Source organism: Dryas octopetala, chromosome 4 (assembly GCF_963921425.1).
Source record: "Dryas octopetala chromosome 4, drDryOcto1.1, whole genome shotgun sequence".
NCBI classification, from domain to species: Eukaryota; Viridiplantae; Streptophyta; class Magnoliopsida; order Rosales; family Rosaceae; genus Dryas; species Dryas octopetala.
In genome coordinates this window covers 2,443,298-2,515,386 of record NC_141369.1, presented here as the reverse complement: position 1 = coordinate 2,515,386, position 72,089 = coordinate 2,443,298, and the positions used below count along the sequence as shown (strand labels likewise).

General features: G+C 37.7%; 3 protein-coding genes and 3 pseudogenes across 5 annotated transcripts in view; 2 read left to right on the top strand and 4 right to left on the bottom strand.

The window, feature by feature from the left end:
- Positions 1-18,741: 18,741 nt before the first annotated feature.
- On the bottom strand, positions 18,742-20,652 carry LOC147286155 (uncharacterized). Its single transcript, XM_086240684.1, has 2 exons — positions 19,732-20,652; positions 18,742-19,533 (listed from the first exon to the last, which is right to left on the bottom strand). Exons 1-2 carry the CDS (start codon positions 20,650-20,652, stop codon positions 18,742-18,744), a joined length of 1,713 nt encoding a protein of 570 aa, XP_086096810.1.
- A 7,745-nt stretch (positions 20,653-28,397) lies between these two features.
- On the top strand, positions 28,398-31,413 carry LOC147286154 (uncharacterized; annotated as a pseudogene).
- Positions 31,414-34,662: 3,249 nt separating this feature from the next.
- Positions 34,663-39,594, bottom strand: LOC147286153 (pumilio homolog 11-like). Its single transcript, XM_086241903.1, is given in 9 exon segments — positions 34,663-35,071; positions 35,367-35,415; positions 36,365-36,451; positions 37,116-37,244; positions 37,329-37,451; positions 37,648-37,778; positions 38,218-38,380; positions 38,493-38,526; positions 38,529-39,594. Coding segments are annotated over 4 exon segments (966 nt in total). The 5' UTR covers positions 39,292-39,594; the 3' UTR covers positions 34,663-35,071; positions 35,367-35,415; positions 36,365-36,451; positions 37,116-37,244; positions 37,329-37,451; positions 37,648-37,772.
- Positions 39,595-41,292: 1,698 nt separating this feature from the next.
- Positions 41,293-44,792, bottom strand: LOC147286152 (uncharacterized; annotated as a pseudogene). Its single transcript, XR_015121786.1, has 6 exons — positions 44,776-44,792; positions 44,233-44,677; positions 43,859-43,922; positions 43,365-43,419; positions 42,961-43,096; positions 41,293-41,784 (listed from the first exon to the last, which is right to left on the bottom strand). The product of XR_015121786.1 is annotated as an uncharacterized LOC147286152 (transcript).
- Positions 44,793-53,742: 8,950 nt separating this feature from the next.
- LOC147286151 (threonine--tRNA ligase, mitochondrial 1-like) lies at positions 53,743-57,896 on the bottom strand. Its single transcript, XM_086242567.1, has 6 exons — positions 57,814-57,896; positions 57,331-57,423; positions 57,018-57,242; positions 55,099-55,170; positions 54,256-54,327; positions 53,743-53,934 (listed from the first exon to the last, which is right to left on the bottom strand). The coding sequence occupies exons 1-6, from the start codon at positions 57,889-57,891 to the stop codon at positions 53,839-53,841; spliced, it is 636 nt and encodes a 211-aa protein (XP_086098693.1). The 5' UTR covers positions 57,892-57,896; the 3' UTR covers positions 53,743-53,838.
- A 10,731-nt stretch (positions 57,897-68,627) lies between these two features.
- Positions 68,628-72,089, top strand: part of LOC147286150 (arginine--tRNA ligase, cytoplasmic-like) — a 6,218-nt pseudogene continuing 2,756 nt past the window's right edge. The window contains exons 1-8 of the transcript XR_015121785.1: positions 68,628-68,840; positions 69,293-69,307; positions 69,635-69,833; positions 70,300-70,412; positions 70,590-70,665; positions 70,783-70,884; positions 71,054-71,269; positions 71,877-71,957. The product of XR_015121785.1 is annotated as an arginine--tRNA ligase, cytoplasmic-like (transcript). The remainder of the gene's footprint in view (positions 68,841-69,292; positions 69,308-69,634; positions 69,834-70,299; positions 70,413-70,589; positions 70,666-70,782; positions 70,885-71,053; positions 71,270-71,876; positions 71,958-72,089) is intronic.

The following is a 72,089-nucleotide window of genomic DNA, read 5'->3' as shown; positions in this document are numbered from 1 at the left end:
TGAACCAGAAGTTCAAATCTATAAATATTAGTTGGCTATATCAGTTTTTTTATATAGAACCTAAATTTCTAAATCTTTGATGTATACTGTATTTATGTCTCCTATCACGGAATGAAGAGATCAAACTTATAAAGAAATTGATATTCTAACATATACAACGTGAAGTTCCTTATTCCTTGGTTTTACTCAAAACCTGAGAAATTTGAAGTTGTTGAAAAATATGATCAGAACATGTAGTTCTACATTAAACAGTCAAATAAGAACTTGAACTTCTTGACATTTTGTTTCTTTATCAGAAGTGGATGAAATTTGGAGATGCGATAGAACCTAATGTTCTTATGATTGATTAAAATATGTAGTTCAATGTGCATTACTTAATCAAGTCAGAACCTGAAGTTCCTTGATTTTCATGCTCTATGTTATAAAATCAAATTGAACTAGAAGTTCTTTGATCAATCGTTCCATTTAGAACTCAAATTTTTCACAACTCCATATTTTTTCTTGTGAACTTGAAGTTCTTGATTAAGTGTAGATTAAGCAGGAAGTCTTTATTCATATGATTCATTAGAGCCTGTAGCTCTATGCTTTAACAAAATTTAAGAACCTAAAGTTCTGGCTTTTAATGAACTTGAAGTTTCATAGCCACAATTTAGAACATATTGGCATATATGTTCATAGTTGTTCATAATTAATTTATTGATTATTATTACAACCTGAAGGTAGATGCTGAAGAACTATTTGAAACTAGAAGTTTCATATACCTATACGTGCATTGCAAAGCTGATTATGTTTCGTCTTTAAATAACCTGAAGTTATATAAGCATTTGATCGAGTTTGTATAACCACTCATTCTATTGATTTTTATATATGCACTTATGAAAAATTTCCCGCCGTTAGGGGGAGAAATGACCGCTCCTGTAGAACGGCATGAAATAGCATAATATGCATATACTAGTCTTTTTCATAGCATTCAATATGTGAATGAGATATGGATGATAATGCAATCTAGTGAATGCATTTATTTGAAAGCTAGATGCATATATATACAACGAAACTGCAAAGTCACATATGGAAGTTTTATATATGTCAACATGGATTAATGTCCTAACATGGTAGTCCATCAATTTGGCGAAAAATGGTTTATTGCACGCCTGAAGCGTGACAAATCTATAGGTTCCAAAGTTTAGCTCCCCAGAAGTAGAGAGTATATGAAATGGTCCACACAAGCCCAATTAATTAAATTTAAAGATCTACATTCTGTACACAAATCATCCTAGAAGAGATGACAATCTCTGAAGAGACTATATTTATATCTAATGCATGCAAATGAGAATTGTGAGATCGTTGATATAATGATAATATATTTTGTTTATAGTAGCTACTAAAAATCATCATAGGCTATAATAATGTGGAACCACGTTTACTATAAATGTCAACAAAATTAAATGATTGGCCAAACTGGAAAGAGGTAATTCCAGTAGAATTGAACATACTATAAACGTGGAATAATGAGAACCTATAGTTCAAACATCAAAGATGTTAACCCTGAAGGATATAAAGTGTTTGAAATAAAGTGAATGAAACCACTATTTATAATGGCACAAGGTTTCTCTAAAGAAACATGAGATTGTGGTTATATATTCTCCTGTTATAGATGCAACTGCATTTTAACAAATTTGGTAAATTTAATGTGTTCATTGCATATGGAGAAAACCTTTAAAGATTATGAAATGCCTGAAACATATCGCTAGAAGCGATTTCTTACAAAATATAGGACAAATTACTAAGTCAAATCCCAAATTGAAAGTGCTATGAAATATTATGTGCTTGAAGCAAATCCTTGAAGGATTGAAAGAGCCTGAAGCTCAAAGTATGTTCTCAACTTTAACACTATGAATATAGTCAAAATTGCCTTATTGAGTACTTTGATTAAAACCTGAATTCGGAAATTGTTGCAACATATTCAAACTTTTGAAAGAAGTTATGAATTAATTGAGGCTCCTGAAGAGCTTATAAGATTATTGAATGCTTGAATATTGGATTTGATATAAATGACCTTGGGAAATGAAAATAGTGTCTCTAGCTGCAGATCGAGTATTGTACTAGTGAAATTCTTATGCCCAACGGTTATTCAATCTATTGGCACTAAGAATGATTACTTGCTTCTTAAGGAAGATGTAAGAAAGATCTTTGGTCTAGAAACACCATATCTTAATATGCCTTATTCAACTTAGCACAATGCAGTAGACCGCATATAGCATCGGTGATTATGTCATGTAAATTTTTCAATACTCAAAGTATTTTCATAATAATTCTACGAGACAACCTTCAGTGATTGAAGAAATATATCAACATCAGGGGGAGCGTGCCATCAAACATTGTACTTTTTTTCCTTCGTCCAAGGTTTTTGTCCCATTGGGTTTTCCTGGCAAGATTTTAATGAGGCAGTGTCGCGTGCCCATCATAGCTATCAGAAACACATGAAGATTGTACTCTTTTCCTTAACTAGTCTTTTTCCCATAAGGTTTTGGCTAGTAAGGTTTTTAATGAGGCAACTGTAATATTCAATGGACATCCAAAGGGGGGTGTTGTAAATATCATTAATTATGTGGCTGTCCATTATCATTGTTAATATTTATCTCCTGTATTATCTAGAACAATTGCATAGATAATTAAGAGGAGTCCAATTCATTGTAAAATAGGAGACCTTAAGGGTCTATCCCAGGTCATCCAAGAGCCTATAAATAGAGGCCTTATGTGAATGAGAAAGATACTGATTCCTCCCCAATTTTTTCTTATGTTCTCTCTACTTTTCTCTCTTTATTCTTTAACATATATATCTTCGCACCCCCTCTACTAGATGGGGAGGGAGGCCAGCGACCTTAGCAGCCTCTAGATCGGAGGTTGCTCACCTCTTCTTTTTTGTATGTTGTCTCCTTTCAGTAGTTGCAAGGTTTCCTTCTTTGGTAGTTTCATCAGCTCTTCCTCTTCTTTTCCGAGATTGGCAACTTCCTTTTCTTTCTTCTGTTTATAGACCTCTAAGTCTATAATATACTTTTCCTTGTTCTTCCTTTCCATCTCTTAAAAATGCCATATTTATTCCTCTATCATGTCCATTCATCATTTGTGATCATTGCAACCTCCCATCTAACCCTAAGTCTATCCTTTCTTTGATTCTTTCTGACATGAATAATAGAGCATTTGAGTTTCCATCACTGAACATCTGATTTTGTGGTAGAGCATTTAAGCAAACAATTTGATCAAAGATAGACCAAATCACCAAATGATAAACCTATAAAAAAATACAAAAAATCATATTAGAGAGAGGATAAAGTAGGTAAAAATGCCAACCTGGAGGAGTATATGTACCCAAGAAAAAATTAATAGAAAAGGCACAAAATGATAAGATGAACTTAATCTGAAAGCCTAATTCTCTGATTCAGTAACTGTTAGAAAAATGTGAACCTTTTACTAAAAGCAAGAGGAGGTTTAATTTTCCAACTTATATAAAAATTATAATAGAAACACGTACATGGGGAAGACTTCAAAACCTTTATTAACTAACTATTGTTTCTGGTATGTGTTTCATTGTAATCAAGGAATAAAAAAAATACATTTTGATCGAGCCCTTTTTCATTCAAGAAATAAAGGGACCTATTTGTAAGGAAGATCTAGCAAATTCAGTACACAGCGGACTTCATAACCTTTATTCACTAACTGTTGTTTTTTATAAGTCCATCATTTTCATCTCCTAGTTGGACCTATCACTACTCTCATTATTCCCAATGCTTTCTATTCTCACCCTTAACTTCCTCTATGTTTGCGCACACACATTCTCTACAACCCTCCTAAATGTTTAAATACCTGAAGTAGTTTCAGAAAATTTACTTTTCTGTAATATCCTTCCCTTAAAAAGGAGATTCATGGAAGTCCATCAAGCAGCTCAATATGTTACCCATCCGAATCACATGAATCTAATCAATCATGGAAGCAGGGATCCACACTCCACACCTCACTGAGTTATCACTTGTCATCTGTGCCCCTTTAGGCTCTATCTCTAATATATATATATTCATTCTCCACTATTGGTTGCAAAATTGTTTAGTATATTTGGTGTTTATTGGTATCAGTTTTGTGGGCATTCTTGTAGATATAAAAAAATCATACGCATTCTTGTAGATATAAAAAAATCATACACAATAGGACTAATAACATATTTACACTCTGAAGTTCAAATTATTTATCCCAGTTAAATCCAATACCTCCTCATTCAAAGTCTAAAATGAATATTACCATTAAGAGTTAAATCCAACACCTCCTTATTAAGAGATGGTTGATAGAATTAGAGCATCCAACCCAAAACCAATTGGCAATGGGTGGAGAGGCCCATGACTTATAAGCACATATACTAAGCTCTAGTTTTCCGATGTGGGACATTGATCCACATTACTCTCAACACGCCCCCGCATGTGTGGCGAGATTTTTGAGCAAATTGTATTGGGTGACGTGGGAGCACGTGTGGCCGTTTGGCCTTACACGCGGATAACCAAGCTCTGATACCATGATAGAATTAGAGCATCCAACCCAAAACCAATTGGCTATGGGTGGAGAGGCCCATGACTTATAAGCACATATACTAAGCTCTAGTTTTTCGATGTGGGACATTGCTCTACATTACTCTCAACAATGGTAACATATACCACCATATAGGAAGACTCATCGTTATGGTTCATTTAAACGGGTTGAAGCTAATAATCAATTAACCTAATAGATGGTGGTTGTAGACATTGCTTCTTTATCTCACTTTCCACATAAATATCTGAGATCGAGACAACCGTCCCATTTCTTCCACCTCACTCCCCAAATTAGCAAAGTTAAATCAAATAAGAAAAGAGAGAGAGAAAGAGGGTGCGAGAGAGAGAGAGAACAACATAGAAAGAAAAAAGAGAAAAAGAAACACCCAGCAAAGAGCGTGAGAGTGAAAACTGAAAAACAGAAAGAACGTGAACAGAACATACAAAATATTCAAATCAAGTACTCCACAAAGAATCAGTCAAAATCATCAAAGTTCAACTTCCAAAACATCCAATTTTAATGCCAAATAAAAATAACCGTCTGGAGTGAGGAGCGTAAGAGAAAATGCAAACCTGAAAGCTGCCTTTAGTGGCTCATCAGCTATTGTTACTCAAACATATTCCTAAGAGAGAACATACATAATATATAATCAGTGTGGGTATGAGAAATAGCAAACACCAACACAAAATGAATGACAGAAGAGGAAGAGGGAGATAACTCTAATTCATTAGGCTGGAACTGCGAAAGGCTCACTGACCTTAGCTTTTTCCTTGTACTTTTGGTATTTATATCAAGAAAAAACCATATCAATAGTGTTTTTGATTAAAATCATAAAATTTAGTTCAGAATTTTGATGTTCCTCTAGTTGTTTGTGTATCTCAATAACCAAATAGAGGAATGAGAAAATTACTAAGGAATTGTTTGTGCTCACAAAGAGTAAGCAAATAACAGAAGTTATGGAAAAAACACAAAGAGAAAAGAAAGAAATCTGTTTAAATTGACAGGACCGCCCCCAGATTCCACCCTGAAACCCGGAGGGATCCTGCGGGAATCCAAAATCAAGGAAAATCCTACCAAAAATTCGGCAGAACCTCCCCTGAAAATGGACTAACCCAGAATTTCCAGACCTGTTAAAAAGCACTTCTAACATATCAACCACCTCTACCACAACCAAATAGGGTCTCAGACCCAACAATTTTAAAGAAAAACCATCTAAAAATTTTAAGTGTGAATCATCAGAGCCACTACCCTAATACATGGAATTTTTACAAGAATATTGACTGGCGCCTACACGGTCCGACTTGAGAGATGGATGTAACTGCCTCGACGTGTTTGGCTCGACCTCCACCAAAGCTACTACCTGGGGGAAAAAACAATTTAAGACAAAACAAGAAAACCGTGAGACAACTCAGTGAGTGGACAGTTTAATAGCAACGAAAATAAACTTTCTGTTTCAGAAAAATCCTTCAAACCCACATTTAGCACCAAGACCTCACGTCACTCTCTGAAATCCCCCAGTTTTAAAACCATAAAGTTTACTTAACTTAAGAAATTCCATAAAACAATATATACTTTCTCAAATTAACAATTTCTTAAAACAACGAACTGTAAAACATCGTAACAACCTTGATAGAGTTCAAAAGAATCCTTCACTTAAAATCATATTTAATATTCTCTTAAAATAACCAAATTTATTTTCCACCATGCTATATATGATCCAGGAGGATCTTACGTATTATATAAAATATATAATATAATATAATTATTTATATTATATTATATATTTAAAATTATATTAATTAATTAATTAAAACCATTAAAACTAATGGTTTAAAACATTCCGTTCTAAACCATTAGAATTGAAAGGTTTATATTAATTAAGAATTTAAACCATTCATATTTTATGGTTTAAGTTCATTTGTTAATTTTAGTTATTTATTTTTAGCTATCAGAACTTGTATATAAACTCAAGTTATTCAATCAAATAAATCAAGCAGTTCCTAAAGCTTCTTCTTCTTTTTGTTTCTTTATTTTATCTTTAGTTTCCTCTCGTTCTAAGGAAGTCCGCTTCCAAAGAGAAGCAATGACTCCTTGTTCCTATTGATTAGGAATTTATCGTTCTATCGCCTAGAAGTTTTGGATCAAGTGGTATCAGAGCAATAGATCCGAGAGGGCGACGGTGGTTTATGGTCCTAACTCGCGGTCGACGCAAAGCTTCTGGTGAAGAACTTATAGGTCCTTTGATTGTCCATAGAAGACCAAAGTCCAAGAGAAGCACCATGACTGGAGAAAACTTGAGCGAAACACCAATTGGTGACGGTGAACGAATCACCAAATTAGAGAAACAAGTGGAAACTTTATCAGCATCGATTTCTAAGCTTGTGGAAAATTTAATTTCCACACAGGCATCCACTTCTAAGGAGAAATATCTTAAGAAGAAGGATGACGAGGAGAGCGAAGAAGAAGACGATGCCAACCCTAACACAGGGGATAACCAAGACGAAACGGGTAAGTACAAAAATCCCGTAGATACCTTAAAAATTGATTTTAAGGTTGATATCCCTGCGTATAGAGGTGACGTTGATGCTGAAAAATTAGACAATTGGATTGACACATTAGAAACTTATTACACAGTGTATAAGTATTGTAATTCTCAGAAAATAAAAATTGCAAGCTTGAAACTTACAAGTCATGCCCTTACATGGTGGAGGTCTTACCAAAGACGACACAATGTATCAGACTTGACTTGGAAGAAATTCAAGATGCTACTGAGAACACAATTCTATCCAGTTGGCTATGAAGAAGAGAGGTGGTACAGGTGGCAACATTTCAAACAAAGATTCGGGCAGACAGTACAAGAGTATACAACTGAGTTCCATAACCAAGCTATGGTTTTGGATATCGATGTCAATGACTACGATGTATTCATGAAGTATACCGGAGGTCTAGCCGACTATATACGGAAAGAACTAAAATTGTTCACCGTAGAGTCTACTGAAGAAGCTACAGTAAAGGCCATCGCCATTGAGGCCAAAAACAAAAGAATTGACAAAAAAGATGATAAATCTAGTAGCAAATCCGATTGGAAGAATAAAGGGAAGAAAAACAAGGACGGTCCATCGCAGAAAAATTACTGTGAACATTGTCGAACCAGTGGACATGTCAAAGACAAGTGCTGGATATCCATCCTGAGTTGCAACCGAAGAACCGGAGAAATAACCAGGGGAGAAATGACAGAAAGGCTACCTTGACTATGCAACAGGCAGAAGAACTTCCAGAGTTGAAGCAACCTGATGCTACGCTTGCCCTAATGACAAAACCCACAGATATTGGAGATCCCCACAACCGAGAAGAGCTTTTCTACGTGAACATTCAAGTAAAGCAAAGTGTTGTGCAGGCAATTATTGATCCAGGAAGTCAGAAGAACCTGATTTCAGAGGCTTTAGTGAGAAAGGTGGGCTTAGAAACTACACCTCACCCTAGGCCTTATCCACTTGGGTGGATTCAAAAGGACATTGACATGCAGATCACAAAGCAATGTACCTTCAAATTTGCAATCTCCAATCGATACATTGATGAGGTGACATGTGAAGTGGTTCCATTGGACGTATGCCAAGTTATATTAGGTAGTCCGTATCTATGGGACCGGGATGCCATTCACTACAGGAGGCTTCGCAAGTATCGTCTTGTTAAAGATGGGAAGGAATTTCACATCAACTCTTGCAAGGCGCAAACTACAGATAGTTTGTTAACAGCATCCCAGGCCAAGAGATTGGTCAATTCATGTGGGCGATTTGTTTTATTAATGATTCGACCCCAGGAGCTAAGTTCGGGAGCTATGACACTATCAACATTGATGTTATCACCTTCACAATATTCCGATATCGGGAAATTACAGGAGGAATTCAAGGACTTATTCCAGGATGTGCAAGGATTGCCACCGCGGAGAACTGTTGAACATGAAATCCATTTGGTAGGAGATTCACCACTACCAAACCTGGGTTTGTATCGCACTTCTCTGACAGAATCTGAAGAGATCAAGAGGCAAGTTCAAGGACTTCTTGAACAAGGAGTCATTCGGCCTAGCTGTTCACCATGCGGTTCACCAGTCTTACTTGTGCCCAAGAAAGATGGAGGATGGCGCATGTGTGTTGATTATAGGGCACTAAATAAAATAACCATTAAGAATCGGTATCCACTACCGAGGATTGATGATCTGTTAGACCAACTACACAGTGCTCACTACTTTACAAAGCTTGATCTCAAATCTGGCTATCACCAAGTTCGCATCCATGAAGAAGACACTTGGAAGACTGCTTTCAAGACGAAGCAGGGATTGTTTGAGTGGATGGTTATGTCATTCGGATTATGCAATGCTCCAGCCACTTTCATGCGATTGATGAATGAGGTCCTTCGTCCTTTCATTGACGATTTTGTCATTGTTTACTTGGATGACATACTGATATTCAGTATCACTTGGGAGGATCATCTTCGTCATATTGTTAAGGTTTTGGAGGTGTTACAAACAAATCAACTACAGTTGAACGGTAAGAAGTGTGAATTTGGGAAGCAACATCTTGTATACTTGGGGTTCATTGTTGGTACAGGAGAACTGAAGGTGGATCCAGAGAAAGTACAAGTTATCTCTCAATGGCCTACACCCCGTTCAGTGACTGAAGTTCGGAGCTTTATTGGTGCATGCCAATATTTGCGGAAGTTTATTCGACACTTCTCACAAATTGCAGGACCTTTGCACTCCCTTACAAAGGCCAATTCAAAATTTGAATGGTCAAACAAACATGAGGAATCTTTTCAGTTGTTAAAACGGAAGATTACCGAGGCCCCAGTGTTAGCACTACCGAATCTGCAGAAGTCATTTGAGGTAGAAGCAGATGCGTCTAACTACGCCATGGGAGCCATTTTGTTCTAAGATGGGAAGCCTGTTGCATACCATTCTGAGATGTTCAGTGGACCAGTTTTGAACTATCCAACTTATGACAAAGAGCTTTATGCATTACACCAATCAGTGAAGCATTGGAGAGCTTACTTGTTAGGAAAGGAAGTCGTAGTTCACTCAGATCACAAGCCTCTTCAGTTTTTTACTACACAGTCAAAGTTGCAGCAAGCTCGCCATATGAAATGGATGTCTTACCTCCAACAATTCAACATTGTGATCAAGTACAAGAAAGGAGTGACTAACAAGTTGGCAGATATGTTATCTCGACCACCTACACCAGTTAGTTCCGCATTACTGGTGGCTATGAAAATCCAGCCAATTATTCATTCTGAGTACACCAAAGGGTATGACACAGACGCTGATTTCAGCTCAACTTATGCGAAGCTACAACAAGGAAAGACTAGTGAGTATCAACTGAAGGATGGAATGATTTACAAAGGAACACAATTATGCATTCCAGAAGATGGAGATAGACTACATTGGATTCGAGAGGCTCATACTTCTAAAGTAGTAGGACATTTTGGGGTAGAGAAGACTCTATTGAATCTTCGTCGTTATGTATTCTGGCCAAAGATGCATCTCGATGTTTCTCGTTACATTCGAGGTTGTGTTCTATGCAATACATCGAAGCCCTCCAATAGGAAGTTAGGATTGTATATACCATTGCCAGTACCTAGCCGACCTTGGGAGAGCATTTCGATGGATTTTCTTGGTGGATTGCCTAAAACTAAGTCTGGAAATGACTACTTGTTTGTGGTGGTGGATCGTTTTAGCAAGATGGTCATTCTCATTCCATGTAAGAAGACCATAACTGGAGAAGGAACAGCTAAGTTGTTTTTTCAACATGTTTGGAAACATTTTGGTCTACCTACATCAATTATTTCTGACAGAGATAGTCGATTCCTAGGACATTTTTGGAGGTTCTTATGGGGAATGATGGATACCAGGTTGAAGCGGAGCACTGCTTTTCATCCACAGACCGATGGTCAAACAGAGGTTGTTAACCGGACTATGGTGCATTTGTTAAGGGGTTATAATTCCAAGCATCCAAAAACTTGGGATGAAAGTCTTCCTTACTTACAGTTTGCTTTTAATCGAGCAATTCATGTCTCCACACTGAAATCTCCATTTGAGGTTTGTTTAGGATACTTACCTCAAAGTCCTTTCGACTTGGCATTCACTACGAGTGACAAGCAATTGAGTGGAAAGGAAGAAGAAGAACATGTTCGAGCACAGAGATTTCTCGAACAAGTGAGTAAGATCCATAAAGAGGTAGAGGCACAATTGCAACGATCTCAACAACGATATAAAGCTCGCCATGATAAGCATCGTGTGCCATGTAACTTTACGGATGGTGACCTAGTATGGTTACACCTTGGAAAAGAGCGGTTAACTGGAGAAGGCAAGAAGCTCAAGCCTATTCGTTATGGACCATTCAAGATCATCAAGCAAATTGGTGATAACGCCTTCCAGCTTGACTTACCACCATACATGCATATGTACTCGGTCATCAATGCCTAGAATTTGAAGCTCTTCGAACCATCTCTACTAGATGATTGCCCCGACGAAGACACTCGTCTCCCATCAATCGATGACTTGAGGATGGAACGAGAAGACCCTCTAACGGAAGATTGCATCTTAGAGAAGAAGGTTAATGAGACCCGACATAGAAAGTATGAGTATTTTCGCATTGGCAGGAAAGGTCAACTTCCCAGCAAATCGAAGTGGTATATACGAGACAAGGCAACTCAGGAGTTCCCACATCTCACCATTTAACTTGAGTAGGAGCTCAAGGTTCTTAAATGGGGGAGCCATGATCCAGGAGGATCTTACGTATTATATAAAATATATAATATAATATAATTTATAATATAATTATTTATATTATATTATATATTTAAAATTATATTAATTAATTAATTAAAACCATTAAAACTAATGGTTTAAAACATTCCGTTCTAAACCATTAGAATTGAAAGGTTTATATTAATTAAGAATTTAAACCATTCATATTTTATGGTTTAAGTTCATTTGTTAATTTTAGTTATTTATTTTTAGCTATCAGAACTTGTATATAAACTCAAGTTATTCAATCAAATAAATCAAGCAGTTCCTAAAGCTTCTTCTTCTTTTTGTTTCTTTATTTTATCTTTAGTTTCCTCTCGTTCTAAGGAAGTCTGCTTCCAAAGAGAAGCAACGACTCCTTGTTCCTATTGATTAGGAATTTATCGTTCTATCGCCTAGAAGTTTTGGATCAATATACCCTGAATAACCTGGCCATACACCCGTGCGGAATTCCTGCATCGCACAGGCAGACAATATCCTGGCCATACACACGCGTGGAGTAAATCCAACACGTGCAGGCAATATCCTGGCCATACACACGCGTGGAGTAAATCCAACATGTGCAGGCAATATCCTGGCCATACACACGTGCGAATAAAATCAGCACGTGCATGCAATCCTGGTCATACGTGCACGCAGAGCAGCCCCCAAAGGGCGAGGCATCCCGACACACGGCCCAAAGCCTATATGTGTGCCGTGATGGGTCCCAAAGACCTATTGAATCAGATAACCTAGAGGGTACTGCAAAGGTGGTATAAAAACTATTTTTCCACAACCCAAATAAATCCTTTTTCCACTAAGAATAGAATAGTTGTACTTTTCCAAGAAACTTTAAATCCATAAACTTATTGCATAAATTCCAACTTCAAAATAAGTTATCCTCCACAACGAAAACTCCCAATTTAACAAGGTCAATACTCAACATGGAAATCTCGTTTACAAATTTTCAAACTAGATAAAATCTCATGTTTAGTTTTCCAATAATTAAATGGGCAAATAAATCATTTAAAACCCACAATTCAATTAAAATCAAGGTCAAATTCACAAGTCATCATATTTGGATAAAATCATTATAAAAATCATGACTTAAATCTTGAAGTTCCTGAAAATCATTTTTTTAAGGAAAACAAAAATCCAACTCACTACTCAGAAATCAATTACTCAAGATATTAAACATGAAAAAATCCATGAATTTATAAAAACGTTCAAGAAACCAAGTCCACTCACAGTGATAGCCTAGCTTTGATCCTCCGCCGGATTGTCACGAGCCACGGTCGTCTCGCCTAAAATAAAACAATAAAACATAAGATTAGTCTCGACTCAACAACGTTTAGAGTGTGTATAAAACCTAAGCGTCCCACCCGACTCCCATTCTAGCTCGACGATTCCCAACCTCCACTCGTAGACCCAAAACTCCTACATAAACACTCCGGAAGCTCTCCGGCTCAGCCCAACCAAAAACGTCATAACCAAGATCAATAACTCACTCCACAATTGCCCACAATTAATCCTTTATTTACGAATGACAGCGGGGGTTCGGACTCACTGCAGGAGCCGTCTAAAGTGGCTGCCCCAACTCCAAATTCAACCAAGAAATGCCTAATTCCTCAAACCCGCTCAATCCTTCAATCTTAAACCACAATTGGGGTTCCTAGGAATAGAATTTATTTTTTTAAAACGACAAAAACAGCCCTCTAGTCCGAAAATTAAAGAACAACCCGAAATGGCTTCAAAACCCAGAAATTTCCAATTCCTATATACTCGAAATTAATCAACATCAATTAGGAAAATGAAAACCCAAAGGAAGAGGAAGAAATCTCACCAAAAATAGGGATGAAATGGGCTGAGATTTGGCCGGAATCCAGCGAGCAGTGGCGGCGGGCTCTGCTTCTTTTGGCCTCGTTCTCGCGCGTGTGGGAGCTGGGCTGACTGGAGGAGGGTCGGGCTGAGCTGATCGGCCGACGGGGGAGGTCGCCGGTGGTCGGGGTCGATGGAACAGCCGCCGAAAGTGGCTGGGTTGGCCGCACGCAGAGGAGAGAGAAGAGAGAGAGAACTCGGGGAGAGAGGAGGCCGGGGGGTGTTTGGCGTCTGGGGGGAGCTCGCCGGAGCCAGAGGCCAGGTCGGCGAGTGGTGGTCGACGGCGAGGTGAGTGGGGGGTGGCTGGGGCTGGTGCGCGCAGGGGAGAGGGTGCGGGGGTGGAGTGAAGACAGAGAGAGAGAGAGTGCGGGGAGAGAGAGATATAAAGGAGAGAGAGAAAGTTCTAGAGAGAGAGAGAAATGTCTAGAAAATCTGATTTTTAAACCCCAATTTGTCATTTTACGAAATTTCCCCTCGCTTCAAACGCCCATATCTTTCAAACTGTAACTCGGATCGAAGCGTGCTACGTGTCTATGAACTCGGGGGATCGAAACCTATCTAACGGACCCAAAGTCAAAGTCGAAAACCCATTTATTTTAAAAGTCAACTTTTGGTCAAGCTTAAATTAAAACAAAAATAAATATTTAACTCAATTTTTTTTTTTTTTTTCCAAATAAATCTCAAAATCTTTAAAATACAACCCAACATCTTTTATAAACCTCTTAAAAACATAGTTAAATAAAAATTTAAATTTCTAGTGAAAATTTGGGTCGGGTTGTTACATAAATACTTCACCAACATAAGCGTTTTTTTTTTTTTATTCCAAATCTTCGTATATCCTTGCTTGCTTGGCTCTTGGAGCTTCTCTAGCAATCTAAAAATTGTAGCAACATATGGGAGAAGAAACAAATAAAAAGAAAAAGAACACAGAGAAAAGAAAGAGAAGCCGGATAACTATGTGTTTATGTTAATCAGGCCGTTAAATTTATTGAACACACAACAGTAAATTTTGTTTGCAAGAAAACAACCAAAAGAAGGTGCTGAAATTTATAATCAATTTTGGTCATGGGGTTGTCATTACAAACCTGGCAATTGACAGAATTAATAGATTAATTTCAGCAAAATGAATATATGAAATTAGGAACCAATCTAACACCAATGTTAGATGTGATCTGCATAAGAATTAAAGGGCTTTACAAATTCCTGACAACGATAATTTGCCAAAACTCAAAAATTTTATTATGTCCTACATGAGGTTAGTCTAACATTTCAATTTTAATTTGTTTCCTTTGCTTTGTTTCACATTCCTCCATCCATAAAACAACCAACTACTTTCAGAGAACATAGAATATAACAAATAAGAGGGGCGGGGGTGCTGTCGGGCTGGGCTCGGGCCGGAGGTTGGGTGCGCAGATGGGGCTCGGGCCGGAGGTGGTGCGCGGGCTGGTTTCGGGCCGGACCGGTTGCGGGTCTGCTGGGCTGGGCTGCTATGCGGTGGTGCTGCGGAGGGCTGCATGGAGGTGCGGCTGGGCTGTCTGCTGCGCGGTGGTGCGTGGGTCTACTCGTTAGGCTTGGGCAGCAGCGGCTTGGGCTGAGGTTGTTCCGAGCACTTGAGGTGGGCATTTTTTTTTTTATTCTTCCTAGCCATTTAAATTGTGGATGTTGCCTTAGAAAATTTTGAATTGTGAGAAATTGTAATTGTGCAACCTGATGCGGACCTTTGAATTGTGATTTGTGAATTGTGCAAATTTTGAGTAGGGGCAGGTGCAGGTGGGTATGAACCTTGCCGAGCACTGAGTAGGCCACACGCCTTCATTTTTGGACTTTGTAATTTATTGGGTGTTGTGTTGTTGGCCAGGTACATAGGAAACAAGAGAAATGGGTCGGAACCCGTCTGAGCTGTGGAAGCCGCGGAATACAGATAAAGCTTGGGTTTTTATTGCTCTTCCTCTTGAATTGATTTTGTGAATATTGGCATGTGCATGATTGGTGGCTGAACATGGGAAAGTGATAGGGTGAATGTTGTAAATTTTGGGGTGGAAGAGCACATATAAGGGGTGGGAAACCAGTAGTGATCTGATATGTCCATGGTGTTGTCTTGGATGGGCAGGTGTGCTGGGGTCGGACATTTCATGGTTTCCTCAGACAATTCATTAAGGGAGGACAATTCTATGGATGATGGAGAGTCCGACCAGGCGTCTACAAGTGATGGGACACCGACTAGGCCAAGTGTGCCCCGACCCCGGATGGGGTGTGGAAATATGGGGGTGAGCAAAGTGCTCAAAACTGTTCAAGAGAGCCTGTCCATGGTGAGGGAAAGTGAAGGGAAGGACACTGGTAGTGAGGACAGTGATGATAGAGAAACGCCCCCAAGTGGTGGTGATGTGGGTAGGCACAGGGTACCTAGAACGTATTGGTCCGTGGATGGGCTGTGTGAGAATAGGATGAAAGAGGAGGAGCTTGAAAAATTGAGAGTGGAGTTTCAAATTCCCGATTACATCTGTCTGAGCCTCCCGGGAGAGGGTGATGTCTTGAGTGACCCGTCGGAGGGGCATATTTTGTGTTTTGCCAAAAGTTTTCACCATGAGTTTAAACTTCCTCTCCATCCCTACTTCCAATATATGTTAAGGAAGTTAGGAATTACGCCAGCGCAACTAACACCCAATAGTTGGAGAACATGAATTGGGTTGTATGTATTGTTCCGAGATGAGGGGTATGGTGCCCCGAGTATGGCTCAATTCTCAAACTTGTTTGAAATTAAGTCGAGCCCCAATTTGCGAGGGTGGGTGTACTGCTCGCAGTTGGCAAACAGGCAGTTCACCGATGGTACGACTCGCCAAATACAGGTGGGCCACCCAGACGCCCATAAGGAGTGGAAGAAAAAATGGTTTTTTGCGAGTAGAGCCTGGGAATTCGGCCAGAGTGAGAGGATGACCATTAATAGAGTGTCGACGAATTTCCATATAATAGGTTGTCTGTTTGAGCCGATGCATTGGTCTATGTACACTTGGATTATTAGCTGATGTTGTGCTTGTACTAATAGTAATCTTTGGTTGTTTGTTTTTGCAGGAGGTGAGTGGGAGAGACTGTCATTGTCTGAAGAGAGTGTGGAAGAGGTGCGGAGGGTGCTTAGTCGACCCGCCAGAAAATTGAGCACTGCATACCTCCTGTCTCCTGAGAAGTTGGCCAAGTACGGCTTTGGAGCCCCAGGTGATTTTCTGTGCTTTTCCTCCTGAAGTGTTGGTTGATGAAGATATAACTTGTGCTCATCGATTTTGTTGTCTTACAGTGAAGATGGCCAATACGAAAAAGACAAGTAGACCGGTTGGTCCTGCCCCGCCTTCCCAAAGGAGGCTGATGATGGGGGCGTTACTTGCCGGGGGTGGCATGTCCCAAGGGAATACAAGTAGAGGTGCGCCAGTGCCGGGGGGTATGAGGCATAGTGGGTCTACCAACACCCTTGTTCCGAAGGTGACTTCTCCTGGGAGGAAAAGGAAGACTGGAGTGGATGTGGCCGAGCACGGGAGAGAGGGCAAGAGGGCAGCTAATGTGCCTGATCCGGTCCCAGAGGAGGATCGTCTGGTAAGGCAAGCGGTGACAGATTTTGGAGGGTCGCTGAAGAAGGGGAGGGATGACCGGGTGATCGGCAAGGAGGGCCTCATATTCAGCCTCATTGTTGGATGCCTGGAAGCCGAATCGAAGAGCATACTCGATGGTGGTCTAGTCAGGGGCGATCAAAACAAGTCCGGCTCCACTGCCCTGCTGGTTAGAAGATCCATCAACATATAAAGACCAGATGGGGCGATCTAACCTGATTGCTGGAGTGGAAGAAGTTGGTGGGTCGGTGGTCGACACAATGGCGGAGGAGGGCTCAGCCTCGGGTAGGAATGTAGACTCTGAAATGAAGTCTGCAATTGCTTGTCCCTTGATTGCGGGCCGTGAGCGATAGAAAATGTCAAATTCGCTCAGCTCAATGGACCATTTGATAAGTCGGCCAGAGACCTCATGTCGCTGCAAGACTTGCCTGAGCGATTGATTGGTGAGAACCACAATAGGGTGAGCCTGGAAGTATAGGCGGAGGCGCCGGGCTGATGTGACCAAGGCAAGGGCTAATTTTTCTATCTCTAGATATCTGGTCTCAGCATCTTGCAGGGCCTTACTGGTATAGTACACCGGGTGCTCGACCCTATCCTCAAGTCGAATTAGGACCGAGTTGGTGGCTGTCAAAGAAACGGACAAGTAGAGGAGTAGCTCTTCCCTTGGCTCGGGTTTAGAGAGTAGTGGTGATTTGCCCATATACTCTTTAAGGTCTTGGAAGGCCTTCTCACACTCCGGAGTCCAGTCAATGTATTTTGTCCGAGCCTTGAGGGTTTTGAAGAATGGGGCACAACGGTCGGTGGCCTTAGATATGAATCGTGTCAAGGAGGCGACCCGGCCTGTTAGGCTCTAGACTTCCTTCTGAGTCCTGGGAGATTGCATATCGATCAATGCTTTGATTTTTTCAGGGTTGGCCTCGATCCCCCTTTGGCTCACCATGAAACCAAGGAATTTTCCCGAAAATACGCCGAACGTGCACTTGGCAGGGTTCAGGCGCATCTGGTACTTCTTGAGCACTGAAAACATCTCGGAAAGTCTGTGGACGTGGTCTTCCGCCCGGACACTCTTGACAAGCATGTCGTCCACATAGACTTCCATGGACTTGCCGATATACTCTGAGAAGATGGAGTTGACCAAACGCTGGTAGGTGGCTCCGGCATTTTTGAGTCCGAAAGGCATTACTTTGTAACAATATAGGCCTCTGTCAGTAATGAAGGCCGTATTGTCCTGGTCGGAACTGTGCATTAAGATTTGGTTATAGCCGGAGTAAGCGTCCATGAAACTAAGGAGTGCATGGCCTGATGTGGCATCAACCAGTTGGTCAATTCGTGGAAGAGGAAAACTGTCCTTGGGGCAGGCCTTGTTGAGGTCGGTGAAGTCCACGCACATTCGCCACTTGCCATTTGACTTTTTGACCATCACAATATTGGCCAGCCAATCCGGGTAGGAAACCTCGCGGATGAAACCAATTTTCTGTAATTTGTCGACTTCGTCCTTCATTGCAGCATAGATTTCGGGCTTGTACTGCCTACGATTTTGTCGGACGGGGCGGTGCTGCGGAGTCTTATGGGAGATTACCTCCGGAGAGATCCCGGGCATGTCATCATAGGACCATGCAAAGACTTCGGCATTGGCACGAAGGAAGTGGATGAGTTCTTCTCGGAGACCAACACTGAGCTGGGTTCCGACCCGAACCTTGCGGTCCGGATAGGCAGGTGAGATGAGAACTTCTTCCACACAACTGTCATCCGGTTGGGCAATAGCTCTGAAAGACGAATCACGGGGATCTTCAGGAGGATCCGGGGTAGGGCAGGTGGGGGAAACAGAAACAGCCATAGAGGGCTTGGCCTCTTTCTTCTTCTTAATGGAAGTCGTATAGCATGACCTGGCTGATACTTGGTTGCCTTTGACTACCCCGTTCCACATGGGGTCGGGAACTTAATCAAAAGCAAGTGAGTGGAGATCATAACCTTCAGTTGATTAAGGGCCGGTCGTCCCAAGATGACGTTGTAAGCTGAGGGGCAGTCGACCACCAAAAACTGAGTGGTCGTGGTAGCAGACGAAGGATACCTCCTGAGGGTGAGGGGAAGGTAGATCCCACCAAGAGGGGTGACCATATTGCCCGAAAAACTAAATAAAGGAGCGACCGACCGGTCAAGCCTCTCCTGGTCAATTCCAAGAGCTGTGAAGGCTGAGGCGAAGAGGATGTTGACGGAGCTGCCACAATCGACAAGGATCTGAGCCACGTCGAAGTTAGCTATGGTGGCCTCAATGACCAAAGGGTCATCGTGTGGAAAGATTAAATCACGTTCCTTCTCTTCAACAAAGGAAATGGGCCACCACCCGAGCTTAGGAGTCTTTGCACGGTGGAAGTCTACAGCCATAACGTCGGAGCATTTCTGAGCACTTCGAGCATATTCTTTCCTAGCCCTGTTGGAGTTGCCAGCGAGGGTTGGGCCTCCACAGATGGTATTGACTCGCCCCCATCGTTGTCCTTCGGTCTTGGCCTTCTCAGTGGCTTCCTTGTCTACAAAACCATCCAACTTTCCTGCTTGTACCAAAGTTTTTATGGCCTCCTCAAAGGCTCTGCATACTTCGGTGTCATGGCTATGGTCGTCATGGTAAAGGCAAAAAAAGTTCTTGTTAGCTCGGTACCGTGTTTGTGGTGGGCAGGGTGGGAGCTTAGGAAGTATGTCCTTGATCTAGGGATACAATTCTGTATAAGTAACAGTGAGAATTGTATAGACTTTGAACCTGGAGGCATAGGATGTCTGATAAGTTTCCTACCTTCGTTGTCCTCCGCCTCTACCATTACCAAATTGTTTCTTGGTGAATTTATTGAACTTTTTCCCGGACCCCCCATACTAGTTACCCGAGTAAGGCTTGGGCTGGGGTGGCACTATGATGGCCTGGTCGGTACTTGGACGATCTATGGTAGGTGGCTTCTGCCCATATGTTTTGAATTCAGCTGTAGCATAGGCAATGGCCTCTTGCATGAGTTCCTTGTAGGTGCGCGGATTGCGGCAGTTGATTTCAAACAAGAAGTCCCCCTCTAGGAGACCACCCTTGAAAGTAGCGAAGGCTACCTTCTCATCACAGTCGCGACACCGTGATCGCTCTAGCTGAAATAGGGTGATATATTCCTGAAGAGATTCCCTGCTGCCCTGGCGGACCCGCGTCAGGTCATCTGTGGTGTAAATCCTATCGGTTTGAATGATATACTGGCCTAGGAAGAGCTCTCGGAGCTCGTTGAAACAATCAACCGTGCCGGGAGGAAGTTGATAGAACCAATTCCTTGCACTGCCAGAGAGAGTAGAAGGGAAGATTCGACACTTTGTAACGTCATCGGCACCTTTAGACTCCAGAGCTGATCGAAAACTCATGAGGTGGTCATATGGGTCTTCATTCCCTGTGTACGGAGTGATTTTGGGAGGTCGGACATCGCCAACCGGGGGAATGGACAGGATGCGGGCTGTGAAAGGTCCAGGTAGCTCCCTTGTTTCCAAAGATGGGTGTCCACCACGACTGCCCCCCTCCATTCTCCTTAGGTGCTCACTGATGTCCATGAGGAGTTGTTGGAGCTGGTCTGGTGGAAGAGATTCGCTGTTACCGGAGTCAGCAACTTGCTCACCTGTGAAAGCATCATCTCCTACGCGGCGCCCAGCCGAAAAGACCTGCTCTTCTCGATCCCCATCGTCGCTTGGGACGAGTAGCCTCGCCCTCCTCAAAGTCTTGGGGACGTGGGTTGGATTCACCCTGGTTCGCCCGCTGCTCTTCTCGTCAAGAACGGTTGTTGTCGAGCAGATGGCGGCAGTCCCCATAAATATGGAACTCTTCAGAGCGGGTAGGATGCTCGCCAGATCGGGCCCGGCTGACCGGGTGGACAAGTCTCTTTTGGAAACCTATGGGTGGGCGGCTACCTTACTCTGTGTCCAGTTGACGCGGAACATTTCGGTCCCTTCGGGGGGGGGGGTTCCTTCTCTCACCACTCCGGAGAGTGGTATGTTCTTCCGTGTCCTTTTGGAGGTCGAGCTGTTTCTGGGTTCGTTGGAGTTGAGCTTCCAACCGTTGGATGTATGCCTCCTGATCAGGTTCGGCAATCTTCTTGCCTCGTTTATCACCCAGTGGGGTGTTGTCGACCTGGTCGATAATAGGACCTCCGTCAGACATCGCGAGGGTCAGAAGATCGGAAGGTTTTGGTGCACCTCAACTGAGGGTAAAGAATCAAATGGGGAAAAGTTGAACTTTCCCACAGATGTCGCCAAACTGTTGATTCTGAAAAATGGTAAAGCAGTCAACGTCGAGTCAAACCACGTTGACCTGTTGACCCACCACTGAGTGGATGACACGTCGAAGTGGGGTAGGAACAGGTAGCTGGGTCCGACTAGTGAATAGTGGAGAAAGAGTAATATCCAATCACCCTGCGCAAGTACACAAAAGTGAGCGGGAAGGGCACCGGTGTGGTACCGGCCGAAGCTCCTCCGACGCTCAAGTCAGTATTCAGAGAATCTGTGAGTAGAGTGAGTGAATAATATGATAATGATTCAGTTCTCCTTTTGTGACAAGAAAGTACCTATTTTATAATACTTTTGGAAGAGTGTCAACCAATCCGGTGATGACACGTGTCCCTTGTAATGATTCGCACTGTAGGAGCGCCACGTGTCACCTGTCTCGTGGGTTCGAATGAGTCGACTAGGAGGCTGGAGCTTAGGAGGCCGGAGCCTATGGGGCCGGAGCCTGGGAGCCCGGAGCCTAGGGGGCTGGAGCCTAAGAGGTCAGGGGCTAGGAGCCCAGGAAGGGCTTAGTCTTTGGGCCTAAGAAGTCGGAGCCCAGGAGCTCAGGAACTTAGGAGGGGCTTATCCTTTGGGCCCAGGCTCAAACGACATGATCTTAATCCTTATGTGACTTGTCGTTATGCCCAGATGATTAGTCATATGAACATTCTGGTAGTAGTGTAGGAACTGGTGTCGGCCACCATGGTATCGCAATTGAGAAGACTCTCATCCAAGGCCAAAAGCCATTCATATATGGACTCATCTCTCTAGCTATCTTTAAGGTTCTTGTTCGAATGTTGCAGATGACAATCTGTCCACCCATATCTAGATACCAGATATTGTCATCATTTGGGTCCAAAGCCAGCACCCAAGTCTTGTGGCGCCTATTTACACCCATCTGGTGATCAAACCATCTTCCGAAACCATGTGTTCTAAGCAAACCTTGTCCATCAAACACCATTTCCACTTGCTTCCATCTCCATCGACCTGATGATCTTCTTTCAACTGCCAAACACATAGACTGACTGGAGGTCCACTTAGAGTGGCCGGCATGGGATACAATTGGCACATCTGCAGACAACCCCGCGTGCAAACACCTAGGCACTCAACTGTTATCCTATAGTCTACAGGCTCATCAAATTCAATGAACCGGTGACATTTACGACCCATTATATCATCATGATCATGATCATTAGGGTTAATAATAATATTGTCATCGAGCACCGCCAACGCATCTGGATCCAACCCGATAATGCCACCATAATCAGGCCAATACAACATTCCATTGCAAGCAATGCCTGCCCGGTTGAAAGAGAAAACAAAACTAATATTTTCTGGTGGGCACGATACAACTGACTTTCTCCAGTTACCTGTTTTAGAAGAGAAGATCTCCACATTGAATTGGAAGGAATTATTACCGGGAAATCTAATAATTCGCACAACCTTGAACCTATACTCAGCATTAAGGCCATGGATGATTGTACCAGTTCTGTTGATGCAAAAATCCGTAAGAGAGATGCAACAACTTAAAGAGGATGATCTGGCTGATTGAAAGCCTTGTTGGGTAATGAGGTGGATGTTGATTTGAGATTATCAAGACTTGCTGGATTACTGGTTGGAGCTGATGAGATCTTCCTGCAAGAACATAAGATCAAAGGAGAAGGACCGGTGTGGTACCAGCCAATTACGCTCCGATGATGAAGTCAGTGAAGTGTATTTGAAGGTGTTTGACTAAAAAACAAGGAAGAACAAGTGATGAACTTGGGAGAATATGGAAGAATAATGCAAGATCTTCTGGGTTTATTCTCAGTTGGTTATGTGTATTTTGGTAGGCTTTTTGTGAGCAAAAGTTATGTGTGTCTTTTTGTGCACATAAGTGAGTTTTTATAGGCAAAAGAAGTTGTGAAGGGTAAGTTACCTGCATGAGGGTGAATGGTTGAGAAGAGGCCACGCGTTCGGTCATGAATAGTGGCATGCAGAGCTACCCATCTCCTTTACATTTAATGTTGCATTCAATGCAAGAATGGAAAATCAAGTGGGATGCCCTAATAGTCATGGCTATGAGCTGGGATGTCCCATCTGTCAGAGAGTCATGTCAGAGATATTCGAGTAAGGCAGTTCGTCCTGACTCCAATCTTCCAGAATGACGGTGGCGTTCGAGCCGAGCTGATCACAGATTGTATAAGCAGGTATGAAATATATTCATGTTTGGATCAGAAATGGATGAACCGGTTCAGACGGGTCCAACGTATAGTGTGACAATCGCCACTCGACGACAATCTGTTGGTTACTAGATCTTCCCGAGAAGATGATCACCTGGCGCCGAGCCGAACCGAACTGGTATATCCAAGAAAAGATGAACACTCAATTTCTTAGAAGATCCTAAGATCGGCTCGGATCGAATTTGAAGGATCCGTTGAGATGAGCCGATCCGAACTGACAATGAAAGTGTTGCCGAGCTGATATGATGATATGGAGGTCTGAGTCTGACCCATTTGACCGTTGAAAAGTCAAAGTTTGAAGTTGGATCTGACCAACCACGTGTTGATCCATGATTGGTTGTTAAATCCATGTGGATTTATCCAAAAACAGAAGTCCCCCAACTTCCGATCTGAGTAGACCGTGATGGATTGGAAGTCGAAAAAGTGCCGGTCCGGAATGAAAAATAACATATGGTCCGATCCAAGCCAAACTGACTTCCCAATAATCCAAACAGATGGTGACATATGATTGGCCAAGGTGTCTTGGAAAAATGCAAAGGGATAATGGTCATGATTGTGTCTGCATGGGGGAACGTAAAGGTCACCTCATTTATGGGTGTTTTAAACATATACAGGTGGCAAGATCTGGCATTTAAAGCGCCAAAAATGGGGGTATAAAAGGCCCTCCCTTTTCTCCTTCTCCTTCATTTTCAAGTTTCAGAAAATGGAGGCTTCCCAACTTCTCTCTCTTTCTCCGGCCACTTCGGCAACTATGACCATTGGATCATAGTGTGGGAAGATGATCTCGTTAGATTCGTTAGGCTCGAAGATGACCCGTGCCCAATCCTTCCTTTGTCTTTTGGAAGTGCTAGGCTGACCTGCTTGGATTGACAGGGATTCGTAGGCATGGGTTGCCTGTCTGACGTACTCCTTCTGGGATCGGTTCGAGCTTCCAACAAAAGTTGGTCCCCCACCGATCGATCCGATGGCGGCATCCCGGACCTCGATGGTGTTAGTGGGCCTCTTTAGAGCAATCTTTGGTATTTTTTGGTCTCCGGTCAAGAATTGATTGATCTTACCCGCTCGGGCAAGAGTTTCTATTCCGTCACGAAGAGCGTAACAGTCACTTGTGACATGACCGTGATTGGAGTGGTATTTTGAAAAGATGCCCTCTTTAATCTGATCCGGGGGTGGACCTCTGATCTCCCTAGCAGGTGGATGTTGATCTTTGATTTTAGAGAAAATTGTTTCCAAGCTGGCATTGAGAGGGGTGTATTCCGTGTATTGGACATACTTAGGCCCTTTGCCTAGAAGTTGGCACGGCTCCTCAGTTCTGGCCTTTTTAGTTTGGACTTGAGGCTTGGGGCTTACGACCTCTCCCTCCTTCCTCTTGACCAAGGTCGGCTTGGATTTTAGGGCCTCTACCTGAGCATCTCATTCCTCTGCTCGTGCCCATTTGGTAGCTTCGGCAGAGAGCTCGTCGTAAGTAGAAGGAGGGTTCCTCATCAGATGGGAGCAAAGTCCCCCAGTGAGCAGACCTTGCATGAGGGCACTCTTGGCCGATCGGTCGTCGCAATTGTGGCACTTTGTGTATTCTATGTTGAAGCGGATCAGATAGGTTTTAAGACTTTCTCCTTCATGTTGCTTGATTAATGACATATCGTTCAGGTTGTAGAGTCGTTCAGATACAACCCGATAGCTTGTCAGGAAAGCCCTTCAGAGGTCGGAGAAAGAATCGATAGAGTTCGGCTGGAAGGTTCGTAACCACCCCCGTGCCGATCCCTTCAAGGTTGAAGAGACGATTCTGCACTTAGTGGCTTCAGATGCCTGACGGGCTTCCATGGCATATCTGAAACTGTCGAGATGATCGTAGGGGTCCTTGGCCCCGTCGTATTGGTCCATTTTAGGGGGTTTAGTATCCCTAGAGACTTCAGCCCTCATGATTCTAAGGGAATTAATGGAGAGGTTATCTTTTAAAATTTTGAAATTTACATGGTTAAATAGAGTTTAAACGTACAAACGCGTAGGTGAAACGGATCCTAAATCGGAATTCCGTGGAAAGAAGTATAGAGATTTTTCTAGAAGGGGCATTTTTGTAATTTGAAACCCAAACATTTTAAATTAAAAGGCCAGCCCACACACTCTCTCTCTCCAACCCTTCTCTCTCCCGCACTCCCTCTCTCTCTCTCTTCTTCCCCGTACCCTCCCCCTGCGCACACATCAACCACCCTCAAGAACTCACGCCGCCGGCCAACCCAGACCAACCCAGATCGCCGGCGAGATCTTCTCGTCAGCGCCGACCCCTGCAGACCCTTCCTCTCGCCGGCCAACCAGTGCAACGACGCAAAATCGCTCCTAGAAGCCAACCATCGCCGACTGTTCTCGCCAGATTCCAGCCACTTCCAACCTCCTTTCACCTCGATTTCTTGTGGGTTTCCTTCCTCTTGTTATGGGTTCTCTTTTCCCTATTGAATTCGTTGTTTTTATACTGAGTTTTTGTGAAGATGAAAAAGTGAGATTTAAACACCCATTTCGGGTTCTCCTTGATTTCGGCCATGGGGGTGGTTTTTGGTTAATTCTTGGACAATTTCCACCCCGATGGACCTCTAATGGGTGATTAGATTCGACAATTTAATGAATTTTGGAGAATTTACGACTTTTGAGTTATGGACCGCTTCTTTGAGTGGCGACGACGGTAGTTCCGACCACCCTGCTGCCATTTTAATTATCTAGCATTATTTGAGTACCATACCTAGTTCGTTAATGATTTGATTTAGATGGATGCTATGTTGGTTGATGGAAATTTCATGTTTAGTCGTGATCGAACATTTTTTTTGGGTATCGATTTAACTCTTGGGCAAATTCTCAATCAACGTATGCCACATGCATGGGTCCATTTGAATTTATGGTTGAAATTGAGAATGTGGATGTCGTAGATTTGAAGCCGAGAAGGATTTGGACTTAGTTAAGTTTGGGAGCAATAAGGCAATTTAGGAATTTGCCGTTGGATTAAATATTTTGGGCAAGTAGGACGTTAGTTTTCGTACACACACACACACACACTTTATATATTGTTGAGTCGAGACTAATAGGATGTTTATTGTTTTATTTTATAGACGAGATAATCGTGGCTCAAGACGATCCGGCTAGGGATCGAAGCTAGGACTTTTCATAGTGAGTAGACTTTATTTTATAAACGTTTTTATGAAATTCCTAATTTAATTTTTATTCGTTGTCTTGAGCTTTATTGAGAATTGATGAATCGTGAGTGGACCCTTAAGAGTTTAAATGATTTATGAAATTCGTAATTTATATTAATTATTTGAATTTGTTTGAGAAAAAAAAATAGAAATTGAATTAGACTATTATCTTGAAAGTATTTTTCTTAAATTATGATTTTATTATTTATTTTGGTTATCATGAGTTTTAGCTTAGAAATATTGATTGAGAGTTAGACATTTTCTTTATGAACATATGTGGTGAATTTCAATGGTTTAAGTATCTTTTGATATGGTTTGATTGGAGTTACGAGTTTTATGAATTTAAATGAGCAATGGTGTTTATATATACATTTTTACTTTTGTCAAATATGTTTCAAATGGAAGATCACGGAAAAACCCATTTCAATATGATTTTACGGATTGGTTCCAATTAACAGAAATTATATAGATTTATAAGAGATGTTTGAAACGAGGTGATCTTTGAACGGTCAGAAATCTTGTTTGGGTACAAATGATTTTATTATTAAAATGAGCAGTTTTAAACCATCCTATTAGTACCCCCTCAGCAGGTATAGATTTGCTCTGCACTCACCTAGAGATGACTCAGCGGTGTATGACCAGCATTTGCTCTGCACTGGCCTATTTGGCGGTGTATGACCAGCATTATATATTGCTCTGCACTGGCCTAGACGGCGGTGTATGACCAACATAATATATTGCTCTGCACTGGCCTAGACGGCGGTGTATGACCAGCATGACATATTGCTCTGCACTCACCTTGAAATAACTCGGCGGTGTATGACCAGCATTACATTCTGCTCTGCACTTGCCTAATCGGCAGTGTATGACCAACATCACAAGCTCTGCGTGTATACCAGCAGTTCCCTGGGTACTAGTACGAGGAGATCTTATGCAGTCCTTAAGATCTTACCTTGATTGAGTTTCAAATTTTGAGATTTAATTATTCGACTATTAGTGTTCTTATTGAAGTTTTAAATTAAAAATTGCTATCTAATGTATTTTATGGGAAATTTTGAAGCCTCACGCTTTGTTATTTTGTTTTAAATTTTCCCAGGCAAGGAGCGGTCGCGCCAATCACGTCGAGGCATTTACGTTCACTTCCTTACTCGGACCTTGCAGGCGCCATTTTAAATTTTGTAAAAGTTTCTTGTAATAGAATAGTGGCCCTAATAACCACACTTAAATTTTAAGATGGTTTTCTTGAAATTGTTGGGTCTGAGACCCTTTTTGATTGTGGCAGCGGTGGTTGAAGTTCTTAGAAGTGATTTTACAGGTTAATAAAATTTTGGGTTAGTCCATTTTCAGGGGAGGCTCTGCCGAATTTTCGGTAGGATTTTTCTTAATTTTGGATTCCCACAGGACTCTACGAGATTCAGGGTGGAATCCGGGGGCGGTCCTATCAGCTATGCCTCGACGTGATTGGTTCGACCTCCACCAATGCTAAGGCCTGGGGGGAAAAACAATTTAAGACAAAACAAGAAAATTTTGAGATAAACTCAGTGAATGGACGAGTTAAGAAAACGAATCATAAAATTTATTTATTCTTTTAGAAGTCATAAAATAATAATCTTTAAGACCTTACAATCGCTCTTTGAAATCCCCCAGTTTTAAAACTATTTTCAAAATCTCTTCTCCAACGTCATAGGAACTATTTATACACAAGATAGAAGGGTTAAACAAGTAAAAAGTCGTTCTTTGAAACTTTAAGAGTAAAAGTATTATGTAGCACCATATACTTAAGAATAAATATTAAACATAAAAAGAAATTTCCTCTTTAAACTTATGAAATAGAAAAATCCTTGGAAGGAAAATGAAGTTTTACCGTATTCCAAACTCGTAATTGTAGACAATGTCCTGGTCACAATCTCGTACACAGAGGTCACTCTGCATGAGCAAGCTCCTATCCTGGCTACAATCTCGTACAAAGAGGTCACTCCGCATGAGCAGGCTTATATCTTGGCCACAATCTCGTAGGGAGAGGTCACTCCGTACGAGCAAGCTCATATCCTGGCCACAATCCTATGCATTTTACACAGGCAGGCTCGTCCGATCAATACGTGCACTTACACAGCAGTTTTAAAATATTCTTTAAATCTCTACTTACTTTTAAGATAAATGGTTAAGCATTTTTTTAATTCCTTCCAAAACTCTCCTAAACAATCCAACTCATCAAAAATGTGACTTTCCTCAAAATCACAATGTCTCAAACCATACATAAATATTCAAAGAAATGAACATCCAAGTTATATGTAATCTTTTAATAGACTAAGTAACAATTAAAGACCCCCTTTTAAAATAAAGAATTCTTCAATATGAACCACATCCAAAAACTTGTTGAAATATTTCTTAATCGTCTAAAATATAAATTCCAAGATAAGGGAAATCAAACTATACGAATGATTATTTAAGCAAACTTAAGATTTAAAACTCTAATCGATTTCAAATTAAATTAAAGAGACCGAAATCACATGGTAAAACATAATTTAATAAAAAGAATCAAGGTCCACTCAAAAATTGGGAAATCTAGTTTCGATACTCCGTCAGATCGTCACAAGCCACGATTTATTTTGAATTGGGTATGGTTTATGCGTATGGTTTATTTCATACTTTGGTTTATGGTCAGAAAGATTTGATTGGATTTGTGTATTTTGAATTGGGTTTTTATCACAAATAGTTCGTCAACTTTCACCAAAATATTAATTTGGTCCCTAAAGTGTATTTTTCACTCAGTGTCATCCCTCATCTTTGCCATCGAACATCAATTTGGTCCCTAGACAAACTTTGAATATTCGCCAAAAATAGCTCGGGATACAAAAAAATTTCCCGAAAATTCCTACGAACACATCTTAACTACTACTATTTTTATATGGGGTCAAATTATTAAATTGACATTTAGTATTTTCTAGAAAATTTGAAGAATTAGTTTAGGAATTCTAAATTTTTTGGAAAATCAATTTGATAATTTGACCCTATATAAAAATAGTAAGGAGATGGGCTGCCTTTAGAGAGCTTCAAAATCAAGATTAGTTTGCCAAATACTCATAGCACCAAATGAAGAAGAAAGGCTTAAACTCCGGCCTGATAACATTAAAGATATTAATGTATGGAAGAGTTTTGTAAAGTCAAAAACAAGTCCAACATTTAAGGTAAACACATTGATTAACTAACTGTTGTACTTTTATGGTGAAAGTTACATAAGTTATTTACATGTTTTTTTAAAATGAATTGTCCCAGGCTAGAAGTGAGAGTACAAAAAAATGAGGCGCAAACAAATTCCACACACATGCAGTCAAAATGGATTTGCTCGATTAACTGTTGACATGGTGATATATAACCTGCTAAATTTAATATATTTTTAGCTAGGTTTTTGTTTATTAAATAGTTCAAGTAGTGGTATTTCTGTTTGATATATATTATTATTTTTCTTTCAGAAAAAGACTAGTGCAAACCCATCCTCCATTTTTAGAGTTCAAGTTTGGATTAAATCACGCATGAGAAAAGATGGTAAACCAGTGAACACATCAGCTGGCCGGTGAAACTATTGTAAAAAAGATCATCTATATACTTTACATTACCTGGCACCCCTTTATGATATATCTGCCTAATTTTGTATGGTACTTTGTTTTTATTGTACTTGTTTTTTTTTTTTTATCACCTCCTTTAGGAAGAGTTGAAAAAATTAGAAAGTGTTTCACCATCGTGCTCAACAACTAATGTGAAAGAACATTCTCTAACCAAAGTCCTTGGTCCAGATGTTAATAGAAAGATAAGAGCAATGGGAAAAGGAATGACCCTTACTAAATTATCTTTCTTACAATCGAGGGACAAACATGTGGCCCAGCTTCAAGAAGGGCAAATTGAACTTAAAGATAGGATAAAGTATTTGGAGGACTTAGTCCATGGTCTAATTTATGAACATTCAGGCAAGTAAAAAACTGTTAAATATATCTTCTTTTGATTTAGATACAATTGTAACCTATTTACTGATTAAATCCAAACTTTATACATTATTAGGGTCAACCAAATGGGGGTCAACAAAATGGGGAACATGAAAATGCTTCTTCGATCTCCAGTGGTAAAGTTGTTACTTGTATTGCATGAGAAAAATAAAAAATAAAAAAAAAAAGCTATGTACAGGAGCAAATATCAATTTAAAACTATACCTAATATTTTTTCTTCTTATGTTTGCCTTGTTATTATATAGAGTGTTAATACTCACACACAAACCAAGTGCAAGTTGGTAGAATGGACTGGATCAGGAGATATAGTTGCTGAGGGACGTTGGTCTTCAAGTGATACAAAAGAACTTGTTCATCACATTCCTCTTGGGCCTAATGCCATGAAGGTTTGGATTGACATAGCAAAGCAACCTGAAGCATTTTTATGGAGGCCTACATCTTGTATGACTTGTATTTAAGAAGCTATTGGTAATACAGTTGCATGACCAGCTAACAAAGTTGTTATGCCCATGAGTCAACAAGCTGAGGAAAATGACAATTTATCTTCTCTGTCGGTAAAATACTAAGTTGTACTAAATTATCATACATATACATGTTGAAATATCAATCTAAAGATAACTAATGTTTTCTTTTGTTTCTTATTGTTAGAGTGTGAATAATAATTCAAAGAGCAAGTGCAAATTGTTAGATTGGACTGGATTTGGTGAGATAGTGGCTGAAGGACGTTGGTCTTCAAGTGATCCCATCATATTCCTCTAGGACCGAATGCCATGAGAATTTGGGTAGATATATATAGCAAGGAAACCCAAAGCATATTTATGGAGGCCTTCATCTGACATGACTTGTATTGAAGAAGCTCTTGGCAGTACAGTAGCATGGCCTGTAGACAAAGTTGTTATGCCATAATAGAGATTTAGGTAAGCATTTATCAACTCAAGATATTTAAAATTGAGTTTCATGGTGATTTTTTTTATTGTTTTTTGTTGTGAAATCTGTCTTGGAATTCTAAAAAGATGATTGTGTGTGAACTTGTATGCTTGGCAGGTTACAATCATTCTAAAACCCAAGTTTTAGTTGAAAACCCCAAACTGTCTTGTAAAACCAGTTTTGCCCTTATTATGATCTTTTGAAAACTAGTACCGTTTGACAAAGTCATTGATTTTGACATTTTGATAAATTAAACTAGACAAAGTCGTTGGAATTCTCTTCATTTGCAATCAAGACAACCACCACATGCAATTGACTTCAATTTTGGCTTTGTCTCCCCCAGCCTTCTCATGAGCTCAGTTACAAGTTCAACATGCCCCAAGCAATCAATGGTTCCACGACCACGAAGTTTATCTGACAGGACCGTCCCCAGACTTCCACGCTGGAATCCGGAGTGATCCTGTGGAGTCCAACCGGGTGTTAGGCCCGCTAATCTCTATTGTATTTAAAATTTGTATCTGAATTTAAATAGAGCATAACTAAATAGGATTTTTTACAACATCAAATACATAAGAATAATATGCCAACAATGTTGACGGATGAATGGTGGGGAAAAACTAATGCCTCGACGTGGTGCGGTCTAACCTCAGCGATCTCTAAAACCTGGAGGGAAACGTAAAAAACAAAAAAATTTAAAAAAAACGTGAGAATAATCTCTGTGAGTGGACAAAAATACTTTAAGACAAACCCTTGAAAACCATTTGTAAAACTGCTCGTTTACTTTGAACTCATTCCTTTAAAGATACCCCAGTTTCAAAACCATTTCTCAAATCCATTTTTAAATCATTTCAAAACTGTAATTCAAACTCTAAAGAACAAATAATACTCTCAAGCAGTAAAACTTTTAAAATATCTAAATTAAAAAAACGTAGTGCTCTACTGAACTGTCATATAAAGTATTTACTGCTGTAAATTCGTTTCTCAAAATACTCCATAAACTGAAACCTCACGCCACACTAGTATCCAAGGAAAAACTGGTCATACATGCACGCAGAGCTTATAATGCTGGTCATACACTGCCGAGTCATCTCTAGGAAAGTGCAAAGCAATATGTGATGCTGGTCATACACCGCCGACTAGGCAAGTGCAGAGCAATATATAATGCTGGTCATACACCGCCGACTAGGCAAGTGCAGAGCAAGTGCTGGTCATATATTGACGAGTCATCTCTAGGCGAGTGCAAAGCAAGTGCTGGTTATACACCGCCGAGTCCTCTCTAGGCAAGTGCAGAGCAAATCTATACCTGCTGAGGGGGTACTAATATGGTGGTTTGAAACCGCTTTTGGATATCTCTATAAACCACATCTCAGGAATACTCATCCAGATAAAAACTGAAAAATATAATTCTTCTAGTAATTCCGCTTAAAGAAAATCATTCTCAAATCGTGAAAACTGCTCAATCAAAATCTCTTTCAAAGACATAGAAATTTTAATCATAAACAGCTTAGAATAATACCCAAAAACCATTTCCATAACCCTTCCTTATGAAAATCATGCAATGTAACCGTGATCTCAAAATCTCACTTCCTTAACTCATATCAAAACAATTATTTAACAAAAGATTTTTGAACTTATTCAATTCAACAGATTTCCAAAACATCTCATAAATCATTAATCGAAAATTCCAAGATAATTAATCATAAATTTAAGCTTCCAAACAGTAATAGTAAATCATTATTATTTTCCTCTTTTCAAAATGAATAAACATGCACTAGCTTGTTTAAATCCCTCAACTAAGTTAGCATGCAATAATTAAATAATTTTCTTGAAATAAATAAAACCCAGATTGCATAAAACATTTATAAAACAAAGTTCACTCACAGTTTACACCGAGGTATGCCGAATCCTTTCTGAAATTGATTCCTACTCATGATCCTTCACTTGTTTGCCACTAAAATAGCCAAGAGGTGAAGCTCCTTCTGCCTACTATAAAAAAATACGCCAGTTTCATAATTTGGGAATTTATTATATGAATTCCAAGTAAATAGATAAAATGATCAATATGTCCAAATCGAACGAGGTCTAAGTTTTGTTCTCTCACAACAATTTCAATCCGATCAACACCAGTCAAACCAACATCAAGACTCAATATCTTCCTCAAATAACAAATCTCAGTTTCCTAACGGCATCTTCTTTCAAATCAATTTTGAGTTTTAAATTATTTTTTATTATTTTACTAGATGTGGCAGGGCTGACGTGGCCATTTTAGGCGGGAACCAACCTCTTGCAGCCACATCTGCGCTAGGGTAGCTGTCTGCGTGGCCCACGTCGGCGACACGTAGGCGGTTAACGGCCGAGGTATGTATTTGACACGAAATTAAAGTTGAGGATTTTTTTTGTATATTTTGAAAGTTTGGGTACTAAGTTGAAAATCAGTGTATAATTGAAGTACTTGCTCAAAATAATTTAAGGGAATTACCTTGTGATCTAATCAAGAAAGATTAATTTCCAGAAAAAATTATATATATATACACTACTAGGAAATACCCCATTAGATATCAGTGGAACACCGATGTCTATTAGGTTTGCGACCGATAAGGGCAGACGTGATATCTAATGTACCCTATTTTCAATATCAGTTTTGGGCCGATGTCTATATCAAATTAGACATCCTATTTGTTAAATATCCGATATTGTTAATAAATAATATATATCGAATTTTCAAGTTTCCGCTATCTAAATGAACGGATTCCGATATGTAATATACTTTCAATATCATTATTTTTTCAAGAACTGACATTAAAAGGTATATTAAATATCTTTTTGGTTCTATTTTTCGATATTATAAACTCATCAAAAGCTATATTTGGTAGGTTGTTACATCACTTTTTTTATCAAAGTGATATATAATATTTTTAACACATCGAATTTGTAACTAAAATCGATATATATGTACACATTAGATATCTGTTTATTCGTTGTTTTAGATATTATAAGTCTCTTAAACATCATGTTTGAGTTAGAATGTGAAATAAAAATAACATGATATATCAGTGTTATTTGTTATTTCGATATATATACCTGTATAAATATCAGATTTAATACACATTAGATATCAGTGTTTAACTGATATTGTAAATGTTTTTGAATTAAAAAAAAATAAAATAAAATGGGTTGTTGGATATTAATTTTTCCTGCCAATTTGTGCAATTTAAATGCTTCCATAAATTTCATCCAACATTCTCATACATTTCCAACATCCAATTTCAACCCATATTCAAGTTAACAAAAAAGAATTACAAATCCCTCTACAAGTAGGGATAACCATAATCCATATATAACCCCCTAAGAAACTTCAAAAATCTACACAAAATATAAGGCATATATGACTAGTTCTAAATTATGCACACCTATAACTAATTGATAATTATTATCCAAAACCAATACAGATTTAATATAAGCAAAATTAAAAAGGATTCATTTACATAGATAAAAGTTACCTAACTATACAGTAATATTCCTTGGTCCATAAAATTCTGAAGATTACTTCCACAGTTTCCATATCATGTCCTTTTATTGAGAGTGTAATACTTGGGGTCTCTTTCTTTAGCCTAGGGAGCTCAACTTCCTCAAAAGCCTGCAATTATTAAAAGAACTCATCACATTGGCACATTATCCACATATAGTTGAAAATTGTCATAGGACCAAAGCAGCTAGCAACACTAAAAAAACTTCTAACCACAACAAATGTATAACAAACTTCTGATTGTATTTTATAACTTCTGATTGAATTCAAAAATATTATAACTGACAAGTGACAATGGTGGGATTCAAATGGACTCACAAAAGGAGATATTTTCTAGAATGAAGCAGATAATTTGCAGATTTAAGGTTCAAAATACTTGACAGGACTTCAAGGGAAGAATTCTTACCCATACTGAAGTAATTCCAAAACCCCCCACGAAATGTATGGTGACCTTCCTGCAAAGCACAAACATTTGCATGGGTAAAAAAGCAGAACTTATCTAAAACAAGAGAGAGGAGAGCTTGGAACTTTCACAAAAGGAACATCAACAAGAAAAGAAAAGAAGAAAAAGTTTCACACTTTCACTTTAAAATAACAGAGTGGTCTAACCAGAACAGACTGGAGGATAAGCCAATCTTAATGCATTACAATGACTTTTATATATATTCTACTTCCATATATGGGGTTGATTGGATTGAGTATGCATTACAACAGAGAAATAGAATAGCATATGTGGTAGCATCTATATTGGAAACAGATCACCAATATGAAAAGTGTGTTATCAGGGAATGTATAATTTTGAGTAAAGCTAACAAGACAATCACTAGTGCATGTGTGTGTAATAATATATATCCAAGGATGCATTGAAAAAAGGAAAAAGAAAAAGAAAAAGAATGATCATTCATGATGATTCCTTATATCTTTATTTTCTCTCCTCTACTACTTCAAAGACGAAAATTTGCCATCAGACATTAGTCCCTAATTCTCTATATATATGTTGCTAAATGTTGCTTCCATGTCCTGCTTTGTTAGGCAACTCTACATGTACAAGGAACCATATATGAGAGCCATTAATTATATAGTCCCTTTTGATGTTTTAAACACTATCTATAGTAAATTGCTGGCAGCTCTGCTTTTAGCCGAAAGTTGAGGCCCATTTACAGCTTGGAAGGAACCCTGGAAAGTGTAGTTTTTGGTCCTACAGAAATCAATGGAAGCAGTGGGAAGCTCATAGCTCCAGACCAAATACTCACGTTCAAGGTGAGAGTTCCATTTTCTCATATTACTTCATATTTAAAAAATCAAACCTTTAACTTATTTTAATTCTAATTCTCCATCACCATCTAAGATGCTTGGAATTTACAATAACTAAAATGTAAAAACAAATAATGTTGGCTGTAATACCTGTCTATTTTCATTTCCTTGGCTTTCTTTACTTGATCCAAAAATGAAATAAACAGCATGACGATCTGTCCCGGGATTCTTCTTCCCCTGCATTAGCAAACAACATGTCATTCATGCACAAATCAGGTGATCAATGGCTGCACTACTTACATTACCCATGACAATTATATAATTATTATCAAAACAATTAAACTTGAATCAAGTTCAAACATGGCAGCACTGCTTAAGCCTTGCTGGCAGATATTGTGTCTTGAATCAAGAAATGGAGAAACTTTTTGGTAAGATGAACATCTACTTGTAAGAAAAATATGAGATTTTAGAGACTAATACAAAGGATTAAGAAGAAAATTATGTGTACAAGAAGGATAGTAGGATATGCCACTTTCAGAGAGTGTATTAACAAGTTGAATTCCAAAGATAGTTATAATCTTTTGTATACAATATATTAGAAAATTGCTCTTCAATCTAAATGATATATGAAGACAAGAAAAACACAAAGATAAGAAATACCCACACACACAGAAGTTACTTGACTCAAACTATGCAAATCTGATTTGCCCCACTTCACAATACAGAAAGACATGAAATACAAGTACAAGTCTCAACAAGAGATGAGCGCAATCATATTGCTAACTACTAACCGCCTGCGTATTAACAAAACATATTGTGGTGTGCATACATGACAGCTCAACCAGTCATACAAAAGATTATATTCTAGAACATGAAGCTATTGGGATAGAAAATTCCCTACCCAGCCAAATGCAAATGGGAGATTGTTTCCAGTTCACAAGGGTACCGTTGCTATTGGTGGTGAGTGAGATAATTTGAGATCAGAAACAACTCCAAGAAGCCAGCCAGCAGTTCCATCACCACCTGCAACCTAGAGGGCTTGGTACATGTCAGAAGGAATAAAGAGTGAAAAAAAAAAACTCACAGCATTAGTGTTGATTATAATTTGACTCACAATTATTCTCAATTTCTCTTGAATCGTTTTAGCGAATTTGTCCCCACTGCGCTGGAGCTTTTCAAGATTGGCATAGATTCGGACCAGCACCTTATCGGGTGCCTCTTCCCCCAAATCAAAAACCTAAAAATTAGCTAGTTCGAGGTCAGGCTCATAAAAATAGGTGCTAAAATGCAAGTGCTGAAGTAATAATCAATCCAACATTCAAACTAAAAAATTGTAACAACATTGATCTGACCATAGAGAAAAAAGGCAATGAACATATGCAAAGAGCTAGTAAATTAATAAATAAGAGATGTTGGGCAGGAAACATATATACCCTTATAACCCTTGCAGGTGTAGCAGTATGAGAAACAACAATCTGGCTTTTCCCAACCAAGAGGTTAAGGACAGCCCCATTGCATGAAAATACCACCCAAACCACAGAAGCCCAAACCTGAGATCTCAAACCTGCCGCCCAAATGCATATCCAAAGAATCAGAAACAATTACCATATGTACATTATGTTAATTGTACATATGTATAAACATACATATATTTGTATTTAATAAGTAAATATGTACTTTTAAACAAAATTTATTTACATATGAAAAATATAAATAAAGTGCGTATGCAATAAACGAAGATTACAGATAATCTAATCCCTTCTGAAAGTATCAGTATCTGATACATCCACTTAGACTCTAAAACTATTCTATGAACCCAAAAATAAAACTAAAAAAGAAATAGCCAACCACATCATACCAAAGACCAAAGTACTGATAATGAAAATGACATTAACAGAATTGACAAAACATCAACTCGAAATGCAACGTGTAAGAGTAGCATAACAAAATACAATGATAATTGCAAATCGCCAAAACAGGACAGGGCTTAGAGCTTCCATTACCTTATTGTCTTCAACAGAGAAATTCTTTAAGCAATGCTCGATGACATGTTGACCATTACTGTTCTTACTCAATGCAACAGCACCCGGGCTTAGAGCTCTCATAATCAGAGAGATTTGCTGTTTGGTGGTAACATGCTTCAACAATTTCTGTACAAAGCGAGTCCTGACACAAGAAATACAATAATATAAGCCATTAAATCAAAATTTGGTCAGCAATCTTAGAACTTTACTATTTCTTCACATATATACAAACAACAGTAAGGCACCGACCATACCCACGAGTGTCAAGGCAAATACTAACAAGCTGAAATCATTCTTGGTCAACGTTAAGAGAATTTGGGTCCTCTGCTCCTCACTGCACACTTCCACAAGCTTCTGAATAACATAATTCCCATAAGGATCAAGCATCAAAAGGGCCACATGTTCTATAACCTCCAAGAATATTATATCAATTGACTTCTCATTTGGCATAACCTCCATTGCTTTCTGCAAAAAACGACAACCATTTTGGTCCTTGGCCAAAGAAGCTATCCTCCCACGCAAATCAGCCACAGACAAGCAATTCAGAGGCTTATACAAATTAGACAGAAAGCCATCCGAGCCGTCAGGATTAGAGTCAACCCAGCAATCTTGCAGACCCATATGCCAAAGAACCCCATTGAGACTCTGCGACTCGTCGTTTCTTGGCAGATAAGAAAATGGCAGAAAATCATCGCCACCAAGCCCATGACAGTTTGATGGGTATTTCAGCGCTGACCCATTACCGTCCGAGACATTGAGGAGTGAAAAAGCAGCTTCTAGGGTTTTATCAAAATGGGATTCTCCAACAGGGTAATGAACGGAGCTTCGAGCATAAGGTTCCGGCAATGGAGATTGAGGAATCCGAAGCGACGTCGTCGTGTCTGGAAAATATCGGAAACCCGCTGAGATTTTCTGAGCCATCAATCCATCAATTTCTGAGATTTTCAAAACCCTAACCTGACCTTCCTTGTCGCGCGCGCTCTCTCTCTCTCTCCCTCCCTCCCGCGCTCTCTCTCTTTCTCTTTCGCTGGCTCGGACTTGAAGATGCAGCATCGGCCCCTTGGAAGATGAAGCGAAGGCGAGCGACGCAGGGGGAGCAGACCGCACACCGCACACCGCACAGCTATCATAGGGGAAGATGAAGCGAAGGCGAGCGACGCAGGGGGAGCAGACCGCACACCGCACACCGCACAGCTATCATCCATGGCTATTCTTCTCTCTCTCCATCTGTCTATGTCGATCTCTGTCTCTGCGATTGGATTCGGAGGTTGAAGAGAACGAGGGCGGTGAGTGTGGTCTCGAACAGTGAGGGTGTGAGAGAGAGAGCTTGGGGTGAGTAAAGTTTGAGAGTATTTCTGTTTGTGTTTGAGAGAGGAGGGTATCGGGTTCAAGTATTGGGAAATTAGTCCAAAAATTTAAGTAATAGTCTTCAAATTTTTATTTTATTTTTTTTAGCTGAAGCAAAGATATCAGTAAGGATTTAGATATCGATTTTTATAGAATAATAACTTATACCGAAAAATTAGATATCAGATTTAAAATTTTGGTGATATATAAATGTGTTTAGAAATCCGTTTTAAAAAACTAAAAATCTCACTGATATAAAAAACTTCTACAATATCAATTTTGTTAAAACTGATATCTATGTAGTGATATCTAATGGGGTATTTCCTAGTAGTAAAAGGTTTGATCGGCCCTAAGATGGAAAGAATGGCTGACTCGAATATGCTGAACCAGATGACGTTCTTCACTACTCTTCTGAAGCTTTATAGGCTCCCTTTCAAATATAGATCGACGTTGGAGAAGGAGAGGTCCTAGATTAGAGACATTGGAACATTTTATATGATCCAAGATTAATACAACTATACTCATCAATTAATACACTTTGTATATGAACAATCCCAACATACCGTTGACGATGTTGTTGTTTAAATAAGCATGTAAAGGGTAAAAGGTTTGGAAGACAGTGTAAAGGGTTGTTTAAATAAGCATGTGTTTGTTGGGTGTGATGTTTGCATAGTTTAGTTATTGGGTTTTAGTAAGGATAGTTTAGGAAAACATGTTGGGTGTACTAATAAATTTTAACATTTTTTAAAATGAAGGTGGGTGTAAAAAGTATATTAGGGCTACTGATAAAAAAATTGGGTCCGAATAGTGACACCCTTATTTCCATACTTTTTCTTAGGGCCAATGCAAAAAAATTAATAAATATTTTCAATATTATAAATTAATCGATGAACTTTTTAAAAATACCATGATATTCACTATTGACCAAAATGAAAGTAACATAAACTTATTTATGGATATTGCCACTGTGCTGACATGCTGCTGACATCACCAATGTCTAATTTTTTACATTACATATAACTCAATAACAACCACATGTTTTTTTTAATTGGTAACTGTCACACAATTGACTTTTTTAATTGAAAACTGTGTGACAGTTACCGTTTTTATGTTTTTTCATTGATAACTGTCACATAATTACCCTTTTTTAATTGGTAACTATCACAGAGTTGTCTTTTTTAACTAAAACTGTCACACAGTTACAGTTTTTAGACTTGGTGATTGTGTGACAGTCGCCATTTTTAAAATTGAGTCAAAAAATTTTGGAAGGGTATGATAGTAATTCAACACTAGAAATAGTATAGGGCCACCCAAATTAAGTTGGGCCCATTGACTAATATGTGATTAGCAAATTTGTACATGTGACCATTCTAGGAACCCAAATTGTATTTTAACTATTATGAAATTGTTAAATATTTTATTAATTTATTTGTAATTTGCTATTTTTTTCAAGTCTTTTACTCTGATACTATTATTTTAATATAGATAACATATATCAACGGACCTTATATATATACACACAGGTAGACACACATACAGTACCATTTCACACGTATATGGTTCCATTTCAGACATACGGTACCATTTCGTTATCCTATAATGTCATAAAGCATACAGAACAAAAGACCGGACAACTTAATAAGTTTGAGGACTGAATATGAGTATTCTCTGCATTCATAATTCCGTCATGGGCAATGTGCCCGGGATCGTATGTAATTCTGACAACCGTGTTACATGAGAAGATGTACAATTTCTAATATAGTCGAGGTAAAATGATCCCCAAAAATTAACCGGTAGAAACAAATAAAGAAGCATGAAATATTCACAAAAAACCTAACCTTAAAGAGAAAACACAAAGCTAAACTGAGAGAAAAAAAATGCTGCTATTCAGGGGCATTTGCATCTCTATCAAGCAGTACATCTCCAGACTCCTTTTTCTTGAAAAGCTTTTCAACCAGTGGACTTTGACTTTGCGTCACTAGCAACTTCACTCTCAGTCCCACTCTCACTCTCATTCTGCCGGGCCTCTGGGTTTTCGTCCTTGGAAGCTTCCTCGTTGCCTGTTGTAGCATGAGGTACATTCAAACTGACGGCCCTTTCCAATGCATGTTTGTGTTCTTGTTCAATGGTCTGCAACCTCTCTAGTTTTTGTACTTTTGGAGCAGTTGTTATGGTCTCAGCACCACTTTCCCTCATTCTCTGAAGAGTAATTCCATGAATTGTCAGTAATTATTCAACAGCAAAAGCTAAGCATTAATAATCCAAAAGCATTAAGGAAAAAATCTCAAATCAATCTTTTACTTTAAATTATGATTCACATATATTAGTATTCTCAGGGAGAAAAAAAAAAAAAAAAAAGGAGACAGAATTATTAAGAGTCAATTATGATCAGGAGAAATTTATCAAGCCTTGCAGCAGATGACTTGGATATCACAAACCCATCGCACAGTCATCACTGGCATGGTACCAATGGACATTCTCTATATGACACTATCTAAACAATAAGAAATATCATAGTAAGGGAAAAACATAAGACATTCTGACAATTGAATCCATGCCCACATGTTGGTACATAAACAATTTTCAGTATCGAAAGGAGGGAGAAAACAAATGATAGGGAAAGAAAGGGAAAGCTTTTTCTTCAAGCAATTGGGTTGCTTTGTAAATGTAGGGACAAGGTCACAGACAGGCTATCTTCCCTTCCGATCTTCTCCCTCCGTTTATTTCTGCTTAAACTAAGTAAAAAGACCAAAGACAGTCTCTTGGGCTCTCTCCTTCTTAAACTAACTGTTGAAAGAAATCTCACATTGAAGGTGTGAGGGCCTTGCTAGTGGCTTATAAGGATTTGGGCTACTCCTCTCATGGCCGATCTTCTTTACTTCTTGTCCCTCTTTCCTCCAACCAAAGACAGCCTTAAGGCACATGCATCCGCCACATGGCTTTAGTCAATACAAAGATCGTTTATAAACATTAAGACCCTTATGAAATGATTTCTTCTCTCGTTCTTTTTCTAGACAATTCTAGAAGCTAACCAACAGATTATGGTTAGTTTAAACAGGAGAATAAAGAGAATGTTTATATTTTTCATATTCCAAAAATTATCATTGAGCTAAACATTATATATAACTTTAAAAAAATGAAATGAATTAAACTCTCAAGCCGCCTTCTAAGTTCGATTGTAAATTTTGTATCAACAGTTCGAGAAATCATGCTTATCCAAAATAATAATAAAAAAGTACTGAAAATATCATAAGATTAGGCACATGATATTCAATCTTCTTTTATTTATGAACAATGATTACTCATGGTAGTCTATGTAGAAAAGTGAAGATAATGTTTGCACTTGTACAATGTTGAATGTTATGTTCCACTTACTTCTAAAGCCTTCTCTGCTTCCCTTTCTATCCAAATAATTCCATGATCAGATGTGGCATTACATGACAAGACAATATGTTCAAATCTCCCATCAACAGGAATAGCAGTTCTGACCTCTGGAGGATACCTTCCACATCTGTTATACCAAGTAGTTAGGAACCCAATCATCAGATGAACGCAACAGTTTCAGTAGGAACATATCATCACTGTCTTTTCAAAAGCCCTCGTAGACATTCAAGACTTTCTTAATTTTAAAACTTGCACATGAATATTAGAATGATTTAACTCAATGCAAAAGTAAGGTATAACAGTCCAGCTGCATAGCTGAATGTTTATAATGGATTTCTTTCAGAAATGCAAAGCATTGATATTAAGTACCCAGCAGTTCATCACAATTAGCAGACCTTAACATGACATAAGAAGATGTATTCACCAAGGACATACTCCGACACAGAGTGCCTAACAAAGAGAACTTTTGAAATGGTAATATATTTGATATCCAAACCTTTGGCCATGACCAATCAAAGTTTAATTTTCTTTTTTCTCCTTATTTTCTGTAATACATAAAAGAGGGTTTTATACCATTTAAGAGGCAGAAATCTGCTTTTACTTTATAGCTGAAAGGGTAAAAGGCAGAAAATAATTAAAAACAGGACTGCATTTCTAACAAATCATTTATCTCATATATGAACCTGTAGCCACCTCTAATCTAGTGAAACACTTGTTACACAAGAATCACAATTATTGGTCCCAAAAAGAAAGAAAAAGAAGACAAGAATTACAATGATGTTTTTCATGTTACTAGTTCGTGTATGAATGGTTTGGCAAAGTTCTCATTCTGCTTATTGTAGTACTGAATGTATATACCAAAATTTGCATTTAATGATGGCTAATGCACCTGGCCTCAACCCCACTTTGATTCCAACTTCATTAGTTAATGACACTCCAGAACCTTGAATGTACTATTTAGTTAATGAGCAAGTAGAATGATAAACCTTGTCATAGAAATTACAATCATTCTAAGTTTAAAGACTAATGTACCCGTGAAATATGCATGCAATGAAAAACTAAGAAGCATCAAATTCCTAGGTAGAACCTAAAGAGTGATTGTGAAGATTTAGGAGATGCTGGAATGTGCAAGGGATGCAAAACCCCATCTGCAAGTGGCATGCTTGCATTCATTCTAAAATTCTTTACCCTTGGCTCCATAAGTATTAAGTACCACACGGTATGGAAATTCATTGTACAAATTCGATAACATCTTTAACCCACCTGCAAGACAACCGAGTGAACAACATCGGCATACTTGACGGCCAAATTCAAGGACATACAGCGCGCGGGAGCCAAAGCGTAACAGCGAACCTTATTCCTGGGGACCCCACCCAAGCGGTCCCTGTGGTTGACCACAATCACCGTCAACAACGAGGCCACACCGGACCCCAACGAGTGACCCGCGAACACCATGTCGTAATCAGCCCCATTCTCGACCCACAAGCGCTTCAGAGTCTCGCCCTCCTCGTTGAGCAGCCAAATCGCCGACTTCAACAGCCCATGGTGGACGTACCCTCCGTCGAACATCTGCATCCCGAGCTTGTTGTCCAGCAGCAGCTTGTAGTCGCTTTCTTTGACCAGATTGAGGCCGCGAATGGCGAGGACCAGCTCGCGGTGCTCGTGGTCGGCGTAGATGAGGTATGGCGGCGCGTGGCCGAGAGTGTGCCTTTAGAATATCCAATCACTAACCCACCATAAACATTTGATTTAGAAGGATATTCTCTTGTTTTTTTATAAAAATTTTGAAAATTTAAGGATGGTCACATCTTCATTCTGTCCATTCCTTTAATAAAATTAGAGATTTGGACTTGATTGCAACCTAATATAAATTATAAGGGGCATGATATGATTATGTAATTTTAAGCTATAAAAATGAAAATGAAAATCCTTACACACCCCGACACGTCTTAGTGATATGAGTACATCGTACACCTTCTCTTTTATTAGACTGTTACAACAAATTTTGAGATTTTCATGTTAAAACTGCAACTTTGAACTAACTTATATTTCATTTTTTTGAGTTAATTTTAAAAGTTAAAATCATAAGAATTTTAAAAATTGCAAATTCTTTTAAAACCATGTAAAAATTGATCAACTCAGCAAAGCTTATCTTTTTATAAAAGTTTGTAAAAGAATAATCTTTGCTGAGTTGATAAACTTTCTTAAGGAAAGCAATGGCAACTTATAAAATAGAAATAAAATACTATAAAAAGTTACAAGGGAGAAACAACACTTATTAAACCATAAGGTGACAATGCATAATTGTAAAGTTACGGCACATCAAAATTTGATAAGCATGATTCTTTCTTCTTAGATGAAGTTAACATTAATGTTGTAATAGTGACTCAAAAGTACAAATCACTTGTAGGTGGGGGGAGAGAAATAGGTGTGACATTATCATTATGAATAAGTATTTTCATGTCATCATATGCTAAAGAAAATAAAAAAAGATACGTAGGTCCTCTCATTTATATCTTAAAGATATGTAAGTGGGTTTTGGGCCAATCAAACTTTAGAATATATACAGCCTTTTCTCTTTGTTTTTCGATGGAAAACTTTGGAATACAGCTTAGGAAAACAAAATCTAAAATGTGTCAGTGGGGCCATCGGCCAAGAAATGTCCTTCTGTCATGAGTAATGACCAGCAAAGAGAAGAATGAAATATGATACTACTAGAGAGAAAGGACATTGCTTGGTTGTTAACGTATAATAAGAAGTTTGTAGATCTTACGTAGATAATTAGCGACGTGGCCTTTTATGAAGGTAAAAGAAAAGAAAAAAATTGTAAATCTATCGGGTGAAACTCCTTCGCACCCGTTTTCCTTTTATAAAAATTCATGTCTAAATAATGGGATAATGGATGCCCTATAATCATGTTAGTGACTATGGACGATTTCACCTATGATTATATAATTATCTATAATTTCTTACAATTAAATAACTATGTAATTTGTCTTTTCTACTCATGTAATTAGTATATATAGGGGTTCACCTCAATAGATTTAATAGTCTAACCAAATGTGCCATTTGGCACATTGACTTGTCAATAGAGAAAGAACGGATTAGCATAGGAAACTGAGCCCCAAGCCAACCACTGAATGACGTCTCGCCGTCTATTGGGTCCCATATTAAAGAGTTTAATGAGAAAGACCCATTTGGTGATTGAAGAAGCATAAAGAGCTCTAAAAAGAAGAAGCCCATTAGCCCAACTACCCACTTGCCTACTTGGCCCAATTTTCCAATTGCCCATATGTTGCCTATAGAGCAATGAACTTCTGATTTTATATTTTTTACATAGCATTTGAGTGGCTTTCCACAAGCTAGAGAGGGTAGTGCTCTCAATACAAAATTGTAATCTCTCCAATACAAAAAAGAAAAAAGAAATATATAGACTATTGATGTAGCCCAAGTTTAGTGATCTACATAAATTTCTTGCGTTCTTGATTTTTTATGTTTCTACGCCTACTATTCATATTTTACGTTGATGTATAGTTTTTTGCATCAATAGATTGGCACCGTCTGTGAGAACTCGGCAAAAATCTATGTTCACTCATGTTTTCCTCTCTCCCATTGTTTAGAACATGGGAAAAAACCATTCCTTTTATGCAAAAAGTCCACCATCTCTTCTCTCACAGTGAGGAAGAACAAACAAAAATCACTACATGGACAACTTGTCCTCATCTCTCCTCTTACCCTTATTCTTCTTCTCTCTCAATGTACAAAGGGGGAAAAATTAAGGGCCTGTTTGGTATCCTACTCAAATTTTTTTTTTCAAAAATTAAGATTTTTGTTTAAATGTGAGTTTTTAAAATTTGAAAACTTGTTTGGAATGAAATTTGAAAACAACTTTTAAATTTAAAAAATGATGACAACTAAGAAAGAAGGAAGTGTAAAAAAAAAAAAAAAAACGATGTTTTATCATTTTTAAAAAGAGGCATGTTTTTTAATTTTTTTCTAAAAATTGTTTTTGAAAATGGTCTACCAAACACGTTTTCTTGACTAAAACTTGTTTTTTTATTTTTGAAAAAAAAAATTAGTTTTTGAATAAAATACCAAACAGGCTCTAATCTTTCCTTTTTTAAAAAAGGGATCGTCTCTCTTCTCTCACAGTGGGGAATAAACAAAAATTAAGAAAGACACCCATTTGCTCTTACAATCTCATGGCAACCTTTCTTAACCTTTGTACAAAGCATAGCATAAGAAAATAGCAAACTTCAGAAAAGTACCCAATTCATCTATCTCTCTGCAAAAGAAAGAAAAGGACTATTCTTTTGTGTGCAAAACACCCCTCTGTAAGGGCTAACCTTAAAATTGCCACGTGGAAAAAGGCTATAAGACAAGTCACAAATAGTCAACAGAGAGCCCTGACTTCACGGCCAAAGAATACACCTTCCCGACCCAAAGCATACTCTTCAACCATAACTGGCCATTCAACAAAGTGGGCCAGAGTTAACAAGCCGACAACATGAATCTCATGACATCACCTAAGGGAACAAGCTCTAACAAGTGACACTGCCATGTTACTATTCCAGCTGGGAAAGGACAAGAGGTGGCATGCATAAAGTTAGCAATAGTACAAGGTTAGGTAAGGTTCAAAAGGAGATAAAAAAGGGCCTTACACGTGGAGTCCATCCATATGAGGTCATGGCAAACCCTAATCTCAGAAGGTGATATAAATACTAAGCTATAGAAGGAATATGAGCATAATCAACCTCCCAAACAAAAAATCATATCCCAAAGCGGCTAACCCTTTTCCTTTGAATATTCAAAGCGACTCTTAATTTTCTTAGTCTTTTCATTCTAGTTTCTGTAACTTTCTTGTCTTTTAGGTAATCACTGTCATTGAAGACAGACATTTTTTAGTTATTTACAGATATCGGAAGCTCATTGCTTTTATTTGTTGTTGTTATCTTTATTGCTTTTCTTTTACTGTTTTATTGTAAGTTCTTTATGAACACTTTAAGAGTAGTTTATGTATTTCTCTCTTTGGTTCTAAGCTTAATGAACTTTGTTTTCTAGATCTGCTATTTCTAACTTTTGTCATAATGCTTTGAAATACCTGAAGGTCATCATCCATTCCTTGACCAACATTTGTTGGGTAAAGACCTATTTGCACTCCAGCTTTATCCTCGAGTTAGTATTTCTTTATTTTACTTGGCTATTTTGAATTGACACAAAACAACTTTTGCTTGTTCTACTATCAACATGGTTTGTTCAAGGATGGAAAGCATGATTAGATTCTTGGTATGAACTTCCATCAGCTACCAATCACATCCTCGACATATTGAGTTTACTTTCGATCCTCTTTAAAGTTTATTGTTTTTATTTGAGTTTACTAGCTTTAAGCCCTGTATCAACTTCATTTGAGTTCATGCTTAGAGTCATCATAAACACTTCTGGGTGAAATTCTAGCACAAGACTAGGCAGAAAAAGGACCATGGCTGAGAGTTACTACCTGACCTCAACTGTCACGCCCCAACTCATACTAATTTAATTTTATTGAGTTAAAGTGTGAATCATATCTTAATTAAAGAAATAAAATTTCTAAAATCAGGATATGACAGAAATAATAAATAAGTACCCAAAAACTAATAAACAAACACTTACATTAATTATATTGTACACAATTTACACAAAATCATATTTTACATAAACTACTCACTGGTAGTCCCTTATTTTAGCACACCACACAACTTTATACATATATACATTATATTCTTATGCTTCAATAATTTTAAGGCTCCATTTCAGTACCTGCAAAATCTATAAAGGGGTGAGCAACCTTAGCTCAGTAGAGAAACGCTTCTCATGAACAATTGACTAAACTAAACTAAGTGACAAGAAAATATGACATGATAAATATAAATAATGTTTGATGCAATGCCAACTCCACCATTTCTATTCCCATTAACCTATATATTAAAACAAACAGACCACACGTCTCATATCGTGTATTTTACCACTGTGGTCCCGAGTGCTTCAATATATAGACTAACATCCAAAATACCATCAACCTAAATTCCCATTTTTTCTAGTCATCTTGTCCTTCTCCCTGTCGCCAGTCCTGAATTACCTAGGCTGACTTGAGATCTGGTACTTACCGAGAGTTCGGACTCAACTACACAAAAACTTCCAATATTTCCATACTTTTCCTTTCCCAACAACTTCCATACTTACTTTCATGCCCAAATGCGAATATAAATATAATAAAATTTAATTGACAATAATAAATTCAAGTATGTCAAATAAAATGAGATAGAACATTCAACATATAATTCACATAATGTCATACAAATATCACAGAGTTTAATAAAGTCAAAATTTCAATCGTAGAAGTTCCCCAAATATTCCCTACCTTGATTCAGAGCTTCAAATAACACTTCCGAGTCTAACCCGAACATACAAGTACATAAAAGAAAAGAAAATATTAATTAGATTTTATTTTATTTATTTTTACTCTCCAAAAAGAGAGTGTAATTCACACACAAAGCTACGAGTCTCGGATGGTCTCGAAACCAATTCCATTGGATTTGGGATGAAAAATGGAGTGAGAATGGAACTAAGAACTGGCCGGAAAGTGGCCAGAAATAGCCCCACGCGCCGCCACTCTCCTGTGGTGCGAGTGGGAATGAACAGTAATACTGTTCATCATCTTCTTCAACAAAAATGCAAAAATTTGGCTGTTTCATGAAGCTGTTTTTTAGCACTATTTTTGACCCATCAAAACTTAATGGAATTTGACAAATGAATACTAGTTGGAAAGATTATACAACCAGTTGTTCAACCATATATTGGGTTTCAAAAACGGAGCTCAAGTTTGAGAGAAATCGTTGTCCAAAGTTGAGAGTCCAAATCTGACGAAAATTTTTCCAGAATTTATGAAAATCTTTCCCTCCACTTCTTTTCAAACTTTAAACAATAAAACTGAACCTAAAGAGTCCGAATAACATAATAACAACATAACTTTGAAATTAGACTACAAAAACATTGGAATCTAAAACAAGATTTTGAAAATTGATTTGGACACCCCAAAACTAATTTCAGAAAAAAAAAAAATTTTAAATCTCAAATAAGAACTAAAATTCTAACCTTAAGACCTTTCTCCTTCAGAACTCTGGCTTTCTAACTTTCCCTCTCTTTTGTTGTGTAAAACAAGTTTGAATGAATGTGTAAGATAACAGATGAAGCCCAGCTATTTATACTTAAAAATGTAATGATTTCTACCTATTTATATTGAATTTCAATTTATTGCATGAGATAATTATCATCAAAATATATCTCTCCCTATCTCTTCTTCTTTCTTTCTGCATATCTTCCCCCTCTCTGCGAAGATGAGAGATTCATACGCATGTTTGATCTCCAAATTGTTATCCTCCATGTACACATGTAAAGTTGTGATCTCATAATTGTCATCATAATTGATTTTGCTTACCATTGGGTGATGAGTGTAGCTTCTCTCTCTCTATCTCTCTCTCTCTCTCTCTCTCTCTCTCTCTCTCTCTCACTCTCTCTCTCTCCACATAAGGTGAGTTGATGTAGTTCGAAGCTTTGATTATGAAAATCAAATGAATGTTGGTTTAGTCGAAATGTACCAAGCCACATATTGGTACATTTGAAATGTACCAAACTCCTTATTTCGTACAACTAAAATGTACCAATCTATGTATTTGGTACACCTAAATGTACCAATTTGCGTATTTGGGATTCAGCTTAATTTGGTCTGTGGTGCTTTCGATACAACTAAAATGTACTAACCCACGTATTGGTACAACTGAAATGTACCAATATGTGTATTTGGTACAATTAAAATGTACCAATCCATATATTTAGGCTAGCTTGAAGATATTGGTTTTGGTGGTTTTGGGTTTATGGTATAAGTTAGGGTAAGTTAGAGGTTAGGGTTTAGAATTTAAGTTTAGAGTTCAAATCTCATAATTCTTGAGATTTCTAAAATTAAAATCTCATAAATTTTTTGATAAAAATCTCTTAGATTGTGGAATTTAAATCTCTTAATTTATGGTATTTAAATCCCACAAAGTATTGAGATTTAGATCTCATGAATTATCTTTTTTAGATATTTAAATTAATAATATAGACAATTTTGAAATATAAAATTTTAGGTGGCATAAAAGGACTTGATTACGAATATAAAGGATTTGATTATGAATTTGGAAACAATGCCGACTTTACTCTAACAACTGTTCACTTGAGGGATTTAAGTCAAAGTTTCCTAAAAAAAAAAAAATTCAGCTCTATATTTTGATCAAAAGTCCAACTCTATATTTGTACGAGACATGAAAAATAAAATTATGTTTACTTGATATCCTAAATAAAATGCCCATACCCAATTAGTCAAAAGGGCCAAATTTGTAGGATTAAGGGGTCTACAGAGTCATTCTCTCTTGACATGCATTACTTGTGAAACTCTCTTTTACAACCATGATTGAAAATTGCAGAGAAAGCCAGCCGAGAATGTGATATTCTTTCATAAATTTGATCTAAATAAAATGTGATTTTGATCTCAATTTCAGTTGTTAATAAATTAACAACTATTAATGACTGAAATTGTGTTAAAAATCGGGATCCGGATCCTCTTCTAAGCACTCTAATCTACTAACCTTATTAACCTTTTAATTATAAAGTGATACATGTCTTTTATAACATCCTATGGTGCATACTCATTTAGAGCTATCATTATCAAATCAAAATAATTAAAAATAAGAAACATGTGTAATCCAACCACATAAAAATAAAAAACTTAAAAAAACAAAAAAACCACAAGCCCAACCCGCCCTCCCTCCCCAACCTCCGACCCCTTTCTCTCTCTCTCTCTTCTCTTCTCTCTATCTCTCTCTCTCTCTCTACTCTCCCTCTCTTCTCTACAGATCGGAGTCCCTCCACAAAAAGCAATAATACATCATCTATTTGGTCAGTAAAACACGAAATAAAACACGAAAATTTTTTCGGGGTCTCACATATTATCTTACTAATCACCATATACTGCCAAGTCTTAATGGGTTTTCATCTATGTTGTGGAAATCAATTTTGATCCTGGAGGCTTATTCTTTTCTATGCCACATGTTGATATTTTATTACTCCTTTACGTATATGTATATATATTGGTATAAAGATCCCATTCTATTATAATTGTAGAATATATGAATCCCAGTCTATCTATATTACTGATATCAATATATTTAGTATCTCCTAAGAAGGCGGGTCCTATCGTTAGATTTTGATGGGAATATTCATAAGTGTAGTAACTCATTTATTTTATAATAAATATAGTCAATAACTTAAATGTTTTCACAGTCTAATAATTTTACTTGTATACTAACTCTATTTTCTAGAATAAATAAGTTCAATGATTTTTCAAGTACAACTTCACGCGATTCCTGTATATATATGCATATCTAAATGTCATATTGAGGTTAGTCCAAGGGGTCATATGACTCATATCAACCCTACAAGTCTACAGCCATTTGGATAGGGATATGGAAGATGATGAAGCAGCGGTTATAACTTATAAGCCAGACTGGGGAAGTAGTACATGGATATCAGGATATGTGACCAAAAAGTCTGAGTCTACTTTTGGCTGGGACGAATTACAATTAAGCTTATCTATTTTCCTCAATAAAATAGTTTTGCCAACTAGTGAATTGTTACTCACCTACTAATCCAAGGGTTTAGGGACATATTTAGTGTGATTTCACATACCAACCTTTGTGATCCATCTAGTTAGACTTCATATATCATATTTGGCCGAAAAACCAAAAAAAGACTTCATATATCATATATGGTTTTTATGTTTTTTATGTTTTTTTATAAAAAGATACTTTATATAATGATGATTAATATCTCAAAATAATACATGAGTTAGCTAAGATATGCTATCCTCTACCCAAACGTACAAATTTTGGTGACATAAGAGCATGTTTATCAAGAAGATGTACTGCCCATTGCAATCACTAAGAGTCATGAGTACAAATGTACAATATAGTGTACCATCATACATGGTTTAATGATCGTGAAATATGACATAAAATTTACTCAAAGATATATGGATAGTAGTTGCAAAAAAAGATATGTGGATAGTAATTTTCTCTTACCAAAAACAATACAGAAATATCAGATTGTGCAATTATGATTGATGAAATGCACTGCTAGATCTCACTTATATTAAAATAATAGTACCAAAAGGTAGTAAGTATTGTCTATATATAGCATATTTTACAAGAGATCTTATACAAAGATATATGCATAGTAGTTTTCTCTTGCCAGGAAAATATATATGCATCTCCGGCTGCCATTGATGACACGATTGATTAAGTAGAATCATGTATAAGTGTGATTCTGATTTACATTTTGCAAAATGATTAGACAACTTTTAATCATGCATATGCAGTTGGCAACTTAAGGATAATTTAACTAACAGAGACCGTAGATTCAAGACTAGTTGAAAATATGTTTCAAATTAAGGATAATTTTTTGAAAATATTCTAACATTCCAGACTAGTTGTACGGTTTGGAACTTTGGGTGGAGTAGTGCTTTTGGGATTAAAATGGGATCAGGTAATCCAATGTTAAACACCAGAGTGCATTAGACGAAAATGAACCATATCAATGAACTTGATGTGCATGAAAGATACAGAAAAGCCGTTCGTCCAATTTCAATATTAAACACGGTGGCGTGTCAAGTTCAGAGCATCAAATACAAGATAGGGTCTCGAGTTTAAATTGAAATTTAAACGAAAACAAATACTCAATTGATATAATTAAGATACTACCATTTTTTGTTACTAAAAAGGTATCTCACCAAAAGGAATCCTAATAAAAAGCTTCAAGGTTGCCTTTGAAGAGTTGGAGTAGACTCTTCATGCACATTGGGGTCGCATCAACTTTGTCCCTCATTCTTAAGCTAACCTACAACAACAAAGATCAAAGAAACTTCTCAATGGAACTGCGAAATTTCATAATAACTAACAAGAAAGGACCAGGTTCATAGACAGTGCTAGTGACTTATGATGTCTGATGGTTTCAAAGTAAAAAGTAATATTGCTTTCAATTTTTTCAGTAACCATGCTACAATGCCATGTACAAAGAAAATTTGCAATAAACGAGAACATAACAGATGAAGGACAGCGTAATTCAAAAGGAACAACAGAATTTCATGTTTGTGGTCAGACACTGATAAAAGGGTGAAACGCAGCATAGATATATTAGAAAATTAGAAATGAATATAACCTGTTCGGATTTAACTTCTTTCTCGCCAACAACTAAAATATAGTTGTATTGTGCTAGTTGAGCATCCCGAACCTGAAATGACAAGAACAATCAGTAAACAAACAACAATCCAAGGGACAGAAGGCTGGGCTGAACGATAAAAATTACTCGAGATTATGTCTCGGTTCATCAAACAAATTGACAACGGTGAAGCAATATTCATAAAGAATTAATTGGGGTGCCCTCACTATATTCATGCTTGAGAGACTGAATCTCTAAAACTCATCAGTATGGTGCGCACTAAATATTACTACGTAGAATTGAACTATAATGAAACTAGCCAACACAGGCTTCTATCAACAAATTATTAAAAACTACACGGTATCACAACATTGATATTAGAAGTACTTTTCATCAACTGTTTATCTTTGCGTTCCAAAATTGCAAATTATGCCGCATATGCAAGTTTACTGATAAGAATTGCATTACATCTTAATTACATATATGAAATTTTCCAGCCCAGGCATAACCATTAATGTATTGATTTATGCAACACCACAGACTGCAGCATGTAATATATAAACATTGGATAGTAGGCATATTTGACGTCATCAAACCACAGCTTAGATGATATCAGAATTTCTAACAACATGAAAAAAACAATTATATGTTTTATTATTTGGGTTTGAATGAGGAATTCCGTATTTATTTATTCCAAGGTTTAACCACAATATTTCTTAACAAAATCATACTTCAAAAGCACCATCACCAGAAAATAAAATGCACAATGTCCTTACAGCTGTTAAAGTTTATTATCATACAAGAGTCCTGCAATCAAATCCTGCCAAAGTTATGAATGCGTACCTTTTTCTGAATTGTTTTGCCACTTGTGTCAACATCGACATAGTAACCAGCTTCATGGATCTGATCTCGCACCTACAAAAATACAACAACAGTTTTTATCCATGACTTCAGATTATAGATATTGCATGTATCCATTACAAAATATAACTCAGGCAATTTGTACAACTCATAACCACAGGAATTAAAATAGATTAGCTACTTGATCATTTTCCAAAATTATAAACAGAAGCTGAACCAAACAATACCAACACAGGCTTAAGAGACTGAATAATTAGGGTGCCCTCACTATATTCATGCTTGAGAGACTGAATCTCTAAAACTCATCAGTATGGTGCACACTAAATATTACTACATAGAATTGAACTATAATGAAACTAGCCAACACAGGCTTCTATCAACAAATTATTAAAAACTACATGGTATCAAAACATTGATATTAGAAGTACTTTTCATCAACTGTTTATCTTTGCGTTCCAAAATTGCAAATTATGCCGCATATGCAAGTTTACTTATAAGAATTGCATTACATCTTAATTACATATCTGAAATTTTCCATCCCAGGCATAACCATTAATGTATTGATTTTCCGATCGACGATTGCTTCGTGTCTACGAACTCGTGGACTCGAGACCTAACCAACGTACCCAAAGTCAAAGACGAAAGTCCACTAATTTTAAAAGTCAACTTTTTGGTCAAGCCCAATTTAAAAACAAAACTTAAAAATTAAATTAAAACCCTTTTTATTTCTAAATAAATTCTCAAAATCCTTAAAATAAAATCTCAAAATATTTAAAATAAATCTTTGAAAAATACCGGGTCTCACATATCAGCTAATTCATATAAATCACGGAAATGGATTCCATCCAAATGCTTCATGTATTCGAACGCAAGACCGGCCTGAGCGAGTTTTGCAAATTCCTTCTTTGCCAAATGAACCCTGCAGTTCATCCTTGCTCGTCGGGACTTGGCAATGTGCGCCGAGACTGATTCATTCTCCTTTTTGTAAAGTCTCGCCAAGTCCACAACTGACACCTCATCTTCGTAATGGTAAAACTACTCATGAAAAACGTCTTCAATCTCCCTCCAAGTGCCTATAGTATGGGGCCATAGAGTCATGAATCATTTGAACGCGGCACATGTGAGCGAAGAGACAAAGATCCTCATCTTCAAAGCCTCATCTCTGGCGTGCTCACCACACTAGGCCGTGAACTTGGCAATGTGTTCGACAGACGAGACCATGTCTTCCTCGTCGGAGAACATGGTGAAATTTGGCTGCCTTAAGTTTCTTGGAAGTTCATGATCCAACATTGCTGCCAACAGAAGTTGAACCAAACAATACCAAAAAAATTCCCAACCTAACCAAAGACAGGTTGGGTTGGATCAGTTTCCTTCACCGGTAACCAACAGAATTTTGTATTTCAGATTTATCAAAGCACAGTTTTTTTTTTTTCAATTATTAACCAAGTAATGAGTACAGACCAAAACCTAATATAAACCTTGAAAACTACATTTTACTTCAATAAATATAAAGAAAATAGATATGACAGAGATGATCAAGTCGGGCACTAGAGGCCAACACTCTACCCATAATTCCATGATCTAAATCTCCACTCTCCACAGACAGTATTTGGTCAGACAGTTTGGATGTTTGCTTAACCTAACTCGACATCCAAAAATGTCAAAAATAGAAAAACAATGAAAGACACTCTAACTTGGTCATGAATTAGCTCACCAAGAGAGAGTACTCAAAAAATATAGTGCTCGGCTCAAAATCTGAACAAGCTGACATAAGAAACTGCATGGCTCATAGCCTCAGATGATAGACAATCTATACTCGAGCAAACACTAATTGGAAGCAAGAATCGCTCTCAAGCTACCTGTAGAGTCGGTCCAAAAAAGAAGGGAGGAAAAGACGCTACCTGTAGAGCATAAGGCTCGGATATGTACGAGACAGAACACACAATTGCCTGTCGTGGACTAAGCCAGAAGGGCCATTTCCCTTTGTAGTGTTCCAAAAGTACAGCAAGCATACGCTCTACAGAACCTAAAACAGCTCTGTGAATCATAACAGGCCTCTCCCTCTTGCCATCTTCACCCTCAGCTGAGTAATACAGCTCAAATTGAGTGGGAAGTTGAAAATCAAGCTGCAACCACAACATTTTACCAAATGATAACAGCAACAAAATGAAACATCAAGAGATCGTAAAACATAAAAAAGTGATCATCATATACCTGTATCGTTGCCAACTGATGTTCTCTTTTCAATGCATCATATACACCAATGTCTATTTTTGGGCCATAAAATGCACCATCCCCTTCTTTCACCTGTGTAACATGACTAACAATGTAAGCATCCATACAAAATCAAGAAATTCAGGGGCAAATACTATTGTGCTAGCTTTAAAAACAAAAAACAAAGTACAGATAACAGACCAAAACAACATTCCACCAATTACAAAATTTTACTCTCTCCGAGGTGAATGAGTAGAGTAGAAAATGGCTTAGTTAAAAACGGGACTGACAGAGCTTCAACAAGTTTTTAAAACTAATTTGGAATGACCACAAAAGTAAATAAGCAAGGATCTACTTCGGCTCAAGAACAATGAAAATTGGATACATTTTATTATACATGACTTTTATGAACATGCTGCATTAGGTACCCAAAAAAGAGTGAGCAAGATGCTTAAGAGTATTAAGAGCATCAAGTAAAAGTACCTCCCAGGGCTTGCAAGTCTCAACTAATGCTTCTTTGAGAGCAGCCTCAGCTTTCCCCCATGTTGCCAAGTCTCCCATGTGGTTTTCTGGCATCTACAACATAAATACCAGTACTAATATTATACAATGCAATAGATATGAATTACCCATACTTCCTAGACATAAACATACTCAGAAACATAACTCATAGCATAACAAATAGGCTTAATTATCGATTTACCACCCAAAACTATAACTCATTCCCACTTTACCACCTGAAAGTTTTTTTGTCCCAGATTACCACCTGTAACTTACATCCGTGTCCCATTTTACCTTGTTCCGTCAACAATTCCGTTAATGCTGACAATCTGGCCATTAATGCTGACGTGGCGCGCTAGATGTGCGCCACGTGTCACATCTTTTTTTTATTTTTTCGCATTTTTTTATTTTTTTATTTTTATAAACTTTGAAAATTAATTAAAAATAGCTCCGAATTCAGAAAAATACAAAAAAAATTCCTACGGACTCGTCTTGACTAGCACTAATTTACTATAAGGTTAAATTACCAATTTACCCTCTAAAAATTTTCAAAAAAATTAGAAAGTCCAAATTTATTTCTAAAAAATTAAAATAAACTTTCCTCTATTAAATAAATTCTAGAAAAAATTCTAGAATTTTCGTAAACTCTTGGACAAATTCTCAAAAATATTTTGAAAAATTACCAAAAGCTTGTTTTAGAGAATTATTTCGAGACTTTACAGAAATTTTAGAATTTTTATAGAATTTATTTTATAGAGAATTTTATTTTTCTCTAAGACCGAGAGATCTTTTGGGTAGCAAGTGTTCACGAGAAAGGTATTGTTAGTTTTTAGAAGACTAACGGTGCAGACCTCATATTTTTTGGAGTTCGGGAGATTATTCTATGAATTTTCAAAGAGTCTAGAGTATTTTAATTTTCTAGAAATAAATTTGGACTTTCCAAATTTTTTGAAAATTTTTAGAGGGAAAATTGGCATTTTGACCCCATAGTAAATTAGTACTAGTTAAGACAAGTCGGTAGGAATTTTCCGTGTATTTTTCTAAGTTCGGAGCTATTTTTAATTAATTTTCAAAGTTTATAAAAATAGAAAAATCAAAAAAATCAAAAAATACAAAAAAGATGTGACACGTGGCGCACATCCAGCGCGCCACGTCAGCATTAACGGAATTGTTGACGGAATAAGGTAAAATGGGACACGGATGTAAGTTACAGGTGGTAATCTGGGACAAAAAAACTTTCAGGTGGTAAAGTGGGAATGAGTTACAATTTTGGGTGGTAAATCGATAATTAAGCCTAACAAATATATGTATGCCACACCCAATGAGTTGCAACCGAAAATCAGCAACTATCAATACCATGTGATGATCAACTAAAATTAAAATCCAAATAGAGACAGCATGGAGATCTTTCAATATGAGAAAAAACGCACAAACATCATGGTAACAAAAAAGAAGCTAAATTTACAAGACGGATGAGATATTTCCTTGTGCGTAAATGTTGTCTATTTAAATGTGAAATAAAAAATATATATCTAATTCAAACTTTCAGATTGGGCCTATAACTTGTGAGGAAGAACATCTACACTTTTCTAAAAAAAAAAATACTATGGTGGCTAGTTGCTGTTAGCTGGTTTTATTAACAGACAAACCATATTGGTCTCCTAGTCTGCAAAGGAATCTAAGTCTTAGAATTGATCGAGGAATTCAATAAGGACTAGCCTTGTGGTTATAGGATTTACATGTGCAAAAGACCAATCCTATAGTTAAAGGGATTCTGAATTCTAAGAGGACATGGACTAATATTTCTGATGGCAATAGGAACACGCCAGAACTTCTTGATGGGCAAGGAGTGTTGGGGTGTATGCCTGTATAAATACAAGGGTCCCTTCACACACAGCTCACCACCACAAATCAACAAATTACCCCATCTAGTTATTGTGCATAAGGAGCTGCTGTGTGAAGAGCATTCTTGAAGGTTTTGTTGCTCGGCTTACTGGTGAGATATGGCAGGACATGGTTAGTAATTCTTTGTGTTCTTTTACATATAATCAATAAGGATAACAAGTGGTATCAGAGCATGATTATATGTTTAAAAATCTGGAAGTTATTGAATTACATGACTAATATATGACTATCTTCTGAAATAAGTAGTTGTTTTTAATTTTCTATCTGCTTGCTCAATAACATGATTATTAATATTCTTATACACAAGTTTTGATCAAAGTTTTCTTGATTCTTGAGTTTAACCAAACGGGCTATAGCAGTTTGGCTGGCTCGAGAATTTTGAACTCAAAGCAATTGGTCAGATTGCACTGCTAATTGACCCAGGCATGAAAAACTTACTGCCTATTGGTGTAAGGTCTTCATGCTTGATGTAGTTAGCAGTGGTGAAATATGAAAGTGAGCCATATGAACTGGTAAGAAGAATCCTTCTGTCTATTGATGTTGGAATCTTTACTTACAAAATTAAGTTCATATGGATTTTCATCTTTTAGTTCTTCAAGCATGATCGACTTACTGCCTATTGGTGTGAGTAAGGTCATGTTGATAACGTTTGCCTATGGGGATAAAGTTTTTGATTGTGTTTAATTTTAATTTTCAGTCATGAATGCCTCATTGAACTATAATTCAATTGAAACCTTAACTGGTACCAATTTCAAGAAATGGAAGCAAGATCTGGAATTGGCTCTTGGCCTTATGGATTTTGACATAGCTTTAAGGATCGATGAACCTCAGAAACCTGCTGAAGATGCCACTGCAGAAGAGAAATCTCTCTATGACAAGTGGGAAAAGGCTAATAGGATGGCCTTGCTTATTATGAGAAAATCCATCTCAGAGACTGTAAGAGGTGGAATCCCTGTTTCTGATACTGCGAAAGGCTTTCTTGCTGCAATAGGACAGAAATTCAAAGAATCTGAGAAAGGAGAGATTGGTATTCTAATGAACAAGCTCACTGATTTAAAGTATGATGGTAATGGATGTGTCAGAGAGCACATTCTCAATCTTATTGACATAGGAGGAAAGCTGCGTGATCTGAATGTTAATGTGGATGACACTTTGCTTGTTCATTTTGCTCTCAACTCACTTCTTGCAGAATATAAGCAAATCAAAAGTACCTATACTGCACAAAAGGAGAACTGGGAGCTAGATGATCTGATTGCTATTTGTGTTCATGAGGAACAAAATATAAGGAAAGATAGGAATGATAGACAGGTTAATATGGTTCATGATTTTAGGCCTGATGATGACAAAGGAAAAGCAAAAGCTGCTAGTTCTACACATGCTAAGAAGCACAACCAGAATTTTAAAGTTACCAAACCTGTTGGAATTAAGTGCTTCTTTTGTAAGAAATTTGGACACCTTAAGAGGGACTGCAGAAGGTACAAACGTTGGTTAGAAAACAAGAAGGCTAAAGGTAACATTTGTCAAGTTTTAGTATGTTTTGAATCTAACTTAGTTGATATACAGACTGATACTTGGTGGTTAGATAGTGGTGCAACTACTCATGTGGCTAATTCTTTGCAGGGGTTTATAAGCAAGAGGCACCCAAACAAGGATGAAGTGAAGGTGTTCGTTGGAAATGGAATGAAGGTCCAAGTGGAGTACATTGGAGTAGTTAGGATTAAGTTAGAAACTGGTTTCTTTTTGGATTTAGTTGATGTTTGTTATGTTCCCTCCATGAGGAGAAATTTGGTTTCAGTTAGTAGATTAGTCAAGTCGAATTTTAGGATTGATTTTGATGTTCTTGGTTTTTCAATGTTTAAGAATAAAGAGCTTGTTGGCAGTGGAATTTTTGAGAATGATATGTTTAAATTCAATTGCAAAAGTGAGTCCAATTTAATTTTGAATGCTACTGCTGTAAAACTTGCTTTGGATAAAAGAAATTCATCCAAGCTTTGGCATAAAAGATTGGGTCACATCTCAAAGGAAAGATTACAAAACTTGACCAAAGAACAAGTGTTACCAGCCTTGAATTTTGATGACATGGATGAATTTTGTGTTGAATGTGTGAAAGGAGAATTGACAAATGCAAGAAAGAAAACTGCAAACAGAAGCAATTGTATCCTACAATTAATTCATACAGATATTTGTGGACCTTTCCCTACTCCTACACACAATGGTTATAAATACTTTATAACCTTCATAGATGACTACACTAGGTTTGGCTATCTGTATTTGATACAGAAAAGTCTAATGCCTTTGAGGTTTTCAAAATCTTTAAAGCAGAAGTTGAAAACCAGGTAGACACAAAGATAAAAACTGTAAGATCAGACAGGGGAGGGGAATATTATGGGAGGTTTGATGAAAGTGGGAGAAATCCTGGCCCTTTTGCTAGATACCTGCAGCAAGAGGGTATCATTGCTCAATACACCAATCCTGGAACACCACAGCAAAATGGTGTTTCAGAAAGAAGAAATAAGACTCTTAAAGATATGGCTAGAAGTATGATGTGTAACGCATGTCTCCCTGATTTCTTATGGGGAGAGGCTATCAAGACTGCCAATTACATACTTAATAGAGTTCCGAGTAAGAGTGTAGTTGGCACTCCTTTTGAATTATGGTTTAAAAGGAAGCCTAGTCTTAATCATATGAGAACTTGGGGCTGCAAAGCAGAGGCGAGACTATATAATCCTACAGCAAAGAAATTGGATCCTAAGACAACTAGCTGCTATTTTGTTGGTTATCCAGAAGGCACTAAGGGCTATAGGTTCTACTGTCCAAATAACTTTACACGTTTTGGTGAGACTGGGAGAGCAGTGTTTTTTGAAGATGATCATGTTTTGATTGAAAGAGAAGTTTTTGATTTTGATGAAATAGAAGAACATAGGATTGAACCACAGAATGTTGTCATTATTCCTAGTTCAACCACAGTCGAGGCCACCATTTTAAATGACCAAGTAGGAGCAGTTGCACCTTTACAAGGTCAAACTCAAATTGAGATTCCTACAGAAAATTTTGTATAGCCTTTGGAGGTTGAAGACCAAAACTTAGTTCAGCCACAAAATTTGCAGAATCAGCCACAAAACTTAGAACCTGTAGCTGTTAGAAAATCTCAAAGAATTAGAAGACCAGCTTTACAAAGTGACTATGTTGTTTATTTACAAGAGTCTGAGCATGACTTAACCAATTCAGATGACCCTACTACCTTCAAACAAGCCATGCTTAGTGAACATAATGAGAATTGGCTTGCTGCCATGAAGTCAGAGTTGGAATCTATGGAAAAGAATCAAGTGTGGGAGTTAGTTGAGCTGCCTGCAGGGTGCAATGCAGTGGGCTGCAAGTGGGTTTTTAAAACCAAAAGGGACTCTCAAGGAAACATAGATCGTTTAAAAGCAAGGTTAGTGGCAAAGGGGTGCACTCAACAAGAGGGAGTGGATTACAATGAGACCTTCTCACCTGTTTCTACAAAAGACAGTCTTAGAGTAATCATGGCCTTGGTAGCTCACTTTGATTTGTTTCTACCTTAGATGGACGTTAAAACTGCATTCTTGAATGATGAACTTCTTGAAGAAATTTATATGAAGCAACCTGATGGTTTCATTCAAGAAGGGAGAGAAAGTTTGGTTTGTAAACTTAACAAGTCCATCTATGGTCTAAAGCAAGCTTCAAGGCAATGGTACTTAAAATTTGATCAGGTGGTAAGGTCACATGGTTTCTCTGAAAATCCAGTGGATGAATGCATTTATTTGAAGGTTAGTGGGAGGCATTTCATCATTCTCATCCTATATGTCGATGACATTTTGCTTGCTAGTAGCAATTTAACATTGTTGCATGATACAAAGTTATTTCTGTCTAAAAGCTTTGAAATGACAGATATGGGAGAGGCCTCCTATGTTTTGGGTATCGAAATCACTAGAGATAGGAAAAGAGGGCTGCTTGGTTTGTCTCAAAAAGGATATATAGAAAAAGTTCTCAAAAGGTTTGACATGGCAGATTCAAATGGTGGACAGGTTCCTATTTCTAAGGGTGACAAATTGAGCAAGAATCAAAGTCCTAAAACTGAACAAGAAAAGGCAGAAATGAGAGCAAAACCCTATGCTTCACTAGTTGGAAGCCTTATGTATGCTCAGGTGTGCACCAGACCTGACATAGCCTTCTCATTAGGAGTTTTAGGTAGATTTCAATCCAATCCAGGGCATGCTCATTGGGTTGCAGGGAAAAAGGTTGTGAGGTACTTGCAGAGAACCAAAGATTTCAAGCTTGTATATAGAAGAACAGATTCATTAGAATTAGAAGGATATGCAGATGCAGACCACGCAGGATGTGTTGATTCACTGAAGTCAACCTCAGGTTATGTGTTTATGTTTGGTGGAGGAGCAGTATCATGGAAGAGTGTCAAACAGACAATTATTGCTCCATCAACAATGCAGGCTGAGTATGTGGCTTGTTATGAGGCTACAATCCACGCTATGTGGCTTAGAAATTTTATTTTGAGCTTACAAGTTGTGGAATCAATTCATAGGCCAATCAAACTTTTTTGTGATAATAGTGGAGCAGTATTTTTTGCCAACAGTAATAAGAGATCACATGCAACTAAACATCTGGAAATCAAATTTTTGTTGGTTAGAGAAAAGGTCAAGAGAAATGAAATGCAGCTGCTGCATATAGACACTCATTCAATGATTGCAGACCCTCTCAATAAAGGATTATCCAATGCAGTTTTCCAGAGCCATGTAACCAACATGGGATTGCTTGCTGGTTTTGATGTTTAAAATTGTACAAGAGTCTGTGGGAGTGTTAATTTATGGTTATTTTCATTTGAAATTTTGTTTTATAGTTCTGCTGGATGGAATAAAGTTGAGGTTTAATTCATGAATTCTGTTTTATTATTTTTTGTTCTTGATAAAATTGACAAGTGATCAAATTACTTACATTCAGCCGAAAGTTGCTAGCAGTTTGATTGCTGAAATGTAAAATCACCAAAGAGTCATTCATTTGCTTGCTGCAGATGGGAGATTTTAGTGATCTCGTTAAGGAGGACCACAAAATGATCAGTATTTTAAAATGCATGATTAAAGAGATACAATGATCATTTTGGTGTTCATGTCTTGATGGTACTTCATGTGGAAATGAATGCTTATATGAGTAGCTATAAAGTCCTTGAATGTTCTGAAATTCAAAGTGCCTTGATAGTTCCATATGAGTTTTCATTTTTGACAGAAATTTTGAAAAAAAAAAAAGAGTTATGTCTTGATGAATTCCATAGGCCATAAAGAGATCAATGCTTAAGATTTAGTTGACTAGTCGACCAAGTGGGAGATTGTTAGCTGGTTTTATTAACAGACAAATCATATTGGTCTCCTAGTCTACAAAGGAATCTAAGTCTTAGAATTGATCGAGGAATTCAATAAGGACTAGCCTTGTGGTTATAGGATTTACATGTGCAAAAGACCAATCCTATAGTTAAAGGGATTCTGAATTCTAAGAGGACATGGACTAATATTTCTGATGGCAATAGGAACACGCCAGAACTTCTTGATGGGCAAGGAGTGTTGGGGTGTATGCCTGTATAAATACAAGGGTCCCTTCACACACAGCTCACCACCACAAATCAACAAACTACCCCATCTAGTTATTGTGCATAAGGAGCTGCTGGGTGAAGAGCATTCTTGAAGGTTTTGTTGCTCAGCTTATTGGTGAGATATGGCAGGACATGGTTAGTAATTCTTTGTGTTCTTTTACATATAATCAATAAGGATAACAGTTGCTCCTAGGAAAAATAAACTCCATTCAATTTTCTACAAACAAAAAATATAGTAGTTCAATGCTTCAAGCATAGGGATCAAGAACCTTACTGTTGATAGCTTCAGATTATAAGTAAAGCCAAATATATTATAGGCATACTCGATAAACTCTAAGACACCCCTCACTTCATCTTTTACCTGAAAAAGAAATATAGATATATAGAACTATAAACATAACAAAACCTCAACAAAAAAAAAATGTTATGAGGTATGTAAATAAAGTTATACTCACTTGGGACTCCCTGCAAAAGATATGAGCATCATCCTGTACCATATTTTGGACTAAAATAGTCAGAAGAGTCATGCACTTTACGAATTAAAAGGAATAAGTCGCTACAAACATAATTTTTTGACAAATAAAGTGTATTCATTAGAGAGAAAAGAGTTTCAATAATGCTGGGAACTGGTATTAATTAATAATATAATTATTCAAATGACCAAAAATGTTGAGAAAAGAGTTTGCCTACTTTATCTTATCTTTATTGATAGAACAATATTATTTGACATGTATTGTTAATTGAAAGATTTTATCTTTATTAGTGTATAATAATTATTGAAAATGTTTTATATTAATTAGTTTATTTTATATTAACTATTTCAAATATAATTCTATTTATTTTTTTTATATAAATTCAATAATTCTAGCGGTTGTATCCGCCAGGAAATGATTTTTTAACATATTTTATTACTTTTCCTAGCGGATATCCTATCAATGCCGGCGGTTATATCCGCTAGGAATTAGTCAATGTCGGCGGATATATCCGCCAGGAATTAGTCAATGTCGGCGGATATATATGCCAGGAAAAGTTTAATGACTTGTCAGCGTGAAATGGTATTCCTGGCGGATTTAGACAGCTGTCCGCTAGGAAAAGTGTTTTGCCTGCGGTTTTAATGCTGGCGAAAACTCTATCCGCCACTGCTTCATAATCCTGGCGGATTTAGCTATTTTTCAGCCAAAAAATTGTTTTTCCTGGCGATTTAATTCCGCCAGGAATAAGTGCTTTTGTAGTAGTGCTTTTAATTATCTGTCCTACGCTCTAGAGCTTCAAGTATGAAAACATTACAATAAAAAATTTTTGCACAGGGGTTTAGTGACCAAAATAATTGAAATCAACCTGAATAGCATTGAAAACCTGATTAACAGAAATACATGAAGGACTTGGAAGGTGAGATCTCAGATAAGAACATAAGCCTAACTCCTCTGTTCAAGTCCATTGAGGAGCTCAAAAAAGCAGCCACAAAAATAAACAACTAGAGGAAGGTATCAATTGAGTTTCTTACAAATCATTATCTACACTTCTTTTTTTTTTTGGACCAATTATCTACACTTCCATTTCACATGTGTTGCAAAACTGAAGCATAATTCTCCAGGAAATAAAACAAAACAAAGGTTGGCAATTCATGTGGAAGAAGGACCATTTTAAGGTGAGAGAGCTGAATGACAGACTAATGATGGCAGGGCGTGCATTTACCGATCGAGATGGGCTCTTTGGAAGGTCATGGTACAAACATTCGGTATGGTCCCTTGAAACTAAACAGGTTTTCCAAACCTGGTGATCTTGCATTTTGATTGATTATTACAAGATGGACCAATTAGTATAATGTTTTGTGCAGATTTATGGACCTTCAAAGCATGATGATTATGGATCTAAATCCTTCCCTGGAATAGATGAAGCCATTGAAAATGCTAGGAATTTGAACACTACAGAGTCATGGAAATTTGTACAGCATGAAGTTTGGAGAGTCTCTAGAGCTGTCAGACATGCATCACAAATCATCAATGGTGAATTAACATAACATGACAGCTTGTAGACTGAAATACTATGCAGATTTCAAATGTTACCTTGTAGATAGTGATTTAAACAGTCATCTATTTGTATTATTGTTACAAAAAATTCAGATCTTGGATTAGTGAATAGTGGTGCATTACTGAGCTATTAAAGCTGTATCTATAATGGCATAAGCAATAAACAATATCATAATCATTCAATCCCCATTTTGTGTCTCTTGTTTTAAAACCAAATAACCTTTTTAAGAGTACTCACAAGTTACAATATTCATCCGAAACTAACTGGTTTTGTGATATATCAGCTGAAATGATACTAAAACACCAATCTGAGAAGCATCTTCATAACAATGTTAGGAATATATAAAGCATCGATCACAGAGAACAAAATGATCAGATTATGCACTAAAAAACGAAATCCACATACCTCACTTGATTTAATTAAAAGTTGTACACAATGTAGGATGGCATTACAAGAGAGAGGGAAAGAGAGAAAGAGAGAGAGAAAGAGAGAAAGGGGGAATGGGGATGCCAGCTGGTGTCATTGGGGATGCAGGTAAGTTCTTCTCTATCTATTTACATCAACATCAAGAGTAGTAGATCACGATCAATATCATGATGATTAGTATAATCAGACGGTTGAGATCTCTTCTGGGTCTTCAAAGTTAGGGTCCTAGGCATCGAAAACTTCCTTCTGGAGGCCCATCTCGGCTGGGGAGTAAGCAAGATCACCAGGCCAAGTGAACTTGCCTCCATGGCCTCCCTTCTTGGGTGATCCATTCATGCCCATCCCTGACTTCTTGTCCTTCCTCACCGCCATGGCTTTCCCATTCCCTTTGTAACCCCCCTTCCCATTCCCACTGTTCTTCATCTTTTTCTCTCTGGTGATCAGCCTCAACACTGTAATATGTAAGAGTGAGTAGTCATTCTATTTATAGAGGGGAGTTAAATATGGGAAGGTTTTTAACTTTTTATTCATTTTTTTTATTTGATGGGATACTGAGCTTTTTGATTGGATCCTAGAGCCAATCGGATAAGAACGACCAAATGTCATTTTCCTACTCATCAAATAATAAATATAACAGAAAATCCAAAGTCCCAATATTTGAACTTGGGCTATAAGCAAAAACGCAGGAATGTGATGTTGGACTTTATAGGCTTGCCTTTTAGCCCAAGTCCAAAGTCCAAAGTCCACTACAAGAGTCCAAACCAATTTACTTGGTAAGCCCGTTTACCGTCTGGGATCCCTATCATTCTTTGCTGACATGGCGATATCTCATTGGCTAACCTCAATCAACAGAAAAAGAAGAAGAAACGGCGGAACAAAGCTGCTTGGGGAGAGTAGGGGATTCTTCTCACTAGGGCTGAGTCGGTTTGACCGAAAAATCGAGACCGTATCTGAAACCACTCTAATTGATACCGAAAGGAACCGTATTGGAAAAGAACCGTACCGAGATATCGGTTTGCCAACCGAACCGGTATGTTCGGTTTCGGTTCCGATTCTCAGATTCTGAAACCATCGATTTACCGAACAAACTGAATATGTACAACATTAATTTAAATATAACATTTTTAATTTTTTATATCCTAAAGTACCTTTCTATAATACATTTATATACATTTCTATAATTTATATAAAAAATAAATAAATATATAAATTTATAAACCTTAAACCCTTTTTATATCCTAAATCTTATAATTAATAATTTTTTATATTTTTTAATTTATATAATACATTAACATATAAAAATTAATTAAAAATATCCTAAACATTGAGTGGCAGCATTAATAGTGAGTCACCTAATCACTGAGTGTCACCTGCCTTTTGGTTCTACTATTTAGAAAGCTAGCTTCACGTGGTCTTCTGGCAATATTGCTTCCTACAAGTACAACTTTTGCTTTTCTGACAATTCATTCAAGTCTATTGCAGGCAGCTGGTGATGAGGTACTAATCAATAATATTTTTATTTTGGTTTCTAATATTTTCCAACATCATCGTCTGCGTTGTATATATATTCCTGTAGCTTTTACACTCATCGGTTTTGTGATTCAAGAGGTTGAGTAATGAGTATGGAAGAAGTGGTTTTTAGACCCAGGGGCTCCGCTTACACCAGCGCCGTGCTGGGACAGAGAAAGAAAGGGGAGGAGGAGGGTGGTACACTGGGCTGGGCTGGGCTCTCTCTCTCATCCCTCTCTTTGCTGCGTTCTCTCTCTCTCTCTCTGATGCGTTATCTCTCTCTCTCCCTCTCTCTGCGATCTCTCTTTCTTTGTTTCCGGTCAGAGTCCATTCCGAGCCGAGCCGACCGAGAATGTCGGTCCAACCGAGTGCCGGTTTACCGACATTTCGGTACCGGTCTCGGTAACCAAAGTGGCCAACCGAGGAGGGTCCGGTCGGTACACGGTTTGGGGTTCTCGGTTCGGTAACCGTACCGAACCCACACCTCGGTCGGTACCTTCTGTCGCCGCCGCTGGTCAGCTCTCTCTCTCTCTCTCTCTCTCTCTCTCTCTCTCTCTCTCTCACTCCATCTTGATTGATTCATGCATGTACCCGATATATATGTATGTAATTGTTGCTGCTTTTTACGGCTCGCACTTTACATTTTTATATATGAATAGATTGTTTCTTTTGCTTGCTTCTACTGTGCTTTGGATACTGAGAAAACGAAAGAAATTTGACGGAAATTTTAATTTAAACTACTCTTTCTGTTTTCGGAGAAAGAAAATCTCAGTTACAAAGCATCGTGAAGTCTAGGAGCCATACATAAATACAAATCAGTTTTATACTTTTAGTTTCCTAATCGGAATTTATTCTAAGTAGTCTATTATTCTATTTTTTTAGTTTTTTATTTTAATAGATATTTTGAGTTTATATTAATTTAATTTAGGAGATTCATAATTTTTGTTGTAATTTAATGTAGTCATTGTGAAACTAGACAGACTTATTGAAGGCGGCATCTAGAAAGCTTATTTTTGCAACAAAGGCACACTCAGTATCAACGATGGCAGCTGTAAATTGCTGCTTGCACTGGCAAATTTGGCGATTATCAATGGTACCTTATAAGCTTTTATTCTAAACTGTAAATTTGAGGCATTGTATTTATTTTATTATAAGTGTTATAGAATCTCTTATTTGTTTCTATCACAGGAAAGATATTTTAATCTTGAATTCGTGTCTTGCACATATTTCTTTTTGAATTATTAAATTTAGATGTCTTTATTTGGTGCAGTAACAATGCCATGGGCCTATTTTCTAAAATAAAAGGAAAGGGAACGGATTTCAAGAATCCTAAATCTGTTGGAGAGGTAATTGACCTTTTTGTACTTCTCTATGCTGGACTCGTTTAATGTTGGATGGGTATGGCTTCTGTGTAGGCTTTGAGTTGATAGCATTGAGTAATGACTGGTGCTTCATTTTTGTAGGCCATCAGGGAAAATCTTCCTAAATCTGAAATAATAGAATCAAGCTCTCTAGCAGGACCTGGATTTGTGAATGTTGTATTATCAAAGAATTGGATGGCTAAGGTATTGCTTAAACTTTTATATGTGATTGAAACTTATATGTTCTTATTTAATTATTCATTCATTTAAAATTTTGGTATGGAAATTCACATTACTTTATTATACTATATTATTTATCACAAAAAAAGTTTTTGCTTTATTGTAACTGTTACTTTAAATATTATTGCTGCAGAGCGTACAAAAGATGCTTCTTGATGGTATTGAAAAATGGGCACCGCAGCTTCAGGTCAAAAGGGCTGTGGTCGACTTTTCCTCGCCTAATATAGCAAAAGAAATGCATGTTGGCCACTTAAGATCTACTATTATTGGGGACACACTGTCCCGTATGCTTGAGTTTTCAAATGTTGAAGTTCTTCGACGGAATCATGTTGGTGATTGGGGTACACAGGTAAATGTAGTTTTAGATAGCATATTTATGGTATGATAAAGATCTTGTTATCAAGTCCTGAAGCTTGCACTCATCTTAAACTACCTATAGTTTCTTGCTTTAAATTCTACCTTCATAGCTTGTTTTTCTTTTTTAGCCAATGTCAATATTTTGTACCTTCTTCATAAGCAAAACTGAACCAGAACAAAATGGTAAACTAGAACTCTTCAGGTTTCCCCTACCATCTAATGTGTGATACCTGCTTTTTATATATACACATATGTGTATGTTTATACACATACAAATATGCATCCAACCATACATACCATTGTATTTGTGATTTGGTGAAGGCAACATTTGTGTGCAGTTCTCTTTTAGACCCTTCATTTGTGTAACCTTTGCAACCTTCTGAGGTTGGGCGTAACCTTAGCCTCCCTTTCTTTATAGTTCGACTAAGTGACTTCGAAACCTTAACGTACTTTCTTTCTTACTTTAGCATAGGCCTTCGCCACTTCAAACGGGTGCTTCGCCCCAGCTTCATTGTTAGATGTACAATAGACTTTATAGAGAAACACTCCTTTTGTTTCCATCAGTAACATGTCACTCAAAGAAGTTCTTTGTATTGCAGTTTGGTATGTTGATCGAATACCTTTTCGAAAAGTTCCCAAACGCAGAAGATGTTAGTGAAAATGACATTGGTGATCTGCACGTGAGTGAGATTATTCTCTCTATTCTTTTGTATGTAAACTGCATCCCTCATTTTGCATTAAGACTAATTAGTGACTCATTCATCATCCATAATATTTTCCTCTTTATGACCATGAATGAATGTGACCTCTTT

Bases quoted from the DNA above. Each gene is read 5' to 3' on its own strand.
- LOC147286155 (XM_086240684.1), bottom strand. From the start codon at position 20,652: ATGGGGACTGCCGCCATCTGCTCGACAACAACCGTTCTTGACGAGAAG. The intron at 19,534-19,731 runs GTGCCACCCCAG...TTGTATCCCTAG, and splicing joins GTACCGACCAGGCCATCATA to ATCAAGGACATACTTCCTAA.
- LOC147286151 (XM_086242567.1), bottom strand. From the start codon at position 57,891: ATGGGAGACTTGGCAACATGGGGGAAAGCTGAGGCTGCTCTCAAAGAA. The intron at 57,243-57,330 runs GTATATGATGAT...TTGTGGTTGCAG, and splicing joins ATCAGTTGGCAACGATACAG to CTTGATTTTCAACTTCCCAC. The intron at 55,171-57,017 runs GTAGCGTCTTTT...GTATTTTTGTAG, and splicing joins CCGAGCCTTATGCTCTACAG to GTGCGAGATCAGATCCATGA.